Raw genomic sequence first — 72089 nt, 5'->3', positions numbered from 1 at the left:
CCACCTAACTTGCCTGGAATTGAGGCGCTTGGCGGTGCGGAAACATTCCAGGTTCTTGTGGTCGGTCCACACAATGAACAGATGTTCCGCCCTCTCCAGCCGGTGCCTCCACTCCTCCAACACCATCTTCACCGCGAGAAGCTCACTATTCCCCACATCGTAGTTCCTTTCCGTGGCGTTGAGGCGGTGGGAGAAGAAGGCACAGGGATGTAACTTGAGGTCCAGGGCAGAACGTTGGAACAGTACAGCCCCCACTCCAACATCCGAAGCATCGGCCTCCACCACGAACTGGCGGGACGTGTCAGGATGAACCAAGATGGGAACTGTGGTGAAGCGTGAACCGTTCAGCAGCTGGGGACTACGTGAATGGAACCTTGGTGAGAGGTGAGTGTAGACAGGGGGAGCCCAGGGTGCTGTAACCCTGGATAAAGCGATGATACAAGTTGGCGAATCCCAGGAAACGTTGCAGCTGCACCCTGGATACCAATCCACCACCGCTCTCACCTTTCCGGGATCCAACTGTACACTCCCTGCAGTAATGATGTAACCCAGAAAGGGGATGGTGGAGCGATGGAATTCTCACTTCTCTACTTTTACAAAAAGCTGATTCTACAGGAGGCATTGGAGAACCTGTCGGATGTGGAGCACGTGTTCTTGGGCAGAGCGGGAGAAGATGAGGATGTCGTCAAGGTAGACAAAGACAAACCGGTTCAACATGTCACAAAGAACATCATTAATCAGTGCCTGGAACACAGCAGGGGCATTGGTAAGGCCGAATGGCATGACCAGATACTCATAGTGACCGCTGGCCATGTTGAAGGCAGTATTCCACTCGTCACATTCCTGTATCTGCACCAGGTGGTAGGCATTCCGTAGGTCCAGCTTGGAGAACACGGTGGTCCCCTGGAGTAGCTCGAAGGCCGAGGAGAAGAGGGGTGGCGTAAGGCTTTTCTTCACTGTGATGTTGAGAACCCGGTAGTCAATGCAGGGGCGCAGGTTTTGTCCTACTTCTCCAGGATTATGTCACTGGAGCCAGGAGAATCCCAATACCAGGAGACTTAATGAGCAGGAATTGGATCGTCTCGCTGTGGTTCCCTAACACACGTAGGCTGATGGGGTGGTATTGTGGGTGACCCAGCCTATAGAGCGCCCGTCCAGTGCTCAAACATCCATGGGAACGAAGATGGGCTAAGTGGGGATGTCCAGTGGGGATGTCCAGTTCGGAAGCCAGGGTAGCGTCCATAAAGCTCTCATCGGCCCCAGAGTCAATGAGTACCCAGAGAGATTATGACTGGTTCCCCCAACAGCAAAATGGCAAGTAAGGGGAGAGGAAAAGTTCTCCGTATGGCCCACCAGAGTTCTCGCTCCTACCAGTGAGCCTGGTCTTTTAGTGGACAGGTGGAGATGAAATGACCAGTAGTCCCGCAATAGGCAACTCTTAGTGTGAATCCTGTATAGCCGTTCAGCTGGAGACATCCTAGCTCTGCCTAGTTGCATAGGCTCGGGAAGAGGTGAATCGGCAGTCTCTGGAACTCGGGTAGCCTCGGGTTCTTTCGGCAACAGAGCCGTTGGGGACTTCCGGGATGCCTCGGAGGCGAGGTGGAATCCTTGGACAGGCGTGTGAAACCGAACCTCCTCTCCTTCCTACGATCCCGTTGTCACCCATGAATGGTCAAGGCGATGAGCAAGTCGAGATCCATCGGTAATTCCCAGGCTGCAAGCTCAACCTTTACTTCCTCTGATACCCCGTGCAGGAACATATCGAACAGCTCTTCCGGGTTCCAGGCACTCTCAGGTACCCACGTGCAGAAATCTCCAGCATAGTCTGCCACACTGCGGGAGTCTTGCCGAAGCTGGAGTAACTTCGGGCAGCCTCTCTCCCGGACAATGGAGCATCGAAAACTCTCTTTATCTCCCCCACAAACTCCTCCAGACTGAAGCATACGGCCGACTGTTGTTCCCATACTGCTGTAGCCAAGGCGAGAGCCCTCCCGGACATCAGCGTGATGAGGTACGCTATGTTAGAGCGGTTGGAGGGGAAGGAGGAGGGCTGCAGCTCGATGATGAGGGAACACTGAGCGAGAAACGCCCAACAGGTGCCCGACTCTCCATCAAAGCATTCCGGGGGAGGTAAGCGGGGTTCCCGGGAAACCAGGGTGACGGCACTGCTACCAGCCAGGTTACAGAGGGACTGAGCAGTTACCGTCGTGGTAGGTTGCCTAACAGACAACCCGCGGAATTGCTCCAGCAATGTGTTCAAAGCTTGGTCATGGCGTTCGGCCAAGGTCTGGAACCCTTCCATAAGACCACAATGCAACTCCTCGTGTCTTCCAATGGTGGCTTTTAGGGAGGAGATGGCGTTGCGGAGCTGGTCTACGACTGCTGGGTCAGTCATGGCTAGTTCGCACTGTCACGTTTCAGTTACGACCCATCTAGACCAGAGAGGAGCAAGAGGGAAACCGCTGGTAGGTTTCACGAAACATAAGGAAATGGCAACAGACAAAGAGAGAACACAGGTATAAATACACTGGGTATAATGGGGAAGATTGGAGACACCTGGAGGGGTGTGGAGACAAGCACAAAGACAGGTGAAACAGATCAGGGTGTGACAGGTATGGTGTCCAGTGTTGTGTTAGAGCATGGCTGGACCAAAAGCCTGGATACCCTGCAGCTCTCCTGGGGGAAGGTTGTCCTCAACATATACCTGTATGTTGGATCCAAACAAAATTGTATCAACACAAATAAAGGCCAAGGCTTTGTTCGCAAATTGTGCTTATCTGTTTACATCAACAAATTAGTTATGGCTATTTTTCTGTGTACTATCAGTGTGACAGCTAGCTAAGGAAAGTCACACAAATGATTATGTACATTATTCCATGGATCAGTCCTTGTAATTGCAGGTTCTTGCACAGTGGAAACCATGGTAACAGATCCTGGATCGATTCTTGTCAACAAGTTTGCCAGAGGTTTAGGGCTCTATTCAATCAGATCTGCTTTAGCCTACATCCGCAAAACGGTTGTTTTGCCGGTGTCAGAGGTAGAACTGCGTTAGAGCTGTCAAATCTACAAGCGGCTCCTGGCATTATACCTAAAGCAGACATTGCCATTGGCATTAACAGAAATCTCATGCAGACTTGTTTACAAGTCCGAACACTAGAATGTGAGCTGTAATTTACACCTCGATTAGGCTGATAGAAATCATTATTTAGTTTAATGATTTTCTATTTGAGAGTAATTATTTCTATATAGTCTCCACTTTCTCGTTCTGAAAATCTAACGCTGCAACCAATTTGACAGCTCCAACGCAGTTACACCTCTGACAACGTCAAAACATCAGCTATGTGGGGGCCGCTATCGCCGCTTAACGCTTGATCTGACTAAATCTAGGCCTTAGTCTGCTTAATAAAAGGGTCACAACAAAATCTGTGTACACTGAACATGATCATATTTTAAATGAAATTTGCACTTAATGGATCATCATATGTGAAATTGTTAATAACTTATTTCCAAGCATTTGGAGACGAAAATTAGGTACACCATCTCGTACCAGGTCGGGCACCCCTTTGCCTCCAGCACAATCTGAATTCTTCTGGGCATTGATTCTACAAGGTGTGGCATTTCAACGTTGCTCAATTGGTGTCAAGGGACATAACGTGTGCCAGCAAATCATTTTGATAAATTAAAGGTTTAAACATACAAGTATCAGCCCTTCGTGGAGACGCCTCGGAACACGTCTTTACGAAGCCATGTTGAAACCGCACCGCTGCACCATTCTTCTTAAACCCTAGACACTGTCATGCGTGAAAAGCCCAGCAGGCCGGCCATTTCTGAGATACTGGAACCGACGCGTCAGGCACTGACGATCATACCACGCTGAAAGTCGCTTAGGTCAGTCATTTTGCTCATTCTAACCTTCAATCGAACATTAAGTGAATGCCTCGATGCCTGTTCACCTGCTTTAAATAGCAAGCCACGGCCACGTGACTCACTGTCTGTAGGAGCGAACCATTTTCGTGAACGAGTTGGTGTACCTAATTAACCTAATGTCAACTCAGAAAATAGTTTTAGCTGTATGTTGGCTCAATAAGTTCTTCTGATTAGAAATGTCAGATATTTGTTCTGTCTGTAATGAGACTGCACTTTTTACACATTGCATACTGAATGATGTAAACTGGATACAACCTGTATTTGCAAAATTATGATGAATTGCAATTTATATGTCACAGCAATAGGTTTGTCAAGAATTGTCAAGTAATAATATTACTATAATGCTCTACTAACGAGTCACAAAAACCTTAATCTCAAAGAAAAGTGCTTAATTTTCTAAAGTCAGACATCTATAATTTTATTGTCTCATTTGGGCTCCTGAGTGGTGCAGCGGTCTAAGGCACTGCATCTCAGTGCTAAAGGTGTCACTACATTCCAGGCTGTATCACTACCGGCCATGATTGGGAGTCCCATAGGGTGGTGCACAATTGGCCCAGCGTTGTCCGGGTTTGGCCGGTGTAGGCCGTCATTGTAAATAAGAATTTGTTCTTAACTGACTTGCCTAGTTAAACAAATAAACAAATATATGTTCATCAGAATAATGAAAAAAGTTGCCTAATGTGATGGGTTCAACTTTTACCCTCGGCTTTTCAGCGATCTACAGTATATCCTCTCCTTTTTTCTCTCCCTTCACTGTCATTGTGTTCCAACTGCTTAGGGGGTCTCTATCTCCAAAATCCATCAAGTGAAGGTGATTATTTTCTCTCAGGTTGACAAGAAGCCTGCGGCAGATGGCATTTCTTTCTTTAGAACAAAAGCACTTACTGTACTGTACAAGGACTGGGAGAAGATCTCTGCTGCCTGGAAAAAATAATTGTCTTGAAAAAGGCAGAGTAAATAGACACTATAGAATGGGTTTTCATGAGAAATATTAATTTGTTTTGTCCGGATGGTACCTCTTTAGAAATGGAGACTCCAGTACACCGGTATTCTTGAATGCTCCGCAATGTGTTCAATGGATATCATAGCAACCACAGGATGTTGGTGACACCTCAATTGGGAGGACGGGCTCGTGGCAATGGCTGGAGCGGAATTAGTGGAATGCTATCAAATACATTAAACACATGGTTTCCATGTGTTTGATGCCATTCCATTGACTCTGTTCCAGCCGTCCTCCCCTCAACTAGCCTCCACTGATAGCAACGTGTCAATAGACCGACAACAGGGTTCGATAGGTGATACAGTATATGGTACGATACGTTGATCTTGAAGTTGTAATGTTTGCTTACACAGAGAAGGTTAATGCTCATGTTCTACTGACAAAAAGTATTATTTTAGAGCAAACAGAGTGTAAAGTGCACGATATACACTATACAACAGTCACTGTCTGAAAGTATGTGTAACAGGGGCAAACTGGTTTGTACATCTGTAGAGAGGAGGAATGAGATTCAGTTGATTCGCTTGGTTTAAATATTTTTACAAGCCCCTGGGGTATACTAAATCTAAAATTAATTACTTAATAGCCTATAGGCTTTGAAGTAATTATAAACCTTCTCGGGAGGCCAATCATCAGAGGCAATATATCCACTACTGATATCATCCTCAGCTAAAACCAGCTCGTGCTCTCAGACAGAAATGCATTGTCAGAAGGTGAGTGTAGCTGGTGCATGAAGTCAGGCGCAGGAGAGCAAAATGAGTGAGCAACGTACTTTACTCAAAAAATAAAAGCACAAGGTAAACAAATAAACTTGACCAAATAACCAACAGTAAATATTACGCACGGGTGAACACAGCACCCGTTGAAAAACCAGCCATCATGAACCGAACTGAACATAGAAATAATCACGCACAACAAACATGGGGGAAACAGAGGGTTAAACACATGGAAACCAATGGAAAATGAAAGATGGATCAGCGATGGCTAGAAGACCGGTGACGTCGAGCGCCGAACACCGCCCAAACAAGGAGAGGGACCGACCTCGGCGGAAGTCATGACATGCATGTTGAATATCTGATGCAGTTACATTTTATCCAAGTCCATGTGAGAATTGCAAAGGGTTAAAACCTGTGCTGTTAATGTATTCATTGTGGTAATACCAAAGGTAGTTTCTTCTATTCCCATGACACATGTACAGAAACAGAATGTCCTTGGCTGCACATCGGACATTATACATAATACACCACAGCAGCCATCATGATCTATGTATGTTCTACCAAATCTTCAAAAGGATCATGAGTGCCACTCTCCAGTTCTAATCAATGGTAGAAAAAGTACTAAATTGTCAAACTTGAGTAAAAGTAAAGATACCTTAATAAAAAACTACTAAAGTTAAAGTCATGCAGTAAAATACTACTTGAGTAAGTCTAAAAGTATTTGGTTTTATGTATACTTTAGTATCAAAAGTAAATGGAATTGCTAAAATATACAGTGGCAAGAAAAAGTATGTGAACCCTTTGGAAATACCTGGATTTCTGCAGAAATTGGTCATAAAATTGTATCTGATCTTCATCTAGGTCACAACAATAGACAAACAGTCTGCTTAAACTAATAACACACAAACAATTATATGTTGTCATGTCTTTATTGACCACACCGTGTAAACATGCACAGTGCAGGGTGGGAAAAGTTTGTGAACCCTTGGACTTAATAACTGGTTGACCCTTGACAAGACAAACTGGCACAGAGAGACAGGAAACACAGCGATAAATACACCGGGGGAAATAAGCGACACCTGGAAAGGGTTGGAGACAATCACAAGGACAGGTGAAACAGATCAGGGCGTGACACAGTCGGGTTGAGGTCAGGACTCTGACCTGGGCCACTCCAGAAGGCGTATTTTCTTCTGTTGAAGCCATTCTGTTGTTGATTTACTTCTGTATTTTGGGTCTTTGTCCGATTGCATCACCCAACTTCTGTTGAGCTTCAATTGGCGGACAGATAGCCTAACATTATCCTGCAAAATGTTCTGATAAACTTGCCAATTAATTTTTCCATCGATGATAGCAAGCTGTCCAGGCCCTGAGGCAGCAAAGCAGCCCCAAACCATGATGCTCCCTCCACCATACTTTACAGTTGGGATAAGGTGTTGATGTTGATGTGCTGTGCCTTTTTTTCCACACACATAGTGTTGTGTGTTCCTTCCAAACAATTCAACTGTAGTTTCATCTGTCCACAAAATATTTTGCCAGTAGCACTGTGGAACATTCAGCTGCACTTTTGCTAACTTCAGACGTTAAGCAATGTTTTTTTTGGACAGCAGTGGCTTCTTCCGTGGTATCCTCCCATGAACAACATTCTTGTCTAGTGTTTTACGTATCATAGACTCATCAACAGAGATGTTAGCATGTTCCAGAGATTTCTGAAAGTCTTTAGCTGACACTCTAGGATTCTTCTTAACCTCATTGAGCATTATGCGCTGTGCTCTTACAGTCATCTTTACAGGACAGCCACTCCTAGGGAGAGTAGCAACAGTGCTGAACTTTCTCCATTTATAGACAATCTGTCTTACCGTGGACTGATGAACGTCAAGGCTTTTAGAGATAGTTTTGTAACCCTTTCCAGCTTTATGTAAGTCAACCATGCTTAATCTTAGGTCTTCTGAGATCTCTTTTGTCCGAGGCATGGTTCACATCAGGCAAGGCTTCTTGTGAATAGCAAACTCAAATTTTGTGAGTGTTTTTCATAGGGTAAGGCAGCTCTAACCAACATCTCCAATCTCGTCTCATTGATCGGACTCCAGGTTAGCTGAATCCTGACTCCAATTAGCTGTTGGAGAAGTCATTAGCCTCGGAGTTCACATACTTTTTCCAACCTATACTGTAAATGTTTAAATGATGTATTCAATATAGACAAGGAAAATACAATTATTTGTGTGTTATTAGTTTAAGCACACTATGTTTGTCTATTGTTGTGACTTAGATGAAGATCAGATCAAATTTGATGATCAATTTATGCAGAAATCCAGGGTTCACAATTTTTCTTGCCACTGTCCTTAAGTTTCAAAAGTAAAACAATAAATCATTTCAAATTCCTTATATTAAGCAAACCAGACGGCACAATTTTCTAGTTTTTTATTTTATTTACGGATAGCCGGGGGCACACTACAACACTCAGACATAATTTACAAACAAAGCATTTGTGATTAGTGAGTCTGCCAGATCAGAGGCAGTAGGGATGACCAGAGATGTTCTCTTGATAAGTGTGTGAATTGGACAGTTTTCCTGTCCAAATGTAACGATTACTTTTGGGTGTCAGGGAAAATGATTGGAGTTAAAAGTACATTATTTTCTTTAGGAATGTAGTGAAGTAAAAATAGTAATGCAAAGTTCAGATAGAAATTAAAACTACTTAAGTAGTACTTAATATTTTTACTTAAGTACTTTACACAACTGGTTTCCTGGGACAACTACTTGAGATGCTCTTCAAATTAAATTAATTTATATAGCCTACATCAGCTGATATCTCAAAGTGCTGTACAGAAACCCAGCCTAAAACCCCAAACAGCAAGCAATGCAGGTGTAGAAACACGGTGGCTAGGAAAAACTCCCTAGAAAGGCCAAGACCTAGGAAGAAACCTAGAGAGGAAACCAGGCTATGAGGGGTGGCCAGTCCTCTTCTGGCTGTGCCGGGTGGAGATTATAACAGAACATGGCCAATATGTTCAAATGTTCATAAATGACCAGCATGGTCAAATAATAATAATCACAGTAGTTGTCGAGGGTGCAACAAGTCAGCACCTCAGGAGTAAATGTCAGTTGGCTTTTCATAGCCGATCATTAAGYGTATCTCTACCGCTCCTGCTGTCTCTAGAGAGTTGAAAACAGCAGGTCTGGGACAGGTAGCACGTCCGGTGAACAGGTCAGGGTTCCATAGCCGCAGGCAGAACAGTTGAAACTGGAGCAGCAGCACGGCCAGGTGGACTGGGGATAGCAAGGAGTCATCATGCCAGGTAGTCCTGAGGCATGGTCCTAGGGCTCAGGTCCTCTGAGAGAGAGAAAGAAAGAAAGAGAGAAAGAGAGAATTCGAGAGAGCATACTTAAATTCACACAGGACACCGGATAAGACAGGAGAAGTACTCCAGATATAACAGACTGACCCTAGCCCCCTGACACAAACTACTGCAGCATAAATACTGGAGGCTGAGACAGGAGGGGTCAGGAGACACTGTGGCCCCATCCGATGATACCCCCGGACAGGGCCAAACAGGCGGGATATAACCCCACCCACTTTGCCAAAGCACAGCCCCCACACCACTAGAGGGATATCTTCAACCACCAACTTACCATCCTGAGACAAGGCCGAGTATAGCCCACCTATGTTAGACCTAACCTATGTTAGCTCTGTTGGCCTGGTTTCCGTACAATGCTCAAAGCTCATTTCGACTTATGATAGTGCTTTTACGTCTAGAACAAATTGCTCCAAGATGAAAATAAATAAGCAGAACAACATTTGTCACAAACATGATAAAAGAGACTTTAGAAAACTACCTGTCAAAAGTTTGGACACACCTACTCATTCAAGGGTTTTTCTTTATTTTTCTTTATTTGTGCTATTTTCTACATTGTAGAATAATAGTGAAGACATCAAAACCTGGAGGACAGGTCATCTGATACAGAACTCCATCACTCTCCTTCTTGGTCAAATAGCCCTTACACAACCTGGAGGTGTGTTTTGGGTCATTGTCCTGTTGAAAAACAAATGGTAGTCCCACTAAGCGCAAACCAGATGGAAAGGCGTATCGCTGCCGAATGCTGTGCAAGCCATGCTGGTTAAGTGTACCTTGAATTCTAAATAAATCACTGACAGTGTCACCAGCAAAGTACCTCCACACCATCACACCTCCTCCTCCATGCTTCACAGTGGGAACCACACATGCAGAGATCATCCTTTCACCTACTCTGCATCTCACAAAGACACTGAGGTTAGAACCAAAAATCTCAAATTTGGAACCATCAGACCAAAAGACAGATTTCCACCGGTCTAATGTACATTACTCGTGTTTCTTGGCCCAATCAAGTCTTTTCTTCTTACTGATGTCCTTTAGTAGTGGTTTCTTTGCAGCAATTTGACCATGAAGGCCTGATTCATGCAGTCTCCTCTGAACAGTTGATGTTGAGATGTGTCTGTTACTTGAACTCTGTGAAGCATTTATTTGGGCTGCAATTTTTGAGGCTGGTAACTCTAATTAACTTATCCTCTGCAGCAGAGGTAACTCTGGGTCTTCCTTTCTTGTGGCGGTGCTCATGAGAGCCAGTTTCATCATGGCGCTTGATGGTTTTTGCGAAGTTCTTGAAATTTTCCCGATTGACTGACCTTCATGTTTTAAAGTAATGATGGACTGTCGTTTCTCTTATCTTATTTGAGCTGTTCTTGTCATAATATGGACTTGGTCTTTTACCAAATAGGGCAATCTTCTGTATACCAACTCTACCGTGTCACAATACAACTGATTGGCTCAAACGCATTAAGAAAGAATGACAAGAGTGTGCAAAGCTGTCATCACGGCAAAGGGTTGCTACTTTGAAGAATATATTTTGATTTGTTTAACACTTTTTTGGTTGCTACATGTTTCCATATGTGTTATTTCATAGTTTTGATGTCTTCACTATCATTCTAAAATGTAGGAAATAGTCGAAATAAAGAAACACTTTTGACTGGTACTGTAGGTCTATTGACATCAAAAGTGATGTTTGTACTGTACTTTGGCACTCTATAGAGCAGAGGTCTACTGTACCACATTATCAATGACGCTTTGTTGCCCAGTTTACCACTCGTCTTCCTGTCATTTTATGAGACATATCCCTACCATCTTCATCCACAGAGCTGCCAAGACTATGATTTGTGTTGAATCATTTCTATTTTTAACACATTTCTTAGCAAGTGACATCTTCAACCAGATAACACAAATTGGGAGAGCCATATGTATAGTGCCACACAATGCAACACTTTTGATTTTTTTTACGATGGCCCATTTACAAATCATCTCAGAGTAGTGTTTCCGTCTAAATCATATTGAATGAGAGAGGGGACCTGATCCTAGTTCAGCGCTCCTACTATGAGATGTTTGGGCAAAATGGATTTTTGGTTGTGATTCTGTTTTAAAAGTAAATTAAATGACAGATGTACAAATCAAGTTTAACCTTGTTTCATTTAGTCTGAGGCTGCAGATATCTGACAGGTTCACGCCTGGGCGCGCATTCAATGTGTCTCAATCCACCGTTTTTTTAAATTATGCTAATTAGATTTCCATTGGGGGCGCAGACATCAACTCTAGGGGGTTAAGTTGTTAGGTTTATATACTATCATACAACCTGATATTACCAGGTTGACCACTAGATGGTCCTGTTCCTGCTATTAGTTGAAAAAATAATTCCCCCTAGGTGAATTTCACCCTGGGGGATCCTGGGTTTGCTTTGATCATGTCCAAGGGAGCCGAACGATACACGCTATGATGACTTCCGGTGTATTGAGGGTGGATGTGAGATCTGAAAATATTCCTGCTTTGTGGCATTTGGCGAAGCCTCTATGTTATACTGATCGCACTATATGTCCTTGTGGGTGTAGATATGGTTGTCCTTGTTTGATAGAGCCATTGGATGTCTTTCAGCAATGTTCCTATAGTCGGATTTATTGCTAAATACACAAGGTGACACACTCGTGTGGGGCAGGGCTTCCTGCTCTGGCCCCGCCCCTCCCCCAAGGCAGGCTTTTTTTTTATGGAGGCGGACACAACCCCAAATTCACTGGGAAAAACGTAAAGAACTGACCAGACCGCAATGGCTTCAAGTGATTCCTCTCATCAACATGAATTTGACAATGGAGAATTGTTTTATGTTCTATTAGCTACATTGTGACATTCAACCATACACTTTCAACCAGAATATAGCGAAGATAATTCGAAACAGAGAGTTGGATTTAGACAGAAGCTCAGGTGTAGCCAAACAGTGTTACATTGGGGAGAAATCAAATTATTTTTCACTTTGCTAACGTCAGTAGCTAGCTAGTAGCTAGTCTAACTACCTAGCTAAGTTAGCTAAAGAGGTACAGGTAGCCATATCTATGACTAAAAAGAGAAGAGGTGTTACAATCTGAGATCAATTGTAGATCTATTGTAGCAAGCGACTAAAGTTACAACCAGCCACCTAAAGCTGGGTTTAACAGTAAACATTAGCACATGACTGGAGTTGGCTAGTTATTCAGCTTGGCGCCTGCTTACTTGCTATGCACCAAGCCTCGCGTTTGTAACTTGTTAGCAAATGTGTAACATCAGCAACTGTAAATAATTTTGCTAGCTAGTTATGTAACATAGTTGACAAGTGTTGACATTGGTTATGATTATGACAGTGCATGCATTTCAATCTCACAAAATTATAGGAATGACGCAAGATAGGATTCCATACAGATGTAAATAACAATTATTGGCTATCCAGCAAGCTAGCTAGCTAGCTAAGGAGAAACAATAATACAACAATTTACTGTTGTAAATCTCTTAAACTGATAAATTGGTTTTTCTAGAAAAATATTTGCCTAAGCATGCCTGATAGACATGGATGTAGCAAGTACTGTCTGCCCACCTAGATACATATTTACGGTCTTGTCACTGTGCAAAAGTTAAGGGTTATGCCATATTTCTTTCTATTAGGCTAAATATAACTGTAATCTCTGTGCCTGTGCACATTTTTTTCCAGTCCCACAAAGACAACAACAAAGCTCCTGTGTAAAGCCCTCACTCTTTCACTCAGAAACGTATTCCAGTGTCTGCCTGCCAACTGAAAATCTTTGCAAGTGTGTGTGCAACACCCTGATCAGTTTCACCTGTCTTTGTGCTTGTCTCCACCCCCCCCCCCATCTTCCCCATTATCCTCGGTGCATTTATACCTGTCTTCTCTGTTTGTCTGTTGCCAGTTCGTCTTGTCTCGTCAAGCCTACCACCGTTTTTCCCGTACTCCTGTTTCTTGTTAGTTCCCGTTTTCTAGTTCTCCCAGTTTTTTACCATTCTGCCTGCCCTGACCCTGAGCCTGCTTGCTGTTCTGTACTTACTGACTCTGCCCTGGATTACTGACCTCTGCCTGCCCTTGACCTGTCGTTTGCCTGCCCGCTGTTTCGTAAATAAACATTTGTTATTTCGAACTATCTGCATCTGGGTCTTATCCTGAGGTCTGATATGTGTAGGTTACCTGCTCCTCCCCCTCAAAATCATAGACTACCCTAGTCATTGGCGACTCCATTACCCGCAGTATTAGACTTAAAACGAATCATCCAGCGATCATACACTGTTAACCAGGGGGCAGGGCTACCGACGTTAAGGCTAATCTGAAGATTGTGCTGGCTAAAGCTAAAACTGCCGAGTGTATAGAGTATAGAGATATTGTTATCCACATCGGCACCAACGATGTTAGGATGGAACAGTCAGAGGTCACCAAGCGCAACATAGCTTCAGCBTGTAAATCAGCTAGAAAGATGTGTAGGCATCGAGTAATTGTCTCTGGCCCCCTCCCAGTTAGGGGGAGTGATGAGCTCTACAGCAGATTCTCACAACTCAATCGCTGGTTGAAAACTTTTCTGCCCCTCCCAAAAGATAGAATTTGTAGATAATTGGCCCTCTTTCTGGGACTCACCCACAAACAGGACCAAGCCTGGCCTGCTGAGGAGTGACGGACTCCATCCTAGCTGGAGGGGTGCACTCATCTTATCTACGAACATAGACAGGGCTCTAACTCCCCTAGCTCCACAATGAGATAGGGTGCAGGCCAGGCAGCAGGCTGTTAGCCAGCCTGCCAGCTTAGTGGAGTCTGCCACTAGCACAGTCAGTGTAGTCAGCTCAGCTATCCCCATTGAGACCGTGTCTGTGCCTCGACCTAGGTTGGGCAAAACTAAACATGGCGGTGTTCGCCTTAGCAATCTCACTGGAATAAAGACCTCCTCCATTCCTGCAATTATTGAAAGAGATTGTGATACCTCACATCTCAAAATAGGTCTACTTAATGTTAGATCCCTCACTTCCAAGGCAGTTATAGTCAATTAACTAATCACTGATCATAATCTTGATGTGATTGGCCTGACTGAAACATGGCTTAAGCCTGATGAATTTACTGTGTTAAATGAGGCCTCACCTCCTGGTTACACTAGTGACCATATCCCCTGCGCATCCCGTAAAGGCAGAGGTGTTGCTAACATTTACGACAGCAAATTTCAATTTACAAAAAAAAACGGACTTTTCGTCTTTTGAGCTTCTAGTCATGAAATCTATGCAGCTTACTCAATCACTTTTTATAGCTACTGTTTACAGGCCTCCTGGGCCATATACAGCGTTCCTCACTGAGTTCCCTGAATTCCTATCGGACCTTGTAGTCATAGCAGATAATATTCAAATTTTTGGTGACTTTAATATCACATGGAAAAAAGTCCACAGACCCACTCCAAAAGGCTTTCGGAGCCATCATCGACTGAGTGGGTTTTGTCCAACATGTCTCCGGACCTACTCACTGCCACAGTCATACTCCGGACCTAGTTTTGTCCCATGGAATAAATGTAGTGGATCTTAATGTTTTTCCTCATAATCCTGGACTATCGGACCACCATTTTATTACGTTTGCAATCGCAACAAATAATCTGCTCAGACCCCAACCAAGGATCATCAAAAGTCATGCTATAAATTCTCAGACAACCCAAAGATTCCTTGATGCCGTTCCAGACTCCCTCTGCCTACCCAAGGACGTCAGAGGACAAAACTCAGTTTACCACCTAACTGAGGAACTCAATTTAACCTTGCGCAATACCCTAGATGCAGTCGCACCCCTAAAAACTAAAAACATTTGTCATAAGATACTAGCTCCTTGGTATACAGAAAATACCCGAGCTCTGAAGCAAGCTTCCAGAAAATTGGGACGGAAATGGCACCACACCAAACTGGAAGTCTTCTGACTAGCTTGGAAAGGCAGTATCGAAGAGCCCTCACTGCTGCTCGATCATCTTATTTTTCCAACTTAATTGAGGAAAATAAGAACAATCCCAAAAAATGATTTTGATACTGTCGCAAAGCTAACTAAAAGGGTTCAGGTAAGGGTTAAGTTTAGGGTTAAGGTTAGGTTGGGGTTAAGATTTAGGGTAAGGATGTCCTAAGGATCCTGGATTAAACTAACCACAAAATCAATGCTACCACTTAAAGAAGCAGTAGCCTACATTGAGTGTGCAATTTTCAATTACAGCATTATTTAACCTGCATTATTCTGCTATTTATTCTAATACCAATCATATTTACATGTTAATATTCTGATTATAATTATGTCTCATCTTTGAACTAAATGCAATCTATTAATTTCCAATGTATAAGTAGGTATCTAGCTTTCCAATAACACTATCTGATAAAATGGCTTGCACTTTGTAAAAACCCAGAGTGGATTGAGTGAATGTTGGAAAAATATCTTGGTTCCATTATAAACATAGTCATGTGAATGCAAAGAGGACTCGGACCACAAAATAGGTGAAGAGAACTGGCAAAAGAGTTGAGTCCTCATTCAAAGGCAAGGGCAGTGTGAATACAAAGATAATTGAGTTATTTAGCAATTTTTTTACCCGAGAGGACTGAGATCAGTTATTTTAAAGAGGACTATATGTGAAAACATCCTAAAAGCAATTAGGCAATTAAACTGGCTTCAATTAATATTTTAAGACTCATAAATTTCAGATCAGATATCACATGTTAATGGTCTCACGATTTAAAGATGAATTCCTGACATAATAGAACATGTAAGGGATTATTAAGCATTTCTAGAACTAAAACATTTAGAATTCCAGATATGGGTCATATCCCAAACTCCCCTGGAAACAAAATTTATAGGCATGTCAAATCTGCCATACATGTGCCACTGTAAAATGAGTCATATATACGTGTACATACATAGAAAAACTATTACTTTCCTATTGCATTTACTGCATTTGAAAGATTTACACTTAAACTTGACTGGCAATCTCAGAGGGAATATTGGGGAGGTGTGACCGACCGGCTTGATTCGGTCGTATGTAGCATAATTTTGAAATAGTGTTTTTTAGAGCTAGAAAATGGTATATCATACACTACAGTTGAGGAACAATGGGAAAGTAATTCTGCTTTGAAAGTTGATAAACTTGCAAACTCACTTTAGAGAAAATGGTCCTTGAATGTTTTGGTAAACCTACTGGAGAGCTCCTCTTTGTCTACACCCATTCAGCATTGTTCACACTCTCTTAAGCCTCGGCCACACCCATCTCCTTAAGGATTCAGATGTGAGACCATGTAGTAAACAACCAAAGTTTTCAAGACGAAATGCTGCTTTATACTTTGTCTATCAACAGTTGACGCAGTGACATCATGAACATTCTATTGTGAATGTCAACAGCAACTAGCTAGCTAACATTAAGCTATAACTAGCAATGCAAATGGCTCTGGGATACGAATAATATCACTACACAGATCATACACGTAATGTTAGCTAGCGAGCTAGCCAGCTAACGTTTGCTAGCTACTATAGTTAACAGTACGCTTTAACTTAAAAAGAAAACAACTTTCTGGCAAAATTAGGAACGTATAATATCTGAAAATGTTGGTCTCTAGACTATCTTACCCATATACATGGATGGACGCCTGTCCCTCTCTGTCACGGATGCCATGGTTGTCCTTAGTTTGAAGATGTAATCCGGAGACATGTGTTTTATACAACAGCCTTCTGTGTGTTATCTTTTCGACTCCCTCTGCATATTTGCAATAAAACAGTAGAAGTTTTTCCATCTCCTTAGCTATCATTCTCGAATTCCACCAGGCATTCCACTGTTTTCAAAACTCGGGTCCTCCATAAAGTGGAGAACAACACTTTACAGTTATACTACGTGATATCTTTTTTTTTTAAAGACGCGTTAGAAAGGATTACCTATAAAACACTGACCAGCTCCTGTTATAGATCGAAGCATGCAACATTGCAGACCAATCCGAACTCATCTCTCGGCATGTCCAACCCATCCGTTATCTTAGCCAATCTTTATCTAGCGGGAAGGTTCTGGCCTTTTTCCATGGCTAAACTATTTTATTTAACAATTTATTCATATTTACAGATGGCATACAAGTTTGTTATTAAGGCACATGAAAGTTCGCATTTCTGTCAAAAAATGCATTTTGACTTGAAAAAAAGTTTACGTTCAAATGCCTCTCCCGTGAAATAGTGACGCGCAACATACGCCTAGTTTCCTGAAACGAGTCACATATGCTGTTGACATTCTGTCAAAACAGGAGACACCTTGGGAGACACTTAGAGGAAATACCAATCAATAATTATTTGTTTGAGGGAAAATTAAGAGTAGAAATACAATGTGGCTTACACTTCCCGGTTTCCTTTCCATGGAAACAAGAAAGCAATTGGTTGGAAAACCCCAGGATCCCGTTCCGTATTGCACTGTTCACCCCTAGCAGGTTTTAGAATCATAGGCTGCATTTACACAGGCAGCCCAATTCTGATATTTTTTTCATGAATTGGTCTTTCGACCAATCACGCCAGATCTTTTCACATCAGATCTTCTTCAAAAGACCAATTAGTCTGACTGTGTAAACGCAGTCATAGTATCTTATATAATATCAAGTCCCAGACTTTTAGCTTGATTTTGATGTGCACAAAAGAGCATGATGAGATGCACATCTGGCCTCTCCTGTTGTTTCTCATCATATAGCATGCTTCTACCTACAGACACCATTTCATGACAAAAACAAATATTATACAGTATCTCTTCAGTTCTAGGACTGAAAATGTAAGTCTGGATAGCAGACACGTGTATGAGTCACCACAGAAATTATACCAGAACTCTACATTTATATTTATCTGTGCTAAGAATAGATTATGTAATTATATCAAAGTTACTTACATTTATGTAATTTGGCTTCGTTTTTTGGGGCCTGACTAATCTTTTTCTCTTCCCCTCAGTTTTGGACAAGTAGTAAGTGGTTACTTCCCGACACTTGAATACGCTTTCCAAAATGATGTCTCATCTGACCAGAGGAGAGTGTGACTCAGCAGTGCATTCTCTCTCTGACAGGCCCATTGGTTTACATAAGGGCCTGGCTTTCCTCTGCTCTAAGATGGGTTGACTCATTATGATGGCCCAGGGCCCCATGCTTTTACTGAGGGTGTGGGTTGACAAGATGCATGTCATAATAACTATATATACAGGCCTAGAGAAAGAGGGGGGAGATCCTTAACATTTCCTGCAATTCAAAGGATGATCATGTTAAAGTTTTGTCAGAAAAACTTTTGTCCTAAATCAAGTCCATTTATGCATTATTTCCACACCGCCCAGCAATTCTATGTTCAGTGCCATTTAAACACACTACTGTAAATCGCTCTGGCTGACTAAATTGTAAAATGATAATGAGCTTCACAGAGAAAAGTATAGGTATATTGATGTATCTAATGCTTGAACAATTTCCATATCTCTACGGAATACTATTTCTTTCATGGTTGCATTGTGGGTAAAACTCACAGTAGTGTCCTTGGTTTCTCTATGCTTTAAGAATGCTCTTTAGCTATTAACCTGCAGACTACTGGTATGCTGTTCTTTTACATAAAATATTCATTGATACTGTATCGGTCAACACTAAATGCTGAGATGAGGGTCAGTGCACTCCTCACCACCAACTGTCTGCTTTGTTATGTTTTACATTAACATTTTAGTCATTTATAAGACGCTCTTATCCAGAGCGACTTACAGTTAGTGCATTCATCTTAAGTAGCTAAGAAAAACAACTGCATATCCCAGTCATAATAAGCACATTTTCTTGTCAATGAAGTAGCTATCAGCAGTGTAGTCCGTGTTATTTAGAAAAGTCAAGAGCAAGTGTTAGTTCAAGAAAGGCAAGGGTGATCGTTTTCAAGAAAGGTACGGGGGGGGGCTGTGGCATTAACCAAGATACTCTTTGAAGAGGTATGTTTTCAAAAGATAGGCAGGGACTCTGCTGTCCTAACATCAGGGTGAAGCTCGTTCCACCAATGGGGTGCCAGGACAGAGAAGAGCTTTGACTAGGATGAGCAGGAGCTGACACCTCGTAGGGGTGGAAGGACCAAGAGATGCCGTTATGTTATATATGTGAAATAGCATACAGACTAAATAAATGTATGAACAGTGAATTCTGCTCCTCAGATCTAAAGCTCCTCAGATACAGGTACTTAATAATCTACAAGCGCTCTACTATAGTATACGGCACATTAAGAATGTTTTTGTAACATGCACTGCTACTCTATAGGAGGGCTCTCATACTCTGGTAGAAACCATGTTGTTTTTTCTCAATCAGGCACAATCAGGGTAGGCACCTGCACTAGCAATCAATCCTCTATTACATCTTATGCGGTTAGCTATATGAGGAACACTGGCATCGGTTTATTTTGCCGTACGTTAGCTGTCAGTCAAACTTCGCAAAACTGAAAAACGAAATTTACCTCGACGGTAAAACCACTTTTATTTTATTTGAAATGTTTTACCTTAAGAGATGGTAATAGGCGCTTCTGTAGCACCTAGTGGATGGTAGGAAATTGATATAGAAATAAAATGATACTCCATGCCATCATTTCATCATTTCAAAATACGCTGTAATCGACTAGAGTATGGGCTGATAATACCAATAATTTGCCCATAATAAGGAACCAAGAGGAGGCCTGGCTTATATGCCAACCAGCTCTCACAGTCTCAGGTCAGAATTAGACGTTCAATCATGTTTCTCAAAGGTCAAATTTCAATGTTGTTCCAGATATTTAAGGTTAAGTTTAGGCATTAACTCCAAATTGTTAAGGTTAGACATTAACGCTGATTGGTTAAGGTAAGGGTTAAGGTTTGGGATAAGCTTAAAACTAACCTAAAGTACCGGTAAGACCTAAGTGTCACGTTCGTCGTCAGGGTGGAAATGACCGGACCAAGGTGCAGCGTAGTGAGCGTACATTTCTTTTTATTTTGAATGTCGCCAACAAAAACAAGAAACAACAGAAACGAACGTGAAGCTGACTAGGGCTATACAGGCCACTAACACAGACAACTACCCACAACTAAGGTGGAAAAACAGGCTGCCTAAGTATGATTCCCAATCAGAGACAACGATAGACAGCTGTCTCTGATTGAGAACCATACCCGGCCAAAACATAGAAACATAGAAATAAAGAAACTAGAATGCCCACCCTAGTCACACCCTGGCCTAACCAAAATAGAGAATAAAAGCCTCTCTATGGCCAGGGCGTGACAGTACCCCCCCAGTACCCCCCCCCCCCGGCCGCAAAACCTGACTCTATAGGGGAGGGTCCGGGTGGGCATCTACTTCGGTGGCGGCTCCGGTGCGGGACGCAGACCCCGCTCCATCTCTGGCTCCCCCCACTTTGGTGGCGCCTCTGGACTGGGGACCCTCGCTGCAGGTCCCGGACTGGGGACCCTCGCTGCAGGACCCGGACTGGGGACCCTCGTTGCAAGCCCCGGACTGGGGGCCCTCGCTGCAGGCCCCGGACTGGGGACCCTCGCTGCAGGCTCCGGACTGCAGGCCGTCGCTGGAGGCTCCGGACTGGAGGCTGTCGTTGGAGGCTCCGGACTGGAGACCGTCGTTGGAGGCTCTGGACTGGAGGCCGTAGCTGGAGGCTCCGGACTGGAGACCGTCGTTGGAGGCTCTGGACTGGAGACTGTCGCTGGAGGCTCTAGACTGGAGACCGTCGCTGCAGGCTCCGGACCGCGGATCATACTGGAGGCTTCGTGCCATGGATCCTCATTGCAGGCTTCGTGCCATGGATCCTCATTGCAGGCTCCGGGCCATGGACCATCACTGGAGGCTTCGTGCCATGAATCATCACTGGAGGCTTCGTGCCATGGATCATCACTGGAGGCTTCGTGCCATGGATCACCACTGGAGGCTTCGTGCCATGGATCATCACTGGAGGCTTCGTGCCATGGAGCAGGCACCGGATACACTGGGCCGTGGAGGCGCACTGGAGGTCTCGAGCGTAGAGCCTGCACAACCCGTCCTGGCTGGATAGTTACCTTCGCCCGGCAAAGGCGGGGCGCTGGCACAGGACGCACTGGGCTGTGCATACGCACCGGAGACACAGTGCGCAGAGCCAGCGCAGGATATCCTGGGCCGTAGAGACGCACTGGCGGCCAGATGCGCTGAGCCGGCACCATCCGTCCGGGCTGGATGCCCACTCTAGCCCGGCCGATGCGGGGAGCTGGAATGTAGCGCACCGGGCTGTGAACGCGCACTGGAGACACCGTGCGCTCCACCGCATAACACGGTGCCTGACCAGTACAACACTCCCTACGGTAAGCACGAGGAGTTGGCTCAGGTCTCCAACCTGACTCAGCCAATCTCCTCGTGTGCCTCCCCTTAAAGAAATTGGGGAGTGGCCTCCCGGTCTTTCGTGCCACCCTTGTCCCTGTGTAATCCTGGGCCCTTTTACTCACTGCCTCCGCTTTCCTCGKTGCTTCCACCTGCTCCCAGGGCAGGCGATCCTTTCCCGCCAGGATCTCCTCCCACGTCCAGGATCCTTTCCCATTCAGGATGTCCTCCCATGTCCATTGCTCCTTACCACGCTGCTTGGTCCGTTTGTGGTGGGTAGTTCTGTTATGTTCGCTGTCAGGGTGGAAATGACCGGACCAAGGTGCAGCGTACACATCTTTTTATTTTGAATGTTGCCAACAAAAACAAGAAACAACAGAAATGAACGTGAAGCTGACTAGGGCTATACAGGCTACTAACACAGACAACTACCCACAACTAAGGTGGAAAAACAGGCACCCTAAGTATGATTCCCAATCAGAGACAATGATTGACAGCTGTCCCTGATTGAGAACCATACCCGGCTAAAACATAGAAACAGAAAACATAGAAATAAAGAAACTAGAATGACCACCCTAGTCACACCCTGACCTAACCAAAATAGAGAATAAAAGCCTCTCTATGGCCAGGGCGTGACAGGCCAGCCCCAGACTGGGGACCCTCGCTGCAGGCCCCGGACTGGGGACCCTCGTTGCAAGCCCCGGACTGGGGTCCCTCGTTGCAGGCCCCTGACTGGGTACCCTCGCTGCAGGCCCCGGACTGGGGACCCTCGCTGCACCTTGGTCCGGTCATTTCCACCCTGACGACGATCGTGACACTAAGATAAGCACTGATGGGCGTTATAGGCGATATGGGCACTGATGCCATCAGAGTTTTATCTTTAACTTTGGAAAAGCTATGGGTTATCAATTCAGTTCCAATTGTATCTGAAAGATGAGACTCTCAACTTGATTTGGAGAATGGAATCTAAATTATTATTTACATTTGTTTGTTATTTTTCATTCCTCCATATTGACACAGAAATCATCATAAATTGTGTTTTCATGTTGGTAACTAGTTGCTTAACAATGTCCTACAATTTCAGAAGGATAAAAAAAATATCTTGGGGTCAAAATGTAACCTTGTTGGTGCTTTTAGGGTTAATTGGAGAACACAGGGGCCCCTCCCTTCATTCATCTCAATGTCCCTGTTTTCCAGGTACAGTACAAAACCTACTGTCGCACCCTGATCTGTTTCACCTGTCTTTGTGCTCGGCTCCACCCCCCTCCAGGTGTCGCCCATCTTACCCATTATCCCCTGTGTATTTATACCTGTGTTCTCTGTTTGTCTGTTGCCAGATGGTCTAGTTTTGTCAAGTCAACCAGTGTGTTTTTCCGTGCCCCTGCTTTTTCCAAATCTCTGTTTTTCTAGTCCTCCCAGGTTCTGACCTTTGCCTGCCCTGACACTGAGCCCGCCTGCCTGACCATTCAGCCTGCCCTGACCTCGAGCCTGCCTGCCTCCTGAACTCTGACCTGGTTTATGATCTTTTGCCTGTCCACGACCATTCTCTTGCCTGCCCCTTGTTTATGATAAATATCAGAGAGTCTAACCATCTGCTTCCCATGTCTGCATCTGGGTCTCGCCCTGTATCGTTATACCTACAACAGTAACCATTAGTACAATAGAACATTTTAACAGCTTTTTCAGATCAGTCCATTTTCATCTGTGCAGCCTCCTCATCTGCCCCCCATCATCCTTGAAAAGTGCCTTTGGTTCCTACGTCTCAAGCACAGCTCACAGGTCTCAGCCTCCCCTGTCACGACAGGAATCAGGAGAGGGGCGTTCTGAGGAGAGACAGGTGGATACAAACACACCACCTCGGACGACACCAGTGACAGATTGAAAGCGGGTGATAGTTACCATGGTAACCCTACCTTGTTTGCACCAACGAATAGCTTGAATTTACCCCACCTGCTGTCTGAGAAGACAGCTCTGGACAGAGTGACGGACTCAGAGACTCCCTCCTATGTTTGTGTCCAACCGGTGTCATTATGAGCACTCCATTCAGGCTGTCAGAGATTTGTTTACAACATTTTCAGAACAAAGAGGTGTTTTGAAGGTGGACAATAATTGGAAAATTGTTGTTGAAGATGTAAACTGAGTGAGGGTAATAAATGAATGGTAAATATGTCAAAACCCACAGGTTCTTCTGAATGCAACATCACCACACGAGTCAAGACGATGGACAAAGTCTCAAGATGTCTTTAATTTGTGAGTTGTCGTTTTTAGATTTAATGAGCACCATACCACAAACTGAGATGACCCCAATTAACCATGATATCTGTCTCAGTGAAATATCATTGATGATAGAACAAACATAGTAAACCCTTTCCAATTATTTTGCGCAACAACAAGCATAGACATGCCCACTACAACCAACGTGTTATTAATATTTAAGCCCCCTATAGATACAGTATGAGACGGTATACATACAGTATAGGCCTATGGCTTCTCTCATACAGTAGCTGATTACAAGATTAAAATCAAAGTTACATTCTCAGTAGTTATTCAAGTGCCAATGAGGATGTGGACTTTCCCTGTGGTGCTGTGCGTCTTCTCGTCTCAGCTTTAGATAGCACACTGCGACACTTACGTCGGTTTGGTGCCAGTGTGAGCTTTAAACTGGTAGACTGGTGGTTTCACTGGGACCTCTGTTATGGGGCACCAGGGACCTTTCTGGGGCCTTTCTGAACTGAGATCAGAGGTGCCTGGGTCTCACAGGTGCTCAAAAAGTAATGCGGTCTGAGTGCATTGTCTTGTTGTGCATGCAGCCAGCTTGTGCTTTTAATAGCTTATTTGAAACCAACCAGTCCCTTCCCACTTCATGTTTTTATAGCCTAAGTCTAACAATAACGCTCAGGTGATGCCAATGTAGACAGCGTTGGTCCCTCAGTCTCTGTCTGGCTGCGGTGGTACACAAGCTGTGATGCATTGGGGAAGGCAGGCATTTGTCTAGTTGGATTCATAGGATGCACAACTCCCAGACAAGCTCACATTTAATTTCCAATACGTCAAATAGGAAAATAAATCACCATAAACATGATTGTGTAACAATATGTCCAAATTGTCCCTGTGGGTTTGGGTGGAAGTCTGTTTTATTTTCTCACCTACTAATTACTACTTCATCAACATGCTTATTGAACTTGATTTAAAAGGCAGCTAGCAGAGAGAGATGCTTTTCATTATTCAGTGAGCCCTGAGATTCAGTGAGCACTAAGACTTGGACGATCAGGATCGTTTTCTTTCATTGCCTATGAGATTGATACAGTGCCTTCATAAAGTATTCAAACCCCTTGACCTTTTCCACATTTTGTTGTGTTACAGCTTGAATTTAAAATGGATTAAATTTAGATTTTGTGTCACAGATCTACACACAATACCCCATAAGGTCAAAGTGGAATTATGTTTAAACAATGTTTTATAAATTAATAAAAAATTAAAAGCTGAAATGTCTTGAGTCAATAAGTGTTCAACCCCTTTGTTATGGAAAGCCTAAATAAGTTCAGGAGTAATAATTTGCTTGACAAGTCACAACATAAGTTGCATGAACTCACTCTGTGTGCAATAATATTGTTTAATAACATGATTTTTGAATGACTACCTCATCTCTGTACCCCACACATACAATTATCCCTCAGTCGAGCAGTCAATTACAAACACAGATTCAACCACAAAGACCAGGGAGGTTTTCCAATGCCTCGCTATGAAGGGGCACTTATTGGTAGATAGGTAAAAATAAAAATAAAGCAGACATTGAATATCCGTTTGAGCATGGTGAAGTTATTAGTTACACTTTGGATGGTGTATCAACACACCCAGTCAATACAAATATACAGGTGTCCTTCCTAACTCAGTTGCCGGAGAGGAAGGAAACCGCTCAGGGATTTCAACATTAGGTCAATGGTGACATTAAAACAGTCACAGAGTTTAATGGCTGTGATAGCAGAAAACAAATATCATTGTAGTTATTACTCCACAATACTAACCTAAATGACAGAGTGAAAAGAAGGAAGCTTGTACATAATACAAATATTCCAAAACATGCATCCTGTTTGCAATAAGGCACTAAAGTAAAACTGCAACAACAAAAAAAGAAGACATCAATTATTTTTATGTTAATTTTCCTTGTTATGTCTGTTTGTTATGTTATGTTTGGGGCAAATCCAACACATTACTGAGTACCACTTTATATATTTTCAAGCATGGTGGTGGCTGCATCATGTTATGGGTATGCTTGTCATCGACAAAGGCTAGGGAGTTTTTCAGGATAAAAATAAACGGTATAGAGCTAAGCACAGGCGAAATCCTAAAGGAAAACCTGGTTCAGTTTGCTTTCCAACAGACACTGGGAGACAAATTCACCTTTCAACAGGACAATAAACTAAAATACTTATTTAAATTAGATATTTAATTTTCAATACATTTGATAAAATATTTTTAAAAACCTGCTTTCACTTTGTCATTAGTGGGTTTTGTGTGTAGATCGGTGAGAAAAAAATATATTTAATCAATTTTGAATTCGGCTGTAACACAACAAAATGTGGAATAAGTCATGGGGTATGAATACTTTCTGAAAGCACTATAGGTGTAATTAAGGAAGGGATTATGTCTTATTAAATGACAAGTGAAAGTGTGGCAGGCTGGCTACAAAGAAAAATCTAACTAGTTAATGAATTACATGACAAATGACTTTACAGCGATACTTTGACTTTCTTTGACCTTGGCAAGTGTGTGTTTGTGCTTTCTGTCATCTTTCATTTTGAAAGACTACTTAATAAATGGTCATAAAGCTGTCATATAATGGTTGATGTCTTAACTATGCCCTTTCATATTGAAATGTTTGAGGATACCAAAGGGGATAGAAAATATGCACTCTCAATGGTCACATTTACATAAAGTACCATATGTGACTGATTTACTATTCATGTATATAAAACACTGAACCAATGTGACTGACAAATGATGGACAACTAATTATATGCTGGGTGAAAAAGGCCTTGGAATTGATCATCTAAGACTGCATCAGTCAGTTCACCATTTAGTTCCTTTTGGGCAAAACATAATCCAAAACAAGTAGAAAATGCATCCAACAAGTATGTTGAGTCACAAGCTTGATGTAGCCATTGTGTGTAACGAATATAGGAGCAAATACTAAACGTTTCAATACTTTAATACAACTTAAGTGAATTTGTCCAAATACGCATGACTTCTTCAAATAGGGGAATAGAGATATATAGTGCTTTAATTTCTAATCTGTAAAACATATACAGTAGCAGTCAAAAGTTTGGACACCTATTCATTCAAGGGTTTTTCTTTATTTTTACTATTTTCTACATTGTAGAATAATAGTGAAGACAACACAAATATGAAATAACACATATGGATTCATGTAGTAACCAAAAAAGTATCCAACAAATCAAAATATATGTTATATTTGAGATTCTTCAAAGTAGTCACCCTTTGCCTTGATGACAGCTTTGCAAACGCTTGGCATTCTCTCAACCAGCTTCATGAGGTAGTCACCTGGAATGCATATCAATTAACAGGTGTGCCTTGTTAAAAGTTCATTTGTGGAATTTATTTCTTAATGAGTTTGAGTCAAACACTTGTGTTGTGACAAGTTAGGGGTGGTGTAAAGAAGACAGTCCTATTTGGTAAAAGACCAAGTCCATACTATGGCAAGAACAGCTCAAATAACCAAAGAAAAACAACACTCCATCATTACTTTAAGACATGAAGGTCAGTCAATGCAGAAAACTTTGCACTTTCAAGTGCAGTCTCAAAAAGCATCAAGTGCTATGATGAAACTGGTTCTCATGGGGACACCCACAGGAAAGGAAGACCCAGAGTTACCTCTTCTGCAGAGGATAAGTTCATTAGAGTTACCAGCCTCAGAAATTGCAGCCCCAATAAATGCTTCACAGAGTTCAAGTAACAGACACATCTCAACATCAACTGTTCAGAGGAGACTGCATGAATCAGGCCTTCATGATCGAATTGCTGCAAAGAAACCACTGCTTAAGGACACCAATAATATGAAGAGACTTGCTTGGGCCAAGAAACACGAGCAATGGACATTAGACTGGTGGAAATCTGTCCTTTGGTCCGAATTTGAGATTTTTTGATTCCAACCGCCGTATCTTTGTGAGACGCAGAGTAGGTGAACGGATGAGGTGTGATGGTGTGGGGGTGCTTTGCTGGTGACACTGTCTATGATTTATTTAGAATTCAAGGCACACTTAACCAGCATGTCTACCACAGCATTCTGTAGTGATACGCCATCCCATCTGGTTTGCTCTTAGTTGGACTATCATTTATTTTTCAACAGGACAATGACCCAACACACCTCCACCCTGTCTAAGGGCTATTTGACCAAGAAAGAGAGTGATGGAGTGATATCAGATGACCTGGCCTCCACAATCACCCGACCTCAACCAAATTGAGATGGTTTGGGATGAGTTGCACTGCAGAATGAAGGAAAAGCAGCCAACAAGTGCTCAGCACATGTGGAAACTCCTTCAAGACTGTTGGAAAAGCATTCCAGGTGAAGCTGGTTGAGAGAATGCCAAGAGTGTGCAAAGCTGTCATCAAGGCAAAGGGTGGCTACTTTGAAGAATCTCAAATATAAAATACATTTTGATTTGTTGAAAAAAAAATTGGTTACTACAGGATTCCATGTATGCGTTATTTTTATAGTTTTGATGTCTTCACTAATATTCTACAATGTAGAAAATAGTAAAAATAAAGAAAAACCCTTGAATGAGTAGGTTTGTCCAAACTTTTGACTGGTACTGTATGTATGAAAATACCCTAAAATAAAAGCTGACATTCTGTACTGTTGCTTTAGATGAAATATGAATTTGACATGGTATCTCAAATCTAAAATGCTGAAGTATAGAGCCAAATTAAAAATGTTAGCTTCTCTGTCCAAATACATATGAAGGAGAGTGTAAATGCAGGGCCACACAAAACAAGTATTACACAGTGTAGTAACTTTCATTGTCACGACCAATCATTTACTCAGGTATTCCCTAATATGCTCACGTCAGGTCTGACAAACATTCAACTCCATTGTCATTCAATATTTATTTGCCATCTTTGTGTCCTTCAGAATCTGGGCAGCAGCATCACAGCCCCACTTGTAAGGGTGTTTCACATAACTGTACACACACAGAGAAGACATATTTGGAAGATCCATTTGCTTCTGGAAGAGCTTGAGTTGCAGCTCTCATAGTACAAAGGAGCTCGGAGCAGCCTAAAGTCGATGCATGGCGCAGGGAAACACAGGGAGTTTCTTGGCCAGGCAACCTTGCTCCTCTCCCTGCCAACAGTGAGTGTAAGGCACGCTGAGGGATGCCACAGGAAGCCATGTTGAAGCACCATTAAGGCAGCTCACGCTTCCAGCTTATTGATCTAGGTTGGGAATTGGGACTATGTCAAAAAAAAAAATTTAGTCAGGAGACGAAAGGTATTCAAATGAGTATGAATTTGTATTCCGGTTGCTTGGTCTCTTTTCTGTTGTCTAGCATGCAACCCAAGTTTTAGGTCATGCTACATGTTGAGTAGCCATGTCAACAGCCCATTCTCCGTAACCTGGACTTGAACATCCATTTGACTTCTCTTTATGGCTTTGAGGAATAGAATGCATTGAATTTGACTCCAGATTTATGACAACTCCTTTCAATACAACAACATAAAATACCACTTATTTATAATTTTTTTAAGCATTCTTTAATGAGAAGCATAGATAATGATGCTCACTTCCTCTTTACAGGTCAATGTCATTTCTATGACATCAGCACGATTTACACATATCGAATCACCCCAACTCTCTCTGTCTAGAAGCAGTCTAGTCAGCAAAACTCACAACATGGAGCGAGATATGCTGAAGTGCAGGGCTTACATTTTGCTGTCATTAGCAAAACTGGCAGCCTGGCACAGTTATTATTAAAAGGATGATATGCTGCATGATTCATCTCCAGTTAGGCTTTTACAAGGCAAAGTTGAGCCATTTTGAATACGGAATTACCTTGGGCAAAAGGTGTTTAACTTAATGAATAGGTTTGTGTCAAAACTAGTATTTTGGCCATTTGTAAAAGCATGCTGTTCACGTCGCATTTAGCAATCTTCTCGTTGTACCCTGCCACACAGAATAAGACTCTGGGGGACATTTCAAAGACATCAGTCGATCTCCACAGTCAAGGCATTTACACTGAGATGCAGTCACATTAACAAGCCCCTTTGGATAGCTGTGCACAATCATGTACCAGCTTAATTTCCCTCCCACTCTGGTGAACTATGCATGGCTGTATGCAAATGAGCCAAGGACTCCATGTTTATGAATTTGAAAGCAATTCCTCAGTAAAACAATTACAGTATCACAGCACTCAACAGTACACGACTACCTTGTAGGAACAGGGTCAAGAGAACAGGAGAACAGTTATTTTAGCACAGGCCTCGTGAGGGTACAGTACAGCCCATTATCAGTCTCAAAACATCATTCTGTGATGTTTTTGCAGAAATAAAACTTCACAACATATGATGTTTATGTCAATGCATTACAGTAAATGGGAAAAGAAAAGGTTCAACTAATTGACATTCATGTCAATACTTTGCTGTAAATAGGAGAAGAGAACTGTCAACCTGTCACGGCCGTTGAAAGAAGTGGACCAAAGTGCAGCGTGGTAGGCGTACATTTTCCTTTCATTTAAAATTTCACCAACAAAACAACAAACGAAGAACCAACCGTGAAACTTACAGGGCTATAGTGCCACTAACAAAAGTAAACTACCCACACTGAAAGGAGGGAAAAGGGCTACCTAAGTATGATTCCCAATCAGAGACAACGATAGACAGCTGTCCCTGATTGAGAACCATACCCGGCCAAAACATAGAAATAAAGAAACATAGAAAACAAAGCATAGAATGCCCACCCCAAATCACACCCTGACCAAACCAACTAGAGACATAAAAAGGCTCTCCAAGGTCGTGGGGGCGTGACACAACATACAGTAAATATCAGTGGTGTAAAGTACTTAAGTAAAAATACTTTAAAGTACTACTTAAATCGTTTTTTGGGGTATCTGTACTGTACTCTTTATATTTTTGACAACTTTTACTTTTACTCCACTACATTTCCCCTGACACCCAAAAGTACTCGTTACATTTTGAATGCTTAGCAGGACAGGAAAATGGTCTAATTCACACACTGAAAGAGAAAATCCCTGGACATACCTACTGCATCTGATCTGGCGGACTCACTAAACACGAATGCTTTATTTGTAAATTATGTCTGAGTGTTGGAGTTTAAATTTAAAAAACAAGAAAATCGTGCCGTTTGGTTCGCTTAATATAAGGAATTTGAAATGATTTATACTTGTACTTTTACTTTTGATACTTTGGTATATTTTAGCAATTACATTTACTTTTGATACTTAAGTATATTTAAAACCACTTTTTTTTTTTTTACTTTTACTCAAGCAGAATTTTACTGGGTGACTTTACTTGAGTCATTTTATATTAATATATCTTTACTTTTACTCAAGTATGAAAATTGGGAACTTTTTCAACCACTGTAAATATACACTGCTCAAAAAAATTAAGGGAACACTAAAATAACACATCCTAGATCTGAATGAATGAAATATTCTTATTAAATACTTTTTACATAGTTGAATGTGCTGACAACAAAATCACACAAAAATGATCAATGGAAATCAAATTTATCAACCCATGGAGGTCTGGATTTGGAGTCACACTCAAAATTAAAGTGGAAAACCACACTACAGGCTGATCCAACTTTGATGTAATGTCCTTAAAACAAGTCAAAATGAGGCTCAGTAGTGTGTATGGCCTCCACGTGCCTGTATGACCTCCCTACAACGCCTGGGCATGCTCCTGATGAGGTGGCGGATGGTCTCCTGAGGGATCTCCTCCCAGACCTGGACTAAAGCATCCGCAACTCCTGGACAGTCTGTGGTGCAACGTGGCGTTGGTGGATGGAGCGGAACATGATGTCCCAGATGTGCTCAATTGGATTTAGGTCTGGGGAACGGCGGGCCAGTCCATAGCATCAATGCCTTCCTCTTGCAGGAACTGCTGACACACTCCAGCCACATGAGGTCTAGCATTGTCTTGCATAGGGGAACCCAGGCAACCGCACCAGCATATGGTCTCACAAGGGGTCTGAGGATTCTCATCTCGGTACCTAATGGCAGTCAGGCTACCTCTGGCGAGCACATGGAGGCTGTGCGGCCCCCAAGAAATGCCACCCAACACCATGACTGACCCACCGCCAAACCGGTCATGCTGGAGGATGTTGCAGGCAGCAGAACGTTCTCCACGGCGTCTCCAGACTCTGTCACGTCTGTCACATGTGCTCATGTGCTCAGTGTGAACCTGCTTTCATCTGTGAAGAGCAACAGGGCGCCAGTGGCGAATTTGCCAATCTTGGTGTTCTCTGGCAAATGCCAAACGGCCTGCACGGTGTTGGGCTGTAAGCACAACCCCCACCTGTGGACGTCGGGCCCCTCATACCCTTCTCATGGAGTCTGTTTCTGACCGTTTGAGCAGACACATGCACATTTGTGGCCTGCTGGAGGTCATTTTGCAGGGCTCTGGCAGTGCTCCTCCTGCTCCTCCTTGCACAAAGGCGGAGGTAGCTGTCCTGCTGCTGGGTGTTGTTGCCTTCCTACGCCTCCTCCACATCAGATGGTACGGCCTGTCTCCTGGTAGCGCCTCCATGCTCTGGACACTACCGCTGACAGACACACGCAAACCTTCTTGCCACAGCTCGCATTGATGTCCATCCTGGATGAGCTGCACCACCTGAGCCACTTGTATGGGTTGTAGACTCCGTGCTCATGCTACCACTAGATGAAAGCACCGCCAGCATTCAAAAGTGACCAAAACATCAGCCAGGAAGCATAGGAAACTGAGAAGTGGTCTGTGGTCACCACCTGCAGAAACCACTCTTTATTGGGGTGTCTTGCTAATTGCCTATAATTTCCACCTTTTGTCTATTCTATATTGCACAAAGCCATCGTGAGATGTTTTGTCAATCAGTGTTTGCTTCCATAAGCTGGACAGGTTTGATTTCCACAGAAGTGATGATTGACTTGGAGTTACATTGTGTTGTTTAAGTGTTCCCTTTATTTTTTTGAGCAGTGTATATACAGTACATAGCACTGCATTTACATTACAATTTAGCCATTCAATAGACGCTCCCATGCAGAGCGACCCACAGCTAGAACATTCATCTTAAGATAGCCAGGCGAGACAACTACATATCACAGTTGTATCCCAACCAAGTATCACTAACATATAACAATGCAAAATGCTATTTAAAATACATAAAACTGTCTGTTTGTCTCTTCGCAGTCCACGTCATGCTGTAAGGTGTTCTTTTATATCTTGTTATATTGCTAACTTGAGTTACCCGGTGGGGGCAAAGAGTTCTATGTAATCATGGTTCTATTTAATACTGTGCGTTTCCCAGTGTCTGTTCTGTACCTGAGGACTGTGAAGAGACCTCTGGTTGCATGTCTTGTGTGGTACCGATGAGTGTCTGATCTGTGTGCCAACTGCTTGGACAGACAGTTCGGTACCTTCAACACCTGGTACAAAGACCAATAGTGATGCAGTCAATCTCTCCTCAACTTTGTGCCAGGACAGATTGACATGCATGCCATTGACATTGCAGTAAATGGGAAAAGAAAAGCATCAACCGATTTACTTTTATGGCAATACATTGCAGTCAATGGGAAAAGATTAGTGTCACAGGGTTGACCTAACCCTAACCCTCATCCCTAACCCTAACTCTCACTTTAACTCCACATCTTGGCTCAACCCTAACCATTACTCTAAACCTAACTTCTTGTCCACATCCCGGCTCAACCCTAACCCTAACCATTACTCTAAACCTAACTTCTTGTCCACATCCCGGCTCAACCCTAACCCTAACCATTACTCTAAACCTAACTTCTTGTCCACATCTTGGCTCAACCCTAACCCTAACCATTACTCTAAACCTAACTTCTTGTACACATCCCGGCTCAACCCTAACGCCAACCATTACTCTAAACCTAACTTCTTGTCCACATCCCGGCTCAACCGTAACTCCAACCTTGACCCTAACCCTTATCCTAAGGCTATATTTAGGATTGAGCCGGGATGTGGACATGAAGCTAGGGTTAGGGTTATGGCTAGGGTTAGGATTGAGCCGGGATGTGGACATGAAGCTAGGGTTAGGGTTAGGGTTATGGCTAGGGTTAGGATTGAGCCGGGATGTGGACACGAAGCTAGGGTTTGGGCTATTAAGGATTACTGTTATGGCTTATGGTGGTTAGGTATTGTTAGCCGTGGATGTGGACATGTAGAAAGTCTACCCGGCGCATTATAGGGTTATGGCTAGGAGTGTTTCTGTTACTCAGCGCCTGGATTTATGGCTTGGCCGGTCATGGACTGTGACCTTGGGAAGTAAGCCACCCCTGATAGGCTGGTTTAGCGGTTAGACTGAGTGTTTGGTGATGTACCATTTACCCCGGCTGATTTTGGAGAGCCGGATGTTGGACATATGATGCAGCGGATGTATGGTGGTTATGGCGGCAGTAAGTTAGGGATTTGAGGCCCGGGTGCTGGATATGGAGAGCCTAGAGGTAGGGGTTTTCCCCTCATCAGACAGCCGCATGTATTGGCCACTAAGGTCAGTGTTAGGATCGCGCAAGTCCCGGCTGAATGTGGAACATGAACATGCATCATATCCAGTGGGTTACCGGTATATTAGGCTAGGGTTGGCGTTAGGTAATTGAATCGCCGCCGTACCTACATGCTTGGATTGCTGTTTGGGAGCCATCGAACACGCCTTAGGTTCGCGGTCAGTGTCTGTGGGCCTCCGGAACCAGCTCCTTCCTTTGTGCCGCCATCGGTTATTGCTCTCAGAGTGTTTGATCTGCAGTTCTGGGACCTGGGTCTCCAGCCTTTTTTCCTTCCTGCTCGCTGCTCTGACTCATACTGCTTGTTAAGCCCGAGGTGATTTGATTGTAGCTACTTCCCCCGGTTTCAAGTGAAGGGTCTAGGTGTAGTAGGCCGGTTATGGCTAGGGTTAAGATTGAGCCGGGATGTGGACATGAAGCTAGGGTTAGGGTTATGGCAAGGGTTAGGATTGAGCCGGGATGTGGACATGAAGCTAGGGTTAGGGTTATGGCTAGGGTTAGGATTGAGCCGGGATGTTGACATGAAGCTAGGGTTAGGGTTATGGCTAGGGTTAGGATTGAGCCGGGATGTGGACATGAAGCTAGGGTTAGGAGGATTAAGGTTATACTCTGCTTACTTGCCTGCCTGTCTCCCTGTCTGTCAGGTTTAGGCACAAGGACAGAGCTCTAAGTGCCAGAGACAAGTCATGAACCCCTGGGAGGATGCACACCGCTACACGACTGGCGAGCCAAGGAGACAGGCCCACGCGTATAAGCCCCTAGAGTGACAAGCCCCGCTGATATGGGACCACACCATTACCTTCTTGCCCGTTGTGCTGTTGTCTGTGCCCAATCATGTTTGTACCATGTTTTGTGCTGCTACCATGTTGTGTTGCTATCATGTTGTTGTCATGTTGTGTTGCTACCATGCTGTGTTGTCATGTGTTGCTGCCTTGCTATGTTGTTGTGTTAGGTCTCTCTTTATGTAGTGTTGTGTTGTCTCTCTTGTCGTGATGTGTGTTTTGTCCTATATTTAAAAAATATATATATATATTTTTTAAATCCCAGCCCCCGTCCCGCAGGAGGCCTTTTGCCTTTTGGTAGGCCGTCATTGTAAATAAGAATTTCTTCTTATCTGACTTGCCTAGTTAAATAGAAAATAAAAATATTAAATGTACCAGGGGGGCCACCAGGCCTAAACCCTGAATAGAGGAGGGGGGCAGTGGTTAAGTTTGGGCAAGAACCCCCTTGAGATTAAGGTTAGGATCAGGGTTCGGGGAGAGTTTAGATAAACTGGGTTAGGGTTAGGGACTCAAACCAAGACATAACCCTAACCTTAATCCAAATAACAATGGCAGAAAGTTAGGCCTCACTTGAAGCCTGACCTAGAGTTCACGGGATTTTGAGTGACATCGGTAGAACGGTTGAGGCTAGAAACACAATTCACATATGGGATCGTTCAGCAGATGCTAGATGAATGCAAGCCTACTCCTAACCATGTAAAATGAATTATTGACAGTGAAAACTTGGTCCCACAGAGAACAAGGCCCGTCTTCCATAGAAAACCATTACCTACAGTCCATACTTTTGTCACCAAGGGACCGTCATGACCCGGCATATGAAATTGAAATTCAATTGGTCACAATGGTCTTGCAGAACTACTACTACTACTAATAATAATACATTTTATTTTAAGCACCTTTAAAGACACTCATAGCCCTTTACATACACAAGACAATCAGCAAGATAAAAAATTAATACAATCACACATTAACATAAGTAAGTATACTGTATAAAAGTATACTAAACATAAGGATAAAATACAAGACAACAGAGAAACTGGGTAAGCCTATGTGAAGAGGTGTGTCTTTAGTTTGGTGTGTCTTTAATATCTGTATAGATTGTGAGGTTCTGAGATCGAGAGGAAGAGAGTTCAAGAGTTGGGGGGCTACACTGCTAAAAGCACGGTCTCCCATGGAGCACAGCCTGGTGGAGGGATGATGATGAAGCCAGTGTCAAAGGAGCACAGTGAACAGGTGGGAGTGTGGGGATGCAGGAGGTTTGTAAGGTATGTGGGCACCAGCCCATTGAGTGCTTTGTTGGTGAGCATGAGCAATTTTAAGATGATGCTGCATTGAACTGGGAGCCTGTGGAGTTTTATGAGGGTGGGGTCCCAAGGTCTGGTCTGTGTGAGGACTCGTGCAGCTGAATTTTGAATATGTTGAACTCTGTCCAGTGTTTTGGTGGGGAGTCAGTGGAGAATGTTGTTGCAGTAGTCCAGGTGTGATAAAACAAAGGCGTGAATAAGGGTTTCAGCAGTAGAGTCAGTGAAAAATGGTCTGAGTTGTGCGATTTTTTTGAGGTGGAAGTAGGCTGACTTGGTGATGTTCCGGATGTGGGGTTCAAATTACAGAGTGGGGTGAAATGTAACACCAAGGTTCCTGACTGTGGAGTTTAAGTTGATGGTGCAGTTGTCGATTGTCATGTTAAGTTGACCCAGTTTCTTGATGAGGGAGTTGGGGCCCATGAGCATGATCTCTGTGTTGTCGTCATTTTGTTTTAAAAAGTTATTGCTCATCTGTTTTCACTTCACGGAGACAGTCAACAGCAGAGGGAAATGGCAGACTGAAGTTGGGTTTTGTGTGGGTGGAGATTTGTGTGTCATCTGCATAACAGTGAAATCAGAGTCCAAATTGATGGAGGATCTGACCAAGGGATAGCATGTAAATACTAAACAGTTATGGACCTAACACCCAGTGGCCCCAGCTGAGCAGGGGGCCCCACCATCAAAATGAATAAATAAATACTGAATTAAATGTAATCAAATTATCCATAATGAGGAAGGTAACACATCTGCAAGGGCACTACTACAACTTTTTTTTAAATTACAGTCCGTATGTCCCAATGTTGACATTGCACTATGGATATTCTTAACTTTGCTGGTGATCAACACAAGTGGATTGTGGTCTTTTTCAAAACTTTCTTTGGTGAAAAATAAACTGATCATCAACGCATCAGGAAAGACTGAATCACTTAATACTGAAATCCCATGAAAGGGACATCCTTTGTGGATTGGATTTTACCAACGTAATCAAGGACTTCTCAGCTAGAAAAACAAGAAGAAAATACTTCTAAATGTAAGGACGTTTATTTAGTAGCCTAATATGTGCTCTGTTTGATGCCTTTAGATATCCATCAGTGGAGACTCCTCAGAGGAGGAAGGGGAGGACCATCTTCCTCAGTGAATTTCATACAAATAAAATAAAAAATATTTTAAAAAGTTATCCTTTTTAGGTAAAACTATACTAAATATAATCAGATGTTACCAAGTAATTTATTAAAACACACTATTTTGAAATGAAGGTCTACAGTAGCCTCAACAGCACTATGTAGGGTAGCAACATGGTGTAGCCAGAGGACAGCTAGCTTCTGTCCTCCTCTGGGTATATTGACTTCAATACAAAATCTAGGGGGCTCATAGTTCTCACCCACTTCCACAGACTTACAGAGTAATTATGACAACTTCTGGAGGACATCCTCCAACCTATCAGAGCTCTTGCAGCATGAACTGACATGTTATCCACCCAATCAAAGGATCAGAGAATGAATCTAGTACTGAAAGCATAAGCTACAGCTAGCTAGCACTGCAGTGCATAAAATGTGGTGTGTAATTGACTCAAAGAAAGAAAAGACGATAGTTGAACAGTCACCTAACTCCTGATTGGAGGAATTGCAAGTTACTTACGGACTTCTCTCTGTGTTGCTGGGCTGTTTGTTGCTACTTGGCTACCTGCCAAACTTTTCAGTTTTTACTTTTAATAATTGTTTAATCAAAATCTGCATTTAACACATTTACCAACGTCTTAGTTTTTTTTCTTCACTCAACTTTTTTCATTCAACTTTTTCACCCTGAACACTTTATCTGGACATGATTCTACAGGACCGACACCAGCCGAAAAAGCTAAATAGTAACATTAACACTATGCCATCTAATTGCAGTCGCTGTACTCATACTATACAGGAGAACTATAGCCATGTTGCAAGCCCAGCTTCAGATGTAATCGTTAGGCAAGAGCAATTTATTATTTATTTTTGTATTTTACCCCCTTTTTCTCCCAAATGTTTACCCCTTTTTCTCCAAATCGACTCACCAACGTGCTCGGGAGGCGAAGGTCGAGTCATGTGTCCTCTGAAACCTGACTTACCTAACCGTGCTTCTTAACACCTGTCCGCTTAACCCGGAAGCCAACTGCTCCAATGTGTCAGAGGACACACCGTTCACCTGACGACCGAGGTCAGCCTGCAGGCACCCGCCCGCCACAAGGAGTCGCTAGAGCACAATGAGCCAAGTAAAGCCCCTCCGGTTGGATCGAACCCGGGTCTGTTGTGACTTCTCTAACACTGTGATGCAGTGCCTTAGAAAGCTGTGCCACTCGGGAGAACAGGCAAGGACAATTTAAGTGTAGGAAAGGATGAAACAGCGTCTGTGCCACCAGTTAGTACAGGTAGCAGTATAAATCCCCCCACACAGTCCCAGCAGCCGGACAATTTTCTCAAGGCTTCTGGAAATAAATGCTGTCGGGATGCTCAACCGGTGTCGCTCATTCAGCTGACAGAAACGTTCAACCGGTTCTCTTGACAAATTGAAAACCCTAGTCATTGGCGACTCCATTACCTGCAATATCAGATTTAAAAATAATCATCCAGCGATGATACACTGTTTATGCTTCAAGATTGTTTTGATCAAGCGGACTGGGAAATGTTCCAGGCAGCCTCAGAGAATAACATCGATTTATACGCTGACTCGTGAGTGAGTTTATAAGGAAGTGCATTGGAGATGTTGTACCCACTGTGACTATTAAAACCTTCCCTAACCAGAAACCATTCGCGCAAAACTGAAAACGATAACCACCGCATTTAAACATGGAAAGATGACTGGGAATATGGCCGAATATAAACAGTGTAGTTATTCCCTCCGCAAGGCAATCAAACAAGTGAAATGTTGGTATAAAATGTTGGACAAAGTGAAGTTGCAATTCAACGGCTCAGACACGAGACGTATGTGGCAGGGTCTACAAGCAATTACGGACTAAAAAAGAAAATCAGTCACGACATGGACACCGACGTCTTCATCCAGGCAAACTTAACACCTTCTTTGCCAGCTTTGAGGATAATACAGTGCCACTGACGCGGCCCGCTACCAAGGACTGCGGGCCCCGCCTCTCCTTCTCTGTGGCCGATGTAAAACATTTAAACGTGCTAACCCTCGCAAGGCTGCTGGCCCAGACGGCATCCTTAGCTGCGTCCTCAGAGCATGCGCAGACCAGCTGTCTGGTGTGTTTACGGACATATTTAATTGCTCCCTATCCCAGTCTGTTGTCCCTACATGCTTCAAGATGGCCACCATTGTTCCTGTACCAAGAAGGCAAAGATAACTGAACTAAATGACTATCGCCCCATACCACTCACTTCTGTCATCATGAAGTACTTAGAGAGACTAGTCAAGGGTCATATCACGTCCACCTTACCTGCCACGCTAGACCCACTTCAGTTTGCATACTGCCCCAACAGGTCCACAGACGATGCAGTCGTCATCAAACTGCACACTGCCCTATCCCATCTGGACAAGAGGAATACCTATGTAAGAATGCTGTTCATTGACTACAGCTCAGCAATCAACAACATAGTACCCTCCAAGCTCATCATTAAGCTTGAGGCCCTGGGTCGCCCTGTGCAATTGGGTCCTGGACTTTCTGACGGGCTGCCCCCAGGTGGTGAAGGTAGGAAATAACATGTCCACTTCGCTGATCCTCAACACTGGGGCCCCACAAGGGTGCGTGCCCCCTCCTGTACTCCCTTTTCATCCATGATTGTGGGACCATGTACGCCTCCAACTCAATCAGCAAGTTTGCAGATGACACAACAATAGTGGGCTTGATTACCAACAATGACGAGACAGCCTACAGGGAGGAGGTGAGGGCTCTTGGAGTGTGGTGTCAGGAAAATAACCTCTCACTCAATGTCAACAAAAAAAAGGAGTTGATGGTGGACTTCAGGAAACAGCAGAGGGAGCACCCCCCTATCCACATCGACAGGACAGTAGTGGAGAAGGTGGAAAGTTTTAAGTTCCTCGGCGTACACATCACAGATAAACTGAAATGGTCCACCCACACAGACAGTGTGGTGAGGAAGGCTGAAGAAATTTGGCTTGTTACCTAAAATCCTCACAAACTTTTACAGATGCACAATTGAGAGCTTCCTGTCGGGGCTGTATCACCGCCTGGTACGGAAACTGCACCGCCCTCATTTGCAAGGCTCTCCAGACGGTGGTGCAGTCTGCACAACACATCACCGGGGCAAACTACCTGCCCTCCAAGACACCTACAGCTCCCGATGTCACAGGAAGGCAAAAAAGATCATCAAGGACAACAACCCCCCGAGCCACTGCCTGTTCACCCTGCTACCATCCAGAAGGCGACGTCAGTACAGGTGCATCAAAGCGGGGACCGAGAGACTGAAAAACAGCTTCTATCTCAAGGCCATTAGACTGTTAAACAGTAATCACTAACTCAGAGAGGCTGCCTACATACAGACTCAAATCATTGGCCACTTGAAGAAATGGATCACTAGTCACTTTAAATAATGCCACTTTACCTTCTCTAAGGTAGGGGGCAGTATTTTCACGTCCGGATGAAAAGCGTGCCCAGAGTAAACTGCTTGCTACTCAGGCCCAGATGCTAGGATATGCATAGTATTAGTAGATTTGGATAGAAAACACTCTGAAGTTTCTAAAACTGTTTGAATGATGTATGTGAGTATAACAGAACTCATATGGCAGGCAAAAACCTGAGAAGAAATCCAACCAGGAAGTGGGAAATCTGAGGTTTGTAGTTTTTCAACTCTTTGCTTATCCAAGATACAGTGGAAATGGGGTCATATTGCACTTCCTAAGGCTTCCACTAGATGTCAACAGTCTTTAGAACCTTATTTGAGGCTTCTACTGTGAAGTGGGGCCGAAAGAGAGGGGATTGAGTCAGAGGTCTGCCAGAGAGCCACGAGCTGACCATGCGCGTTTTCGTGATAGTTAGCTTGCGTTCCATTGCATTTCTGAAGACAAAGGAATTCTCCGGTTGGAACATTATTGAAGATTTATGTTAAAAACATCCTAAAGATTGATTCTATACATCGTTTGACATGTTTCTACTGACTGTAACGTTTGACTTTTCGTCTGCACCTAGTGATCGCGCGTCATGAATTTTGATTACTGGGCTAAACGCGCGAACAACAAGGAGGTATTTGGACATAAATGATGGACTTCATCGAACAAAACAAACATTTATTGTCGAACTGGGATTCCTGGGAGTGCATTCTGATGAAGATCATCAAAGGTAAGTGAATATTTATAATGCTATTCTGACATCTGTTGACTCCACAACATGGCGGATATCTGTTTGGGTTGTGTTGGTCTCTGAGCGCTGTACTCAGATTATTGCATGTTGTGCTTTTTCCGTAAAGTTTTTTTGAAATCTGACACAGCGGTTGCATTAAGGAGAAGTGTATCTAAAATTCCATGCATAACAGTTGTATCTTTTAGCAATGTTTATTATGAGTATTTCTGTAAATTGATGTTGCTCTCTGCAAAATCACCGGATGTTTTGGAACTACTGAACATAACGCGCCAATGTAAACTCAGATTTTTGGATTTAAATATGAACTTTACCGAACAAAACATACATGTATTGTGTAACATGAAGTCCTATGAGTGTCATCTGACGAAGATCATCAAAGGTTAGTGATTAATTTTATCTCTATTTCTGCTTTTTGTGACTCCTCTCTTTGGCTGGAAAAATGGCTGTGTTTTTCTGTGACTTGGCTCTGACCTAACATAATCATTTGGTGTGCTTTCGTCGTAAAGCCTTTTTGAAATCGGACACTGTGGCTGGATTTACAACAAGTGTATCTTTAAAATGGTGTAAAATACTTGTATGTTTGACAAATTTTAATTATGGGATTTCTGTTGTTTTGAAATTGGCGCCCTGCAGTCTCACTGGCTGTTGACGAGGTGAGATGCTACCGTCCCACATAACCTAGAGAGGTTAATAATGTTTACATATCTTACATTACTCATCTCATATGTACATACTGTATCTTATACCATCTATTGCATCTTGCCTATGCCGCTCGGCCATCACTAATCCATATATTTATATTTACATATTCTTATTCCATCCCTTTCGATTTGTGTGTATTAGGTAGTAGTTGTGGAATTGTTCGATTATTTGTTAGATATTGCTGCGCTGTCGGAACTAGAAGCACAAGCATTTCGCTACACTCGCATTACCATCTGCTAACCATGTGTATGTGAGCAATACAATTTGATTTGATTTGATTTACTAGGGGGCAGGGCTACTGACGTTAAGGCTAATCTGAAGAGGGTGCTGGCTAAGGCTAAAACTGGTGAGCGTGGAGAGTATAGGGTTATTGTTACCCACGTTGGCACCAACGATGTTACGATAAAACAGTCAGAGGTCACCAAGCGCAACATAGCTTCAGCGTGTAAATTAGCTAGAAAGATGTGTTGGCATCGAGTAATTGTCTTTGGCCCCCTCCCAGTTAGGGGGAGTGATGAGCTCTACAGCAGAGTCTCACAACTCAATTGCTGGTTGAAAACTGTTTTCTGCCCCTCCCAAAAGACAGAATTTGTAGATAACTGTCCTTCTTTCTGGGTTTCACCCACAAAGAGGACCAAGCCTGGCCTGTTGAGGAGTGACGGACTCCATCCTAACTGGAGGGGTGCTCTCATCTACGAATATGGACAGGGCTCTAACTCATCTAGCTCCACAATGAAATAGGGTGCAGGCCAAGCAGCAGGCAGTTAGCCAGCCTGCCAGCTTAGTGGAGTCTGCCACTAGCACAGTCAGTGTAGTCAGCTCAGCTATCTCCATTGAGACCGTGTTATTGCCTCGATCTAGGTTGAGTAAAACTAAACATGGCGGTGTTCACCTTAGCAATCTCACTGGAATAAAGACCTCCTCCATTCCTGTCATTATTGAAAGAGATTGTGATATTTCACATCTCAAAATAGATCAAACCAAATCAAACTTTATTTGTCACATGCGCCAAATACATCAAGTGTAGACTTTACCGTTAAATGCTTACTGACAAGCCCTTAACCCAACAGTGCAGTTCAGGAAGAGTTCAGAAAATATTTACCAAGTAGACTAAAATAAAAAGTAATCATAAAAAGTAACACAATAACAATAACGAGGCTATATACAGGGGGCACCGGTACCGAGTCAGTTTGCAGGGGTACAGGTTAGTTGAGGTAATTTGTACGTGTAGGTGGGGGTGAAGTAACTATGCATAGATAATAAACAGCGAATAGTAGCAGTGTACAAAAGGGAGGGGGGTTCAACGTAAATTGTCCGGTGGCGATTTTAATAATTGTTCAGCAGTCTTATGGCTTGGGGGTAGAAGCTGTTTGCCGTGCGGTAGCAGAGAAAACAGTCTATAACTTGGGTGACTGGAGTCTCTGACAATTTTATGGGCTTTCCTTCCTCTTCCTCTGACACTATTGTATAGGTCCTGGATGGCAGGAAGCTTGTCCCCAGTGATGTACTGGGCCATACACATTACCCTCTGTAGCGCCTTACAGTCAGATGCCGAGCAGTTGCCATACCAGGCGGTGATGCAACCGGGTCAGGATGCGCTCGATGGTACAGCTGTATAACCTTTTGAGGATCTGGGGACCCAAATCTTTTCAGTCTCCTGTGACGACCCTCCCACTCTGTCTGCCGAATTCTTTCTCTTTGCTCTTGTTTTCCTTAGGATGTCAGTGGGCGGAGCTGGGAGGGTCTTCAGCAAAATGGGACACACCTGGGCCCGGGTGTGTCCTGGGATAAATAGACCTTTTCCCCATTCATTGAGGAGACTCTCTCCATGCAGACACACTGTTTGATTTTGGATGTGGCATTTTTGTGGCTGGATTGCTTGCTTAGGCATCTTTCAACCCTCCTCATTATCACATCTATACACGCAACCACTCACGTACACTAATGATTACTGACTACACACTTCATTGTTTATTTGTATATAGGTTACCTCAGTTAATAAATATATTTTTGTTATTCCTTATCTCATGTTGTCTCCTTTTTGTTTCAGGCTTCAAGCCGGTTCGCGTCACTCCTGAGGGGGAAAAGGTTTTGTCATGCCCTCTTCACGACTGTCTTGGTATGTTTGGACCATGATAGTTCGTTGGTGATGTGGACACCAAGGAACTTGAAACTCTCCCTCACTTCCAAGGCAGTCATAGTCCATGAACTAATCACTGATCATAATCTTGATGTGATCGACCTGACTGAAACATGGCTCAAGCCTGATGAATTTACAATGTTAAATGAGGCCTCACCTACTAGTTACACTAGTGATAATATCCCCCGCTCATCCCACAAAAGCGGAGGTGTTGCTAACATTTACGACAGCAAATTTCTCTTTTTTTACTGTATTTTTGTCTTTTAACCTTCTGCTCATGAAATCTATGCAGCCTACTCAATCACTTTTTATAGCTTGTCACGCCCTGACCATGGAGAGCCCTTGGTTCTCTGGTATAGTAGGTCAGGGCGTGACTAGGGGGTGTTCTAGGTTTATTATTTCTATGTTGATGCTCTTGGTATGGTTCCCAATTAGAGGCAGCTGAGGTTCGTTGTCTCTAATTGGGGATCATACTTAAGGGTTCCCTGTTTCCACCTGCTGTGTGGGATATTGTTTTGAGTTAGTGCATGTAACACCGCTGATGTTACGGTTCATAGTTTTTTTTTGTTTGGAGGTTTTGCTTAAATAAATATGTTGAACTTTAATCACGCTGCGCCTTGGTCCGTCTCTCCACACAACCGTGACATAGCTACTGTTTACAGGACACCTGGGCCATATACAGTGTTCCTCACTGAGTTCCCTGAATTCCTGTCGAACCTTGTTGTCATCGCAGATAATATTCACATTTTTGGTGACTTTAATATTCACCTGGAAAAGACCACAGACCCACTCCAAAAGGTTTCAAACATATCTCCGGACATACTCAGTGCCACCGTCATACCCTGGATTAAGTTTTGTCCTGTGGAGAAAATATTGTGGCTCTAAATGTCTTTCCTTGTAATCCTGGACTATCGGACCACCATTTTATTGTGTTTGCAATCGCAAAAACAAATAATCTGCTCAGACCCCAACCAGGGATCATCAAAAGCTGTGCTATAAATTCTCGGACAACCCAAAAATTCCTAGAAGCCATTCCAGGCTCCCTCCACCTACCCAAGGACGTTGGAGTACAAAAATCATTTTAGCACCTAAATGAGGATCTATATTTAACCGTGCGTAATACCCTAGATGCACCCCTAAAAACTAAAAACATTTGTCACAAGAAATTTGCTCCAGAAATTTGGAACGGAAATGGCGCTCCACCAAACTGGAAGTCTTCTGACTAGCTTGGAAAGACAGTACCATGCAATATCGAAGAGCCCTCATTGCTGCTCGATCATCCTATTTTTCCAACCTAATTGAGGAGAATAAGAATTTATTTTTGATACTGGCGCAAAGCTAACTAAAAAGCAGCATTCCCCAAGAGAGGATGGCTTTCACTTCAGCATTGATGAATTCATGAACTTCTTCGGTGAAAAGATCACAGTCATTAGAAAGTAAATTACAGACTCCTCTTCAAATCTGCTTATTTCTCCAAAACTCAGTTGGCCTTGAGTCTGCCCAGAACTGCCAGGACCTAGGATCAATGGAGACACTCACGTTTTTGAATCCAACATCTCTTGACACATTCATGGAAATAGTCTTTGCCTCTAAACCTTCATGCTCTATACTGGACTCTATTCCAACTAAACTACTGAAAAAGATACTTCCTGTGCTTGGCCCTCCTATGTTGAACATAATAAATGGCTCCCTATACACTGGATGTGTACCAAACTCAGTAAAAGTGGCAGTAATAAAGCCTCTCTTGAAAAAGCCAAACTTTGACCCGGAAAATGTCAAGAACTATCAGCCTATAACGAATCTCCATTTCCTCTAAAATATTTTAGAAAAAGCTGTTGCGCAGCAACTCACTGCCTTCATGAAGACAAATAATGTATACGAAACGCTTCAGTCTGGTTTTAGACCCCATCACTGCACTGAGACTGCACTCGTGAAGGTGGTAAATTAACTTTTAATGGTGTCAGACCAAGGCTCTGCATCTGTCCTTGTGCTCCTAGACCTAAGAGCTGCTTTTGACATCAATCACCACATTCTTTTGGAGAGATTGGAAACCTTAATTGATAACATGGACAAATTCTGGCCTGGTTTACATCTTATCTGTCGGATAGATATCAGTTCATCTCTGTGGATGGTTTGTCCTCTGACAAATCAATTGTACATTCCGGTGTTCGTCAAGGTTCCGTTTTAGGACCACTATTGTTTTCACTATATATTCTACCTCTTGGTGATGTTATTCGGAAACACAATATCAACTTTCACTGCTATGTGGATGACACACAGCTGTACATTTCGATGAAACATGGTGAAGCCCCAAAATTGCCTACCCTGGAAGCCTGTGTTTCAGACATAAGGAAGTGGATGGTGGCAAATGTTTTACTTTTAAACTCGGACAAAACAGAGATGCTAGTTCTAGGTCCCAAGAACAAAGAGATGTGCTGTTGGATATGTCGTCTCAAATAAAACTGTGAAAGACCTTGGCATTACTCTAGACCCCGATCTCTCTTTTGACGAACATATGTAGAATATTTCAAGAACAGCTTTTTTCCATCTTCGTAACATTGCAAAAATCGGAACCTTTTTGTCTGGCCCAGGGGTGCGAAGGTGAATGGCAAGGCACTGGAGTGACGAACCGCCCTTGCTGTCTCTGCCTGGCCGGCTCCCCTCTCTCCACTGGAATTCTCTGCCTCTGACCCTATTATGGGAGCTGAGTCACTGGCTTACTAGTGCTATTCCATGCCATCCCTAGGAGGGGTGAGTCACTTGAGTGGGTTGAGTCACAGATGTGATCTTCCTGTCCGGTTTTGTGTACCCTCAGGCTCGTGCGGTGGAGAAGATCTTCATGGGCTATACTCAGCCTTGTTTCAGGGTATTAAGTTGGTGATCTGTTGATATCCCTCTAGTGGTGTGGGGGCTGTGCTTTGGCAAAGTGGGTGGGGTTATATCCTGCCTGGTTGGCCCTGTCCGGGGTATCGTCGGAGTGTATCCCGGACCCCCCGTCTCAGCCTCCAATATCTATGCTGCAAGAGTCTATGTGCCGGGGGGCTAGGGTCAGTCTGTTACATCTATTGTAATTATTCTGTCTTATCTGGTGTCCTGTGTGAATTGATTTAATTCTCTTTCTCTCTCTCTCCCTCCACTCCCGGAGGATCTGAGCCCTAGGACCATGCCTCAGGACTACCTGGCCTGATGACTCCTGGCTGTCCCCAGTTCACCTGGTCGTGCTGCTACTCCAGTTTCAACTGTTCTGCCTGCAGCTATTGAACACTGACCTGTTCACCGGATGTAGTACCTTGTCCAGGACCTGCTGTTTTTGACTCTCTCTCTCTCTACTGCACCTGCTGTCTCGACCTCTGAATGACCCTGCTGGTCATCTTTGAACGTTTGAACATCTTGAAGAACAATATGGCCTTATTGGCCATGCACAATTTCCACCCGGCACAGCCAGAAGAGCACTGGCCACCCCTCAGAGCCTAGTTCCTCTCTAGGTTTCTTCCTAGGTTCCTGCCTTTCTAGGCAGTTTTTCCTGGCCACCGTGCTTCTACATCTGCATTTCTTGCTGTTTGGCATTTTAGGCTGGGTTTCTGTATAGCACTTTGTGACATCTGCTGATGGTAAAAGGGCTTAATAAATTCATCGATTGATTGATTATGAACAAATTCATTTCATTCCAAAATGAAGAAGAACTAAGAGAGAGATATTTCGTCATTTTTTTCATTTTCAGTTTCACTAAATGCTGTTAGACATGACTTTGTATTGGCTGGTAGGCCTATAGAGGACTGTCCTCTGTGGCTGTATTGTGTTGGGTTGAAACGTGGGAGTGACTTGTGGTTGCTAATGCTGTTTTGACGCGTTTTCCGACTCTATGGTGATTCCATTTTCCCAGTAGGTAAGCCTACTCATTACAGTTGATGTTAGTAGCATGTGTTACTGGATTGTCTCAAGGAGAGTGATATATGCATTTGCACTGTTTGTATGTCATTCCGATTGTGCACATGATATCAGTTGGTTTGCATTTCGGTCATATCGTTGCATTGATGTCTGACATTAGTATGTGTGCAACATCCTTGTGTGCAAAATACTTATTTTTATGGATGTGGAGTTCGTAGTGGTAGGGCAATTAAAACATTTTTGCCAATATTTGTCTTATTTGACAGGGGACTCATAAAGAGCTGTACCATTTCTGTATGGACCTTGCTATGGGCATGGGGGGCATTGTCATGCTGAAACAGGAAAGGGCCTTCCCCAAACTGTTGCCACAAAGTTGGAAGCACAGAATCCTCTAGAATGTAATAGCATGCTGTAGCATTAAGATTTCCCTTCACTGGAACTAAGGAGCCTGAACTAGGGCTGTTACGGTGACCATATTAGCACCACACTGGCGGATCCCATCAGCGTCTATAGGCTAGGCTTACTATATTTATTTCTCAACTTTCCTAATATTAAGCACATTGTTTCACTTTACAACAGGAATATAGCCTACCTAGCTGGCATGAAAATAAACCATGGGAATATAACGCTATATAAGGGTATAGGTGACAGGTATATTTCCCCCCTGCCCCTGTCTCTAGACAGGTGCATGATAAAACACATTTCACACATATATTACTTACTGTGTATGTAAAGACAAGATTAAATCAAGAATAGTTTGATGGGTGACAATATTAGCCTATCACTTGTGAATGAGGTATTATCACTTGTTAATGATGTTCAGCTTGTGCAGTAAGGCAAGAAACAGAGCATCCCTTTTTTGGGGAAATGTTTTCAAATCATAATCGCGCACCTCATGTAGCCTAGCCCATATGCCAATATGTTTTGACAAGGTTTGTATCACAAATAAAGTGGCCAAATAACATATTTAAATTAAGCACATTAAGCTGTTTAACAACCGGTGTAGAGCCTAACTGGTATACGTAGGCGGTGCCTAAGTTTCAAGTTTGGGGAAGATAACTTTCACCATAAAAATGCACCTATATAATAAAGCATTACATGCATCACCGCATTTGCGGTCATGTTTGAGAATGGTGTTTTCTTGCTAATTGATTGCATTTTGGAACATTTGCACATAGAGTCTACTGCGGTGTATGCATTGCTGCGCTTATAATTTGAAGAATCACATTTTAAGTTAAACGTTCTGATCTGTTGCATCAGCCTCATTGCTTTAAAACGTTTTTTTGATGCTAGTGGTTATATTCATTTGGGATCTATCACATCCCACAACTGTCCCAGACTATGTTTGGAATATTTCTTTCTCGCACAGAAGGACAACAGAATAGGTCAACTTTTGTACAATGGGGGACAGTAGATTGACATAGGCTAGTGCTATAGCTGTTCATTAGGCCTACTCATCTTGTTGTCTGATGTAAAGTAAATGTGGACAGTTCTTCCAACATCTTCAATACGAGCCTCGGAATTCAATAAGGACGCACGCCCTTGCATCCCTGATGTGTCTGTCTTCACTTGTAGCCTGTGAGAAAGACCCATGTGAGTGAGAGGTACTTCAGAGAACGCAGCCGGGAGAAGGGAATTATAATTATTATATTCAGCCCAAGGGTATAACGGCCACTGGCCGCAAAAGGCATGGACTTTTTTAGGGAGATTTGCGGCCACACAAAGGAGGACCTGTTTCTATGTTAACCGCTCAACAAAGATGAGCCGCATGTGCACATTCCCTCAAATAATTTGGAGAAAATATCCTTTCTATTTTATTCAGCTATGTTCAATTGTATTCTTCATAAAATAATATAAAATAATGCCACAGATTTCTAAGCAAATCTTGTCTGCTAAATGAAGATGGCGCCGAAGAATATGGCTGACATTTTACATTCTCCCAACCAATTGTACAATTTTGTAATGTTTTTGGCGTAACTTATTTTTTACTTGTGTACATAATGTTGCTGCTACCATCTCTCATGACCGAAAATAACTTCTGGACATCAGAAAAGCGATTACTCACCGATGACTGGAAGAAACTTTTTCCTTTAACGAGTCCGACGAGAAGGATATCCTGCTTTCACTGGAACAGGCCCAGATCCACGCCTTTTGCGTGAAGAAAAGACGCCGGAAAAGGGGACGCAGATCGGGGATTCTTCTGAGAAGCCGGAGGCCAGCGAGTAAACTCCCAATGACGTCTCTTGTTCTGGCTAACGTGCAATCGTTCCAAAATAAAATTGATGGCCTACTATTAAGATTATCCTACCAACTGGACACTAAAAACTGTAACATCTTATGTTTCACTGAGACGTGGCTGAACGAAGAAACGGACAATATAGAGCTGGAGGGATTTTCCATGCACCGGCAGAACAGAGATGCTACCTCTGGTAAGACGAAGGGTGGGGGTGTGTGTCTTTTTGTCGATAACAGCTGGTGCGCGATGTCTAATATTAAAGAAGTCTTGAGGTATTGCTCGCCTGAGGTAGTGTCCCTTATGATAAGCTGTCGACCACARTATCTACCAAGAGAGTTCTCAWCTGTATTATTCGTAGCCGTCTATTTACCACCACAAAGTGAAGCTGGCACTAAGACCGCTCTCAATCAACTCTTTAAGGCCATAAGCAAAGAAGAAAACGCTCACCAAGAAGCGTCACTTTTAGTGGCCGGGGACTTTAATGCAGGCAAACTTAAATCAGTTGTACCAAATTTTTACCAGCAAGTCATATGTACAACCAGGAGGAAAGAAATCCTAGACCAACTTTACTCTACATACAGAGATGCAGACAAAGCTCTCCCCCGCCCTCCATTTGGCAAATCTGACCACAATTCTATCGTCCTGATTCCTACTTACAAGAAAAAACTAAAGCAGGAAGTACCAGTGACTTGCTCAATACAGAAGTGGTCAGATGATGTGGATGTTACACTAGAGGACTGTTTTGCTAGCACAGACTGGAATATGTTCCGGGATTCAACCAATGGCATTGAGGAATACACCACCTCAGTCATCGGCTTCATCAATAAGTGCATCGATTACGTCGTCCCCACATTGACTGTACGTACATATCCCAAACAGATGCCGTGGATTACAGGCAACATCCGCATCGAGCTAAAGGCTAGAGCTGCCTCTTTCAAGGAGCAGGAGACTAATCCGGACGCTTATAAGAAATCCCGCTATGCCCTCATACGAATCATGAAACAAGCAAAGCGTCAATACAGGATTAAGATTGAATCCTACTACACCGGCTCTGACGCTCGTCGGATGTGGCAGGGCTTGAAAACTATTATGGACTACAAAGGGAAACCCAGACGCGAGCTGCCCAGTGACGCGAGCCTATCAGACGAGCTAAATGCCATTTATGCTCGCTTCGTGGCAAGCAACACTGAAGCATGCACGAGAGCACCAGCTGTTCTGGATGACTGTGTGATAACGCTCTCGGTAGCCGATGTGAACAAAACCTTTAAACAGGTCAACATTCACAAATCCGCTGGGCCAGACGGTTTACCAGGACGTGTACTCAAAGCATGAGCGGACCAACTGTCAAGTGTCTTCACTGACATTTTCAACCTCTCCCTGACCGAGTCTGCAATACCTACATGTTTCAAGCAGACCACCATAGTCCCTGTGCCCAAGGAAGCGAAGGTAACCTGCCTAAATGATTACCGCCCGGTGGCACTCACGTCGGTAGCTATGAAGTGCTTTGAAAGGCTGGTCATGGCTCACATCAACAGCATCCTCCCAGACGCCATAGACCCACTCCAATTCGCATACCACCCCAGCAGATCCACAGATGACGCAATCTCAATCGCACTCCACACTGCCCTTTCTCACCTGGACAAAAGGAACACCTATGTGAGAATGCTGTTCATCGACTATAGCTCAGCGTTCAACACCATAGTGCCCACAGAGCTCATCACAATACCTTTTCCCCCTCAAGAGACTGAAAAGATTTGGCATGGGCCCCCAGATCCTCAAAAAGGTTCTACAGCTGTACCATCGAGAGCATCCTGCCCGGTTGCATCACCGTCTGGTATGGCAACTGCTCGGCATCTGACCGTAAGGCGCTACAGAGGGTAGTGCGAACGGCCCGGTACATGACTGGGGCAAAGCTTCCTGCCATCCAGGACCTATATAATAGGCGGTGTCAGAGGAAAGAACATAAAATTGTTATAGACTGTTTTCTCTGCTACCGCATAGCAAGCGGTACCGGAGCGTCAAGTCTAGGACCAAAAGACTCCTCAACAGCTCCTACCCCCAAGCCATTAGACTGCTGAACAATTCATAAAAATCGCCACCGGACAATTTACATTGAGACACCCCCCCCTCTTGTACACAGCTGCTACTCGCTGTTTGTTGTTACCTATGCATTGTTACCTATGCATAGTCACTTCGCCCCCACCTACATGCACATTACCTCAACTAGCCTGTACATTGACTTGGTACCGGTGCCCCCTGTATATAGCCTCGATATTGTTTTTCTTATTGTGTTACTTTCATTTATTACTTTTTATTTTAGTCTACTTGGTAAATATTTTATTCTTCTTGAACTGCACTGTTGGTTAAGAGCTTGTAAGTAAGCATTTCACGGTCAAGTCACTTGTTGTATTCGGCGCATGTGGCAAATAAAGTTTGATTTGATTTGAACTTCTGTAGTCCACAGCCATGGCATTACCAGATCAGGGCCTAACATAAGGACAACTCAGAGTATGATCTTCTGTTCTTCTGAAATAGACTACATTTTCTTCATGTTTCATGTTTAGAAACATGTTTCTTTAAACCTGTCTAAAATAAATAATGGATTTATTGTGATGGAGTAGGCTATATTAAATAGTTTTTAAAATGTAGATGTTCCAAAGGAGTAGAAGCCAGGAGATGCTAAAGGTGTTTATGTTAATTAATGGCCAATTACCGTGTGACATCAGTTATTTTCTTGACAGTCACCAGCTGACAAACTTTTAATGACCACCACAGCCCTAGCCCAACCATGAAAAACAGGCCCAGACCATTATTCCTCCTCTACAAAACTTTTCAGTTGGCACCATCCTACGCGATTCAACACTCGGCGGTCCCATTCTGTGAGCTTGTGTGGCCTACCACTTAACAGCTGAGGTGTTATTGCTGCTAGATGTTTCCACTTCACAATAACAGCACTTACAGTTGACCTGGGCTGCTCTGCCAGGGCAGAAATCTGACTAACTGACTTGTTGGAAAGGTGGCGTGACGGTACCACGTTGAAATTCACTGAGCTCTTCAGTAAGGCCATTCTACTGTCAATGTTTGTCTATGGAAATTTCGTGGCTGTGTGCTCAATTTTATACACCTGTCAGCAACGGGTGTGGCTGAAATAGCCGAATACACTAATTTGAAGGGGTGTCCACATACTTTTCTATATATAGTGTATGTGTCACGATCATCGTAGTGAGGAGACCAAAGCGCAGCGTGATGTGAATACATCTTATTTAATGACAACAAAAGAACACCGAAACAAACTATTACAAACTTTACAAAATAACAAACGACCGTGACGCTAATAATAACAAGTGCAGACATGCAACATCAACATAGACAATCACCCACAAACCAAACTGGAAAATGGCAACCTAAATAGGATCCCCAATCAGAGACAACGATAAACAGCTGCCTCTGATTGGGAACCAATCCAGGCCACCATAGACCTACGTATGCCTAGACTACACACACAACCTAGACATACAAAAACCCTAGACCAGACAAAAACACGCATACCACCCTCGTCACACCCTGACCTCTTATACACATCTAGATGTGTATAAGAGACAGCACCTAGACATACCAAAACCCTAGACAAGACAAAAACACGCATACCACCCTCGTCACACCCTGACCTAATCAAAATAATAAAGAAAACAAAGATAACTAAGGTCAGGGCGTGACAGTATGTGTGTTGACTGTGGTAGGGCCTGTGATGTCTGTAAAAAGAACAAGTTGATTTCATTGGCATGGCACAGCCATAGCCTTGTCTACAAAGCACAGATAAATACAACTAAAAAAATGCTATTATTCTGTAATATTGAAATAAATTGCCTTGTATCATTTTTTTATGATCTTCCTGAACAAACTATTAATTTATTTATTTGTGAACGTGTATATTAACACTAGAAAGACAGAGAGCATCATAATGACTCAAGGCCAGACAAACTTCTCTCTTCGAGGAGATCTGTTTCCACAGATCAAGTATGCAGACATTTGCACAGTCTTGGATGAACTGGCACATTTTCACCTGACGCTCGTGTTGGCTTCAGTGTTCTATTCCTTATAAATATTAACTTTGGACATGTGTGCATTCCTATCAAAGTATGTGCCTTATTTTCTGTACATCATGTTGTCGTTGTTTTACTGTAGCATACAGTATGTATGTATGTATGTGTCACGGCCGTCGTTGAAGGCAGACCAAAGGGCAGCGTGGCGAGCGTACATTACTTTTTATTTGGATAATGTCGCCAACAAAAACAATAAACAATACAAAACGACCATGAAGCTTACAAAGGCTATGGTACCCCAAACAAAGACAACTTCCCACTAACACAAAAGGGAAAAGGGCTACCTAAGTATGATTCTCAATCAGAGACAACGATAGACAGCTGTCCCTGATTGAGAACCATACCCGGCCAAAACAAAGAAATACAAAAACATATAAAATAGAACATAGAATGCCCACCCAAATCACACCCTGACCAAACCAAAATAGAGACATAAAAAGCTCTCTATGGTCAGGGTGTGACAGTACCCCCCCCCCCCCCCAAAGGTGCGGACTCCTGCCGCAAAACCTGAACCTATAGGGGAGGGTCTGGGTGGGCATCTATCCGCGGTGGCGGCTCTGGTGCGGGAAGTAGACCCCGCTACACCTGTGGCTCACCCCACTTTGGTGGCGCCTCAGGTGCGGGGACCCCCGTCGCCGACCCCGGACTGGAAACCCTCGTTGCGGGCCCCGGACTGGAGACCCTCGTAGCGGGCCCCGGACTGGGGACCCTCGTTGCGGGCCCCGGACTGGGCACCCTCGTTGCAGACCTCGGACTGGGCACCTCCCGAGCGCAGGCACAGGTCGAACCGGGCTGTGAGGGAGCACTGGAGATCTGGTGCTTTACACGTGTACCTCTCCTTTTGGCTGCATGCCCACTTTAACCCGGCACGTGCGGGTAGCTGGAACAGGCCGCTCTGGGTTTTCCTGGCGAACTGGGGATACCGTGCGTAGAGCTGTTGCAGGATAACCCGGGCCAAAGAGACGCACCGGAGACCAGGAGTGCTGAGCCGGCACAATCCCTCCTGGCTGAATGCCAACTCTAGCACGGCAACTGCGGGGAGCTTGCAGAGAACGCACCGGGCTATGAGAGCGCACTGGAGACACATGGCGCAGAGCCGCATAACCTGGTGCCTGACTAGTCACTCTCTCCCCACGGTAAGCACGAGGAGTTGTCTCAGGTCTATAACCTGACTCCGCCTAATCTCCCCGGGCTCTCGTGCCTGCTTCGCTGACTTGCCTCCTCATATCGCCGCCGCTCCTCCTTCGCTGCCTTTATCTCCTCCCTTGGCCGGCGATACTCCCCAGCCTGCCTCCAGTGTCCCTTACCGTCCAGGATCTCCTCCCATGTCCAGGAGTCCCTTTCACTACGCTGCTTGGTCCCTTGTCGGTGGGAAAAAAAACAAAATAGAGACATAAAAAGCTCTCTAAGGTCAGGGCGTGATAGTATGTATGTATGTATGTACAGTACCAGTCAAAGGTTTGGACACACCTACTAAAAGTGCTATTTTCAACATTGTAGAAGAGTGAAGACATCACAACTATGAAATTACACATATGGAATCATGTAGTAACCAAAAAAGTGTCAAACAAATTAAAATATATATTTTATATTTGAGATTCTTCAAAGTAGCCACCCTTGATGACAGCTTTACATACTCTTGGCATTCTCTCAACCAGCTTCATGAGGAAGTCTCCTGAAAGCATTTCAATTAACATGTGTGCCTTGTTAAAAGTGAATTTGTGGAATTTCTTTCCTTCTTAACCTCTCTTGGGTACGTGAGACGTTAGCGTCCCACCTGTTCAACAGCCAGTGAAACTGCTGGGCGCAAAATTCAAATACAGAAATACTCATTATAAAAATTCAGAAAACAAAACAAAATTTTACATAGGTTTAAAGATTAACTTCTTGTGAATCCAACCACAGTGTCAGATTTAAAAAATGCTTCACGGCGAAAGCATACCTTATGATTATTTGAGAACATAGCCCAGCAGACAAATCATTACAAACAGTAACCAGCCAAGTAGAAGAGTTACACAAGTCAGAAATAGAGATAAAATTAATCCCTTACGTTTGATGATCTTCATATGGTTGCACTCAGCAGACATTCATTTACTCAATAAATGTTCGATAAAGTCTCTTTATATCCAAAAACCTCCGTTTTGTTCGCGCATTTTCTTCAGTAATCCACAGGCTCAAACGCAGTCAAAACAGGCAGACAAAAAAATCCAAATTGTATCCGTAAAGTTCATAGAAACATGTGAAACAATGTTTATATTCAATCCTCAGGTTGTTTTTAGCCTAAATAATTGATAATATTTCAACCGGATAATAACGTCGTCAATATAAAAGGGAAGGGCACTCTCTCGGTCTCGCGCATGAAAAAGCTCTGTGACACTTTAGGGTCCACTCATTCAGACTGCTCTTACTTCCTCATTTTTCAGAATACAAACCTGAAACAATTTCTAATGACTGTTGACTTCTAGTGGAAGGCATAGGAACTGCAATTTGAGTCCTAAGTCAATGTAATGGCATTGAATAGAAAACTACAAAACCCCCCCAAAAATACTTCCCGAATGTATTTTTCTCAGGTTTTCAAATGCCAAATCAGTTCTGTTATACTCACAGACACTATTTTAACAGTTTTGGAAACGTTAGAGTGTTTTCTATCCAAATCTACCAGTTATATGCATATCATATCTTCTGGGCCCGAGAAGCAGGCAGTTTAATTTGGGCATGATTTTCATCCAAAATTCCGAATGCTGCCCCCTACCCTAGAGAAGTTAATGCTTTTGAGCCAATCAGTTGTGTTGTGACAAGGTAGGAGTGATATACAGAAGATTATTTGTAAAAGACCAAGTCCATAATATGGCAAGTACAGCTCATATAAGCAAAGAGAAACGACAGTCCCATCATTACTTTAAGACATGAAGGTCAGTCAATGCGGAACATTTCAAGAACTTTTAAAGTTTCTTCAAGTGCAGTCGCAAGAACCATCAAGCACTATTATGAAACTGGCTCTCATGAGGACTGCCACAGGAAAGGGAAGCCCAGAGTTACCTCTGCTGCAAGGATAAGTTCATTAGAGTCCCCAAATTAAATTGTATTAGTCACATGTGCCGAATACAACAGGTGAAGACCTTACAGTGAAATGCTTACTTACGAGCCTCTCACCAACAATGCAGTTTAAAAAAAAAGATATAGATATAGATATAACAATTACATTCAAAAATCGAAAACAAATGAAAAAAATACATAAAATACGAATAACAAAATTAAAAGTAACATAACAATAGCGAGGCTATATACAGGGGGGTACCGGTACAGAGTCAATGTGCGGGGGCACTGGTTAGTCGAGGTAATTGAATTAATATGTACATGTAGGTTGAGTTATTAAAAGTGACTACGCATAGATGGTAATAGCAGAGAGTAGCAGTGATGTAAAAGGGGGGGGGGGGGGGGGCTAATACAAATAGTCTGGGTAGCCAATGCTTCACATAGTAAAAAAAACAGACACATCTCAACAGCAACTGTTCTGAGGAGGTTGCGTGAATCAAGCCTTCATGGTCGAATTGCTACAAAGAAACCACGACTAAAGGACACCAATAAGAAGAAGAGACTTGCTTGGGCCAAGAAACACGAGCAATGGACATTAGACCGGTGGACATCTGCCCAAATTTTAGATTTTTGGTTCTAACCGCAGTGTCTTTGTGAGACACAGAGTAGGTGAACGGATGATCTCGCATGTGCAGCATGGAGGCGTGATGGTGGGGGGGTGCTTTGCTGCTGACACTGTATGTGATTTATTTAGAATTCAAGGCACACTTAACCAGCACTGCTACCACAGCATTCTGCAGCGATACTTCATCCCAACTGGTTTGCGTTTAGTGGGACTATCATTTGTTTTTCAACAGGACAATGACCCAACACACCTCCAGGCTGTCTAAGGGCTATTTGACCAAGAGAGTGATAGACCAAGAGTGATGGAGTGCTGTGTCACGGTCTGGTCCCGTGTGGCTCAGTGTCTGGTCCCGTGTGGCTCAGTTGGTAGAGCATGGCGCTTGCAACGCCAGGGTTGTGGGTTCATTTCCCACGGGGGGACCAGGATGAATATGTATGAACTTTCCAGTTTGTAAGTCGCTCTGGATAAGAGCGTCTGCTAAATGACTTAAATGTAAAATGTAAATGTAAAATGTATCAGATGACCTGGCCTCCACAATCCCCTGACCTCAACCCAATTGATATGGTTTGGGATGAGTTGGACCGCAGAGTGAAAGAAAGGCAGCCAACAAGTGCTCAGCATATGTGAGAACACCTTCAAGACTGTTGGAAAAGCATTCCAGGTGAAGCTGATTAAGATAATGCCAAGAATGTGCAAAGCTGTCACCAAGGCAAAGGGTGGCTACTTTGAAAAATCTAAAATATATATTTTGATTTGTTTAACACTTTTTTTGGTTACTACATGATTCCATGTGTGTTATTTCATAGTTTTGATGTCTTCACTATTATTCTACAATGTATAATATCCTACAAATATAGAAAAACCCTTGAATGAGTGGGTGTGTCCAAACTTTTATGTATGTATGTATGTATGTACAGTGCATTTGGAAAGTATTCAGACCCCTTGACTTTTTCCACATTTTGTTACATAACAAACTAATTTTAAAATGGATTAAATGAGTACAAAATCCTCATCAATCTACACACAATACCCCATAATGACAAATTCAAAACAGGCTATTAGAAATTTTTGCAAATGTATAAAAAATCGAAAACAGAAATACCTTACTTACATAAGTATTCAGACCCTTTGCTGTGACACTCGAAATTGAGCTCAGGTCCATCCTGTTTCCATTGATCATCCTTGAGATGTTTCTACAACTTCATTGGAGTCAACCTGTGCTAAATTCAATTGATTGGACATGATTTGGAAATGCACATACAGTTAAAGTCGGAAGTTTACAGACCCTTAGGTTAGAGTCATTAAAACTCGTTTTTCAACCACTTCAACCACTCCACAAATTTCTTGTTAACAAACTATAGTTTTGGCAAGTCGGTTAGGACATCTACTTTGTGCATGACACAAGTAATTTTTCCAACAATTGTTGACATACAGATAATTTCACTTATAATTCCCTGTATCACAATTCCAGTGGGTAAGAAGTTTACATACACTATGTTGACTGTGCCTTTAAACAGCTTGGAAAATTCCAGAAAATGATGTCATGGCTTTAGAAGCTTCTGATAGGCTAATTGACATAATTTGAGTCAATTGGAGGTGTAKCTGTGGATGTATTTCAAGGCCTACCTTCAAACTCAGTGCCTCTTCGCTTGACATCATGGGAAAATCAAAAGAAATCAGCCAAGACCTCAGAAAAGAGATTATAGACCTCCACAAGTCTGGTTTATCCTTGGGAGGAATTTCCAAATGCCTGAAGGTACCACGTTCATCTGTACAAACAATAGTACGCAAGTATGAACACCATGGGACCATGCAGCCGTCATACCGCTCAGGAAGGAGACGCGTTCAGTCTCCTAGAGATGAACGTACTTTGGTGCAAAAAGTGCAAATCAATCCCAGAACAACAGCAAAGGAACTTGTGAAGATGCTGGAGGAAACAGGTCCAAAAGTATCTATATCCACAGTAAAACAAGTCCTATAGCAACATAACCTGAAAGGCCGCTCAGCAAGGAAGAAGCCACTGCTCCAAAACCGCCATAAAAAAGACAGACTACGGTTTGCAAATGCAAATGGGGACAAAGATTGTACTTTTTGGAGAAATGTCCTCTGGTCTGATGAAACAAAAATAGAACTGTTTGGTCATAATGACCATCGTTATTTTTGGAGGAAAAAGAGGGAAGCTTGCATGCTGAAGAATACCATCCCAACCGTGAAGCACGGGGGTGGCAGCATCATGTTGTGGGGGTGCTTTGCTGCAGGAGGGACTGGTGCACTTCACGAAATAGATGTCATCATGAGAAAGAAAATTATGTGGATATATTGACGCAACATCTCAAGACATCAGTCAGGAAGTTAGAGCTTGGTCGCAAATGGGTCTTCCAAATGGACAATGACCCTAAGCATACTTCCAAAGTTGTGGCAAAATGGCTTCAGGATAACAAAGTCAAGGTATTGGAGTGGCCATCACAAAGTCCTGACCTCAATTCTATAGAAAATTTGTGGGCAGAACTGAAAAAGCGTGGGAAGCTTGTGTGAAGGCTTCCCGAAACGTTTGCCACAATTTAAAGGCAATGCTACAAATACTAATTGAGTGCATTTAAACTTCTGACCCACTGAGAATGTGATGAAAGAAATAAAAGCTGAAATAATAAATTTTCTCCACTATTATTCTGACATTTAACATTCTTAAAATAAATTGGTGATCCTAACTGACCTAAAACAGGGACTTTTAGGATTAGGATAAATGTCAGGAATTGTGAAAAACTGAGTTTAAATGTATTTGGCTAAGGTGTATGTAAACTTCCGACTTCAACTGTACCTGTCTATATAAGGTCCTGCAGTTGACAGTGCATGTCAAAGCAAAAACCAAGCCATGAGGTTGACGGAAATGTCCGTAGAGCTCCGAGACAGGATTGTGTCGAGCCACAGATCTGGGGAAGTGTACCAGAAAATGCCTGCAGTATTTAAGGTCCCCAAGAACACATTGGCCTCCGTCATTCTTAAATGGAAGAAGTTTGGAATCACCAAGATTCTTTCTAGAGCTGGCCGCCCGGCCAAACTGAGCAGCCAAACTGAACGGAGAAGGTCTATGGTCAGGGAAGTGAGCCCTGGAGATGGGAGAACCATCCAGAAGAACAACCATCTCTGCAGCACTCCACCAATCAGGCCTTTACGGTAGAGTGGCCAGACGGAATGCACTCCTCAGTAAAAGCGTTATGACAGCCCAATTGAAGTTTGCCAAAAGACACCTAAAGACTCTCAGACCATGAGAAACAAGATTCTCTGGTCTGATGAAACCAAGATTGAACTATTTGGCCTGACGGTGAAGCATGGTGGTGGCAGCACCATGCTGTGGGGATTTTTTTCAGTGGCATGGACTGGGAGACTAATCAGGATCAAGGCAAAGATGAACGTACAAAGTATAGAGAGCTCCTTGATGAAAACCTGCTCCAGAGCGCTCAGGAGCTCAAACTGGGGCAAAGGTGCACCTTCCAACAGGACAACAACCCTAAGCACACAGCCAAGACAACGCAGGAGTGGCTTCGGGACAAGTCTCTGAATGTCCTTGAGTGGCCCAGCCGGAGCCCGGACTTGAACCCGATCTAACATCTCTAAAGAGACCTGAAAATAGTTGTGCACCGACGCTCCCCATCCAATTTGACAGAGCTTGAGAGGATCTTCAGAGAGGAATTGGAGAAAGTCTCCAAATACAGGTGTGCCAAGCTTGTAGCATCATACCCAAGAAGACTCGAGGCTGTAATCACTGCCAAAGATGCTTCAACAAAGTACTGAGTAAAGGGTCTGAACACTCATGTAAATGTAATATTTTGTTTTAATTATTTTTATAAATGTGCAAACCTGTTTTTGCTTTTTCATTATGGGTTATTGTGTGGAATGATGAGGGAATATGTTTTTTAAATCAATTTTAGAATAAGGCTGTAACGTAAACAAAATGTGGAAAAAGTCAAGGGGTCTGAGTACTTTCCGAATGTACTGTATGTATCTATGGAGCATAATGTATTTACAGTTTTAGTCACATGTTTTCAAATACTCATGACAAATAATGCATTCGGATTATTGCATAAATTGTAATGGACACCTATGATGTGTGTAAAATCCTCTTTTGAATGTTGTACTGATTATAATGAGCTACTATAATGCTAAACTACTTGACAGCTATGTGTTGCCATGTTTGTTTACATTATACAATGCATTCTGGGTGTCACGTAAACGTCTGTCAGACCAAAGATGATTTAAGGAGGTGAAGGAATGGTTCACTCATCTACAAGTAAACTTCCCGGAAGTGAATGAAGGGATGTGAATGATCGTAGACGTGAAGGATCATCTCCTCTTATTATCTTTGGCTGACGCGAAAAAACAAACATGGCGGCGTGCACAAACTACCCATCATCTGATTACTTTTGCTTTCTAGAAGGTGTTTTACTCAATTATTTAGATCAATGGTGAGCTCACCCGTGATGTGATGAATTATAAATAGCAATTGCTATTAGCTAATTCATATTGTGGTTTCTGTCAGCCGAGAGTTATCTAAACATAATGGCTTGTGTTATATCAATCTTTCCCCAGTCAGCGCTAGGACTAATTTAACCTTCATTTTCCATGTTGGATGATTGTGTATGGTATCGCTACTTCTGTGATTGTATGAACTTTGCATCCAAAAATAAACTGGTCACATTCAGGACATAACTTTGTAAGGACTGTGTTCGTGCAAAATGTTTTTGTGAAAAAAACAGTGTGGCTAGCTCATATGCTGACTGTTGCATCGATCGAAACTAGACATTCTAAATAAGCGTTCTAATCACACCAGTTTGAGCGTACGCTGCAGGGACCACTATAGAATGATCACACCCATTTGTTGGTATGTGTGAAAAGGTTAAATGTTAAATTACTCTGACCTCTTCACTGGACGTGCTACCTTGTCCCGGACCTGCTGTTTTCGACTCTCTCTCTCTACCGCACCTGCTGTCTAACTCTGAATGCTCAGCTATGAAAAGCCAACTGACATTTACTCCTGAGGTGCTGACCTGTTGCACCCTCTACAACCACTGTGATTATTATTATTTGACCCTGCTGGTCATCTTTGAACGTTTGAACATCTTGGCCATGTACTGTTATAATCTACACCCGGCAAAGCCAGAAGAGGACTTGCCACCCCTCAGAGCCTGGTTCCTTTCTAGGTTTCTTCCTAGGTTCCGGCTTTTCAATTGAGTTTTTTTCTAGCCACCGTGCTTCTACATCTGCATTGCTTGCTGTTTGGGGTTTTATGCTGGGTTTCTGTACAGCACTTTCTGACATCGGCTGATGTTAAAAGGGCTTTATAAATAAATGATTGATTGATCGATCGATTAAAGTCATGTCCCCCTCGTCCTTAACTTTTCCGAAATAAGTTTATATAACACACTGTCCTTAATTTTAATATCACAAATTGAACTGGAGTTATAACCAGTTTTAGGAGGGCATTTCATTTTTTAATGCTTTTCCCCGGCCTGCCTCACAATCACCCCGATAATTCCCTCAAAACTGAACCTAAATTATACTGAAACTAATTGCACATATAACAACCACAGATTCAATAAATAAAGTATAGTATGATGGGGAGAATGGGTGAGTTCATGGGAGAGGGGAAGCGAACGACACATAACTATGTAATCAGCCATTGTGAATGAAGAACAGGGTGGGGCATTCTATTGTATGCATCTATTGTAATTATAATCTCAAAACCGTGTACTCTATATCAGTCCACTGAATCCAAGCAGTCTTATTAGTGCACTCTAGGCCTACTTGGAGTAGAGAGCGTGTGTAATTTACAATGACAAGACCAAAACGAATGGATGCACATGCAGCCTTAGCGTTGCTACAAGATCTGAATGAAAATGACTCAGACGGCAGGGAAGAAATGGATCATGACATCTCTGATGATGATTATTCTAATTCATGCTGAACGGCTTTCCATATCTGGGAAAGAATCCATATCGGGCAGCAGGTAAACGAGTGGCGGATAATGTTTTGGATCAGATGCCACGGCTGTACTAGTTTGAAGGAGGAACTTGCCGCTGGCCTCTTGCTGTGTTCTACAACATGCTTGACTTGGCAGTTATCAACGCAAACATGTTGTTTAAGCAGTGCATGAACAATTATTATTATTATTTTGATATCGTTTTTAAGGATCCCCATTAGCTGTGACCAAGGCAGCAGCTAGTCTTCCTGGGGTCCAGAAGCATTAAGGCAGTTATATACAATTAAAAATATTACATGACATTACATTTCATAACACTTTTCGCAACACATTAAGTGTGTTCCCTCAGGCCACTACTTTACTATCACATATCTACAATACAAAATCCATGTGTGTAGAGTGCATGTCTTCTTATGCGTATGTGTGTCTGTGCCTGCGTGTGTGTCTCTTCACAGTCCCCACTGTTCCATAAGGTGTATTTTAATCAGTTTTTTTTATCTGATTCTACTGCTTGCATTTTCCATGGCTACATGGAACTATGTGGAATAGTTCCATGTAGCCATGGCTCAATGTAACACTGTGCGTCTCCCATAGTCTGTTCTGGTGGCATGTCTTGTGGGGTATGCATGTGTGTCCGAGGTGTATGCTAGTAGTTTAAACAGACACCTCGGTGCATTCAGCTTGTCAACACTTCTAACAAAAACAAGTAGTTGATGAAGTCAATCTCTCCTCCACTTTGAGCCATGAGACATTTACATGCATATTATTAATGTTAGCTCTCCGTGTCCATTTAAGGGCCAGCCCACTGCCCTGTTCTGGGCCAATTGTAATTTTCCGAGGTCCCTCTTTGTGGCACCTGACCACACGACTCAACAGTAGTCCAGGTGCGACAAAACTAGAGCCTGTAGGACCTGGCTTGTTGATAGTGTTGTTAAAAAGGCAGAATAGTGCTTTATTATGGACAACCGTGTCCCCATTTTAGCTACTGTTGAATCAACATGTTTTGACCATGACAATTTACAATCCAGGGTTACTCACAAGCAGTTTAGTCACATCAACTTGCTCCATTTCCATATTATTTATTACAAGATTTAGTTGAGGATTAGGGTTTAGTGAATGATTTGTCCCAAATACAATGCTTTTTGTTTTTGAAATATTTAGGACTAACTTATTCCTTGCCACCCATTCTGAAACTAACTGCAGCTCTTTGTGTTGCAGGGATTTCACTCGCTGTAGTAGCTGATGTGTATACTGTTGAGTCATCCGCATACATATTCACACTAAACAACACCATGAGCAGGAGAGACTTCATCATGAGTCAGGCGCACGGGCTATGTGAGAGACATTACTGTATGAGGGCCAAGGCAGCAGCAAAGATTCCACGCGAGCCATTGCACAAGGAGGAGAAACTGCAAGATGGTCAGATGCACTTGGAAGAGAACCCACGGCACCTGTTTCAGCTGCAAGCAACTTGTTTGTGGGAAGTGTTGCAATCAAGTGAAAGTGAAGAAGATTTGTGGTGACTATTAGGACAACGGATAACAGCTAAATGAGATCCAACTGTTGTGTGAAGACGCACACCATACTGTAAGCTCGAGCGAGGCCACAAATAATGTGTCCAGTAACTGAAAATAATATACTATTTTTGACCGCTGTCATATCAACACTTATATTCATTATGTGCTGATTTTCGCTATTCAACTGATGTTTAAGCTACTGATTGTTTGTGATATTTTCCTCAGTGACTGTGTGTTTAGCGGGGTTGAGTATTTATATATTTATTTTGTCATTATAAAAATAAGTGTTTCAACACACATGCTTTCGGTTTCAAAGTTGTAACTAAGGCACTCCACGAATAAAATAAACTTTACACTTGAAATTATATGTTTTTAGTATTCACACCACTTGACTTTTTCCACATTTTGTTGGGTCAGCCTGAATTTAAAATTGAATAAATTAGATATTGTGTCACTGATCTACACACACTCCATGATGTCAAAGTGGAATTATAATTTTTTTTAAATAAAAAAATAATAAAAAAACGAAAAGCTGAAATGTCTTGAGTCAATAAGTATTCAACCCCTTTGTTATGGCAAACCTAAATAAGTTCAAGAATAAAAATGTGCTTAACAAGTCACATAATAATAATTTGCATGGACTCTGTGTGCAATAATAGTGTTTAAAAATGTTTTATGACTACCCCATCTCTGTACCCCACACATACAATTATCTGTAAGGTCCCTTAGTCGAGCAATGAACTTCAAGCACAGATTCAACCACAAAGACCAGGGAGGTTTTCCAATGGTTCGCAAAGAAGGGCACCTACTGGTAGATGGGTAAAAAAAATAGACATTGAATATCAAATAAAATGTTATTTGTCATATGCGCCAAATACAACAGACCTTACAGTGAAATGCTTACTTACAAGCCCATAACCAACAATGTAGTTTTAAGAAAATACCAAAAACAAAAAAAGTAAGAGATAAGAATAACAAATAATTCAAGAGCAGCAGTAAATAACAATAGTGGGCACCGGTGTCGAGGTAATATGTACATGTAGGTAGAGTTATTAAAGTGACTATGCATAGAAAATAACAGAGTAGCAGTGGCGTAAAAGAGGGGGGGAGCAATGCAAATAGTCTGGGTAGCCATTTGATTAGATGTTCAGGAGTCTTATGGCTTGGGGGTAGAAGCTGTTTAGAAGCCTCATGGACATAGACTTGGCGCTCCGGAACTGCTTTCCATGCGGAAGCAGAGAGAACAGTCTATGTCTAGGGTGGCTGGAGTCTTTGACACTTTTTAGGGCCTTCTTCTGACACTGCCTGGTATAGAGGTCCTGGATGGCAGGAAGCTTGGCCCCGGTGATGTACTGGGCTGTACGCACTACCCTCTGTAGTCCCTGCGGTCGGAGGCTGAGCAGTTGCCATACCAGGCAGTGATGCAACCCGTCAGGTTGCTCTTGATGGTGCAGCTGTAAAACCTTTTGAGGACCCATGCCAAATCTGAGGGGGAATAGGTTTTGTTGTGCCCTCTTCACGACTGTCTTGGTGTGTTTGAACCATGTTAATTTGTTGGTGATGTGGACACCAAGGAATTGAAGCTCTCAACCTGCTCCACAACAGCCCCGTCAATGAGAATGGGGGCGTGCTCAGTCCTCCTTTTCCTGTAGTCCACAATCATCTCCTTTGTCTTGATCACTTTGAAGGAGAGGTTGTTGTCCTTGCACCACACGGTCAGGTCTCTGACCTCGTCCTTATAGGTTGTCTCATCGTTGTCGGTGATCAGGCCTACTGTTGTGTCATCAGCAAACTTAATGATGGTATTGGAGTCGTGCCTGGCCGTGCAGTCATGAGTGAACAGAGAGTACAGGAGGGGACTGAGCGCGCACCCCTAAGGGGCCCCCGTGTTGAGGATCAGCATGGCAGATGAGTTGTTACCTACCCTTACCACCTGGGGGCGGCCCGTCCGGAAGTCCAGGATCCAGTTGCAGAGGGAGGTGTTTAGTCCCTTAGTTTAGTGATGAGCTTTGAGGGCAATATGGTGTTGAACGCTGAGCTGTAGTCAATGGATAACATTCTCACATAGGTGTTATTTTTGTCCAGGTGTGAAAGGGTAGTGTGGAGTGAAATAGAGATTGCATCATCTGTGGATCTGTTGGTGCGGTATGCAAACTGGAGTGGGAATAGTGTTTCTGGGATAATGGTGTTGATGTGAGCCATGGCCAGTCTTTCAAAGCATTTCCTGGCTACAGATGTGAGTGCTACAGGTTGGTAGTCATTTAGGAAGGTTACCTTAGTGTTCTTGGGCACAGGAACTATGGTGGTCTGCTTGAAACATGTTGGTATTACAGACTCAGACAGGGAGAGGTTGAAAATGTCAGTGAAGACACTTGCCAGTTGGTCAGCGGATGCTCGGAGTACACGTCCTGGTAATCCATCTGGCACTGCGGCCTTGTGAATGTTGACCGGTTTAAAGGTCTTACTCACATCGGCTGCGGAGAGCGTGATCACACAGTCATCCTGAACAGCTGGCGCTCTCATGCATGTTTCAGTATTACTTGTCTCGAAGCGAGCATAGAAGTAATTTAGCTTGTCTGTTAGGCTCGTGGCACTGGGCAGCTCTCGGCTGTGCTTCCCTTTGTAGTCTGAAATAGTTCGCAAGCCCTGCCACATCCAACGAGCATCGGAGCTGGTATAGTACGATTTGATCTTAGTCCTGTATTGACACTTTGCCTGTTTGATGGTTCGTCGGAGGGCATAGAGGGATTTCTTATAATCTTCCGGGTTAGAGTTCCGCTCCTTGAAAGTGGCAGCTCTACCCTTTAGCTCAGTGTGAATGTTGCCTGTAATCCATGGCTAATGGTTGGGGTATGTACGTACAGTCACTGTTGGGATGACGTACTCGATACACTTATCGATAAAGCCAGTGACTGATGTGGTGTACTCTTCAATGCCATCGGAAGAATCATGGAACATATTCCAGTCTGTGCTAGCAAAACAGTCCGGTAGTTTAGCATCTGCTTCATCTGACCACTTTTTTATAGACCGAGTCACCAGTGCTTCCTGCTTACATTTTTGCTTGTAAACAGGAATTAGGAGGATAGAATTATGGTCAGATTTGCCAAATGGAGGGCGAGGGAGAGCTTTGTACGCATCTCTGTGTGTGGAGTAAAGGTGGTCTAGAATTTGTTTCCCTCTGGTTGCAGATTTAACATGCTGTTAGAAATTAGGTAAAACTGATTTAAGTTTCCCTGCATTAAAGTCCCCGGCCACTAGGAGCACCGCCTCTGGATGAGCGTTTTCCTGTTTGCTTATGGCGGTATACATCTCATTGAGTGTGGTTTTAGTGCCAGCATCAGTCTGTGGTGGTATGTAGATCTACGAAAAATACAGATGAGAACTCTCTAGGTAGATGGTGTGGTCTACAGCTTATCATGAGATACTCTACCTCAGGCGAGCAAAATCTTGAGACTTCCTCTGTAACGCTCGTCTTACTCTGTAACGCTCGTCTTCCTCCTCGTCTGAGGATGAGCAAGGATCGGACCAAAATGCAGCGTGGTTTGAATACATACTTTTAATAATATCAACGAAGACGAAAAACACTTGATAAACTACAAAACAACGTGAACAGACCTGAACATGAGAACATAAAACATGAACGCACGAACAGGAACAAACGAACGAACGAAACGAAACAGTACCGTGTGGTGAACAAACACAGACACAGCAACAATCACCCACAAACAAACAGTGAGAACAGCCTACCTTAATATGGTTCTCAATCAGAGGAAACGTAAAACACCTGCGCCTTATTGAGAACCATATCAGGCTAGTTGACAACCAACATAAAACACATAACATAGAAGCCCACCCAGCTCACGCCCTGACCAACAAACAAGACTAAACAAAGGAAATAAGGTCAGGAACGTGGACAGTACCCCCCCCCCCCCAAGGTGCGGACTCCGGCCGCAAACCTGACCTATGGGGAGGGTCTGGGTGGGCATCTTAATCTCCGCTTCCGTGGCCTCCTCTAATGGCTACCTCTCCCACTGGATTAAGGGGCAGCACCGGACTGAGGGCAGCACCGGACTAGGGGCAGCACCGGACTGAGGGGTAGCACCGGACTGAGGGGCAGCTTCCGGACTGAGGGGCAATTCCGTAGCCGCCGGCGTGACAGGTCGCTCTGGCAGCTCCTGGCTGACTGACGACTCTGGCAGATTCTGGCTGACTGACGGCTCTGGCAGATCCTGGCTGACTGACGACTCTAGCGGCTCCTGACTGACGGACGGCTCTGAAGGCTCAGGATAGATGGGGCTTTGAAGGCTCAGGACAGACGGCGGGCTTTGAAGGCTCAGGACAGAACGGGCAGCTCAGACGGCGCTGGACAGACGGACAGCTCAGACGGCGTTGGGCAGACGGGCAGTGCAGGCGACGCTGGGCAGACGGGCAGTGCAGGCGGCGCTGGGCAGACGGGCAGCTCAGACGGCGCTGGGCAGACGGACAGTGCAGGCGGGCGCTGGCAGACGGGCACACCTGTAGGGAGGAGACGGAGAAACAGCCTGGTGCGTGGGGCTGCCACAGCACCCCCCAGGCTGGGGAGACCTACAGGAGCTTGGTGTTAGGAGGCACCTGAAGGACCGGGCTGTGGGGGAGCACTGGAGCTCTGGTGCGCAGCCTTGGCACCACTCCCCCAGGCTGGAATACTACTCCAGCCCGGACCCTCCAGAGTGCAGGCACAGGTTGAACCGGGCTGTGGGTGAGCACTGGAGATCTAGTGCCTACTACGCGCACCTCTCCCTGGTACTCCACTCCCACATTTGCCCGGTATGAGCGGAGCGCAGGCATAGGACGCACTGCACCCTCCAAGCGCCCGAGACACAGCACGCAGAGCCGCGCAGATATCCTGGACGAACTGTACCGAACCAGACGCGCTGAGCAGGCACAATACGCCCTGGCTGGATGCCCACACTCACATGACACTTTCGGAGGGCTGCCCTATAGCGCACCGGGCTATGGGCACGCACTGGCGACACCGTGCGCATAACCGCATAAGACGGTGCCTGACCAGTAACGCGCTGCTTATGATAAGCACGAGGAGTGAGCTCAGGTCTGCTACCTGGCTTAGCCACACTCCTCTTTAGCCTCCCCCAAACAATTTCCTGGGGCTGCCTCTCGTACCTGTCACGCTGCCGTGCTGCCTCCTCATATCGCCGCCGCTCAGCTTTCGCTCCCTCCAGCTCAGCTTTGGGGCGACGATATTCCCCAACCTGTGCCCAGGGTCCTTCTCCGTTTAAAATCTCCTCCCATGTCCAGGAGTCCTGAGATTTTGGCCGCTGCTGCTGCTGCTGTTGCTGCCCGTTACCACGCTGCTTGGTCCATGGTTGTTGGGTGATTCTGTAACGCTCTTCTTCCTCCTCGTCTGAGGATGAGCAAGGATCGGACCAAAATGCAGCGTGGTTTGAATACATACTTTTAATAATATCAACGAAGACGAAAAACACTTGATAAACTACAAAACAACGTGAACAGACCTGAACATGAGAACATAAAACATGAACGCACGAACAGGAACAAACGAACAAACGAACGAAACGAAACAGTACCGTGTGGTGAACAAACACAGACACAGCAACAATCACCCACAAACAAACATGTACCGTTGATAGGCTATACATGCTTTTAGTTCGTCCCATTTATTTTCCAGCGATTGAACATTAGCTAGCAGGACGGAAGGCCAAGGCAGATTAGTCACTCATCACCTGATCCTCACATGGCACCCTGATCTTTTTCAACAAAATCTCTGTTTTCTTCTCCAGCGAATGACGGGGATCTGGGCCTGGTCGGGTGTCTGTAGTATATCCCTCTCATCCGACTCATTGAAGAAAACTTCGTCCAATTTGAGGTGAGTAATCAAAGCTCTTTTCGGTCATAAGAGATGGTAGCAGAAACATTATGTACAAAACAAGTTACGAACAACACGAAAAAACAAACAAAATAGCATCGTTGGTTAAGAGCCGATAAGAAGGCAGCTATCCCCTCCGGCGCCATATCCCTTTGAGCATGGTGCAGTTATTAAATACACTTTGGATGGTTTATCAATACACCCAGTAACTACAAAGATACAGGCACCCTTCATAACTTAGTTACCAGAGAGGAAGGAAACCACTCAGGGATATCACCTTGAGGGCAATGGTGATTTTAAACGGTTACAAAGTTTAATGGCTATGATAGGATATAACTGAAGATGGATCAACAACATTGTAGTTACTCCACAATACTAACATAAATAACAGAGTGAAAAGAAAGAAGCCTGTACAGAATAAAAATATTCCAAAACATGCATCCTGTTTGCAATAAGTCACTAAAGTAATACTGCACAATAAAATAGCAAATAAATTAACTTTTTGTCCTGAATACAAAGCATTATGTTTG

Source organism: Salvelinus sp. IW2-2015, linkage group LG4q.1:29 (genome assembly GCF_002910315.2).
Source record: "Salvelinus sp. IW2-2015 linkage group LG4q.1:29, ASM291031v2, whole genome shotgun sequence".
In the NCBI taxonomy this organism is placed as follows: Eukaryota; Metazoa; Chordata; class Actinopteri; order Salmoniformes; family Salmonidae; genus Salvelinus; species Salvelinus sp. IW2-2015.
Note: the sequence above shows the minus strand (reverse complement) of the source record.